General features: G+C 34.3%; 1 pseudogene; it reads left to right on the forward strand.

Annotated features, from left to right (window-relative positions):
• The first annotated feature begins 22,346 nt into the window (after positions 1 to 22,346).
• LOC122105485 lies at positions 22,347 to 47,909 on the forward strand (annotated as a pseudogene).
• The last annotated feature ends 24,180 nt before the right edge of the window (positions 47,910 to 72,089 follow it).

The raw sequence follows: 72,089 nt of genomic DNA on the forward strand, positions 1-72,089 counted from the left end.
CTTACTATATATATTTTTCTGTTTCAGTGTTTATAGATGGTTCTTTAAAAAAGTTTGAGTCTTTTTAAAAATTATCTTTAAATAGCAGGACAAAGGAGTTGCCATTTTAAAAAGCAGTTTATGAAGACAATTCATCTTGATCAATGTCTTCCCTTTAAGCATTCTGAACCATTCCTCTGCTACCCATTTTTCCTCATACTTCTTATTCAGTAAGATGCACATTGAATTCTGGACTGAAATCTCCCCCTTTTTCTCTTCATTCATTTACTCCTTTCTCCTTGGCCTCACTGCACCCTTTTCAAATACTTGCTTTTACTGTGTCTTTCTAAGGAATTACACTTTGAGTTTTCCCTTGACTCTACCACATTTCAGTTAATACATTTGTGTATACTTACCTATCATCCAACATATTTACTTATAAATTTATAAGTTAGATCTAGCTTCCACATATAAGGGGAAAAATAACATTCTTTGTCTTCTTGGGCTTGACTTTGCTCAACATAATTTTTCCAGGTCTTTCCACTTTTTTCTCAGATGAGAAAAATTCCATTGTGTACGTGTACTACATTTTCTTGGTCCATTCATCTATTAAGGGGTGTCTGGGTGGATTACGTACATTGGCTATGTTAAATAGTGCTGCAATGAATATATTTCTTATTCCTCCCTGTCTTCAACTTCAATAGCAATACATTGAAAAACTAACCCATCTGCACAAAATTAAAATTATATAAAAGCATACACATAACCAGAAATAGTTTTCAAGAGTCCTTAAATATTATTTGTAAGGTAGAGACTGGGTCTTAAAAATTATTTTCCCAGAAGACGAATTATGATTACCTTAAAGAAATGATTGCTTCATACATTTGACATGACAGAAGTGGTTTAGCAAGACCATCAGTCTAAAAATATTAGTGATTTGTGCCACAGGAATGCCAACTTCTATACCAAAAAATCACCATGTTTCCAATATGGCAAGAATGAATGTCTAGGAACTTTACTTTGAAAGAGTAAATGCAATAAGAAACCATAGAAATCATAGACCTCTAGGAGGTTGTTTTTTTTTTGTCTTATTTTTGGTTCCAGTCATGGGGCCTGAACTCTGGGCCTGGGCGCTGTCCCTCAGTTCTTCAGCTCAAGGCTAGTGCTCTACCACTTGAGCCACAGTGCCACTTCCGGCTTTTTTCTTTTTGCTTATGTGGTGCTGACCCCTCTGTACAGTATTTTCACAATAAAAAAAATAATATAAATCATATTATTACTTTTTGTGATAATTATATAGTAGAATATATTTTTCACAGTTTCCTTATTCATAAAAAGAAGAGTTATAAACTTAAAGTATCTGCTCATGAAATCATATATGCTATTATCAGAACAAAGTAAAGTATCATTCTGAATAATGTCAGATCTTTTTCCTTTTAAATGTATTTTAAGTCCACCAGTCTCATACAAACCTTAAATGATATGCAAAATATGACTGAAGAAATGCAGTCCAGAAATGTAAAGTAAAAGATTAGTAGGTTTCACAGGAATCTCTATTTAAAGGGAAAAAGACATTTCAAGGACCATGAGAATGGAGAGGTCCTATAGGCCATCATCTTCCTGTCCCGGCCAGGAATAATAACTATGGTTATGTTGAATGCTCAGTCACCAATAGCCTGATATTGATGACAGGGATAAGAGTTTATTCATCAAGACTTCCTATTACAGTGTGCATTCCCTTCCTCAATCTAATCATCAACTACCAAGTACATTAAGCTAAATGGGAAAAAGAAAAATCTCCAAGCCTTCTTTTAACAATTTAAGTGATTTTGCATTCCTGGCATGCTATTAAGTCAGTTAATGCTGCTTAGAAACACCATACCAAAATATTCTTGTTCAGTGCCTTCCTGTTTCTATGGTTTCACTAATATCCCATATCACTTATGATCACTGTCAGGGTAGAATGCCCATTTATTCCTACTTCAGCATTCTATTTCTATTCTATGTCAGAAAATAAAAGAATGGTAAATAGCTCATAGAAAAGGGAGAGAAGAAGAAGTACATTTTTGAGACAATGGTGCTTTTTAAGTAAACAATGAAAGGGTCTATATTGGGAGACAAATTGGGACAGGGATTTGAGGAAAAATAAGGCAGCCTCTGAGCTGATCACAACAAATCCATTATAAGGGAAGAGAAACATGAATTTGGGGCTTTTGAGGTCATTTCTCAGACAAAATTAAGAAAAAAAGAATTAAAGTTTAATTTTAGCATTGGATTGCTTAAAATGAAAACAATTAATCTTTCAAATAAAGTATTGTATTTTTTTCCTGAGATTAGTTGCAGGATTTCATTATTCCCAAAAGGCAGTAAAAACAATATATGTTATACATCTGAACTTTGAAAACATCAAAGTACCAAGTAGTATCAAATAATATATTACCACAATATATTTTATGCATAGTATTCTACTTAGTTTTACAATATATTCCTCTCTATTGTCCCCATGTTCTTGTCACTATAGTAGTTATTTGTTTATTTTTGAAATATCTGGGACACATTTAACAAGAGCTTCAAAATTCTGCATACTACCCTACATAGGACATAAACTGAAATGAAATACAATTCCTGGCAATGTGGAAATGAAGCCAAATTACATTTAAGTTGCTGTATAGAACATAAATGTCTTTATAACTGTATTCAGAGAGAAAGAAAGAGAGCAGTATCAGATAAGTAATATTAAACATAGATATTTTGAATGTCAAATGTCCCTTAAATATATATTTTTAGATACAGATAGGGTATCCGAGTAATGTGGATCAGTTATTATGTGGGTTATTCAAGTAAATAGCTATGTAATGCCCATCAAAATGGACACACAATCAATGCATTTGATTAATAGTGAGAAAGCATTGTTTTTATGTAGAATTTCTTTCCATATCAATATGCCTGTAATAAAAATGTAAAATATGTCTGAAGGTGATGTCTCAAGGCCTGTCATCCTAGATATTTGGGAAGCAAAGCTAAGAGACTCATAGATTTAGGCTCACCCAGTCACAGAGACGGTCAAGAGACTCCATCTCAAACACTGGCTGAATGTAATGGTGTGCTTTTATTTTCCTACTTACTGAGAGAGTGCAGTGGCTGGGCTAAACAGCTATTCCTGGTCATCCTCAGTGACAGAAGGTCTGTCCCAAGTGATGCAAGTAGGGAAATCCCAGGCCATCCTGGGATTAAAGCAAGACACTGCTGGGACAATAACCGATTTATAAAATGGCTTGAGAAGGCTCACGTGGCTAAAGCTTGCATGTCTAGCAAGCACCAGATTCTGAGTTTGATTTTCAACACTAACTGTAATGAACCACAATCAAATTTGCAGATCAACTTTGATTTTCAAAGACTGTTGATTTTTATTAGGGCATAAAATAATGGGAATACAAGAGCCAGAGGACATTATAGTAGTATTCAAAGTGGTTGAAGCAAGAGGAAATTTTAAAGACAAAATAAGGAGGGGTGGGGTTGGGTTGGGAGGGGCGGCTTAGGAGGGAAATGTTGAAAGGATGACATGGAATAGTACTTCCTCTGTATAGCTGCTTTAAAATAATAAAAGTGTAATACGAAAAGGCAAAATGGAAAGGATTACATATATCCATATTAATCCTTGGATAGGATCATTAGTAACCATAAAAAATGAGAGTCTAAAATTGAGTAAGTGGTGGCTATACAGCTATTCTTACAAATGTATTTTTATGTAAAATTGTAGTGATATTGGGTAAGATGTTGGTTCTTAGAGAATCTTGCAGTATGCAACACCAGGTGAGCGTGCACGCAAAACTTACCTGATAACCTCCTCCTTTCCATTAATGTTTAAAGACGTCATGATAGGTCACCAGAAACCCAAATGCTAAACATTATAGCCTCCTTAATATGTCTACAAATGTTTGGATACATATATTCCAAAAGTCTACATGAAAAGCTGTTCCCCAATGTGGCAGTACTGGGGAGTACTTGTGTATGATATTTTAATTGGCAAGTCCATAGGAGGTAAGAAATAATTCACTGAGAGCATGTTTCCTCTAGAGGAAGTTTGGACCTCAATCCAATCCTCTTTTACATGCTTTGACTCAAGAGGTGGAGGTAGGAGGATACAGTCTGAGTTTGGTCAAGGCAAAGCTCAAGGTCCTATCTGTCAAACAAACTAAACAAACAAAAACGATTGTCATGGCTCAAGCTGTAGAACACTTAACACTTACTAGGAAGTATGAAGCCCTGAGTGCTCAAAAAATAAAATAAAATAAAAACTTAGGTGAATACTTAATCTGCCACATGTTTCCATGATGACATGGAGGCTCAAGCAAATGAGATCACCAAAGGCTGTATTTTAATTTCCAATATCAAGATCCAGAAAAAACAAACATTTATCACTAAAGTGTGTGATTTACAGAGTACATTGATGACAAAGCAGACATGAAACATTTAAATAACCCATGGCTTCATAAAGATGAAACCACTCTATAGAGCATCTACTGATCTGTCTGTAAAGACGAATACTTTAAAAAAAAAGTCAGGGTTCTATTCCTGGTCAGAAATGGGTGAAAAATCCCTGCCATATCTGCTTATTACAAAGATGTCATAGGAGATACCACCATTGCCACATAGAACTTAAAAGTGTCTGTGACAACCTGACATGCAGAGGCTCACAGAAAAGAAATAGGCAGAATTCCCTTCCCTTCTGTTGTTCCAGAAGTAACAAGATGGTCGCATCCATCCACTGGAGGACATAGAACTTTCCTTTATAGCCTTCCCTGAATGGCTCAGCTCAAAGAAGCCCAGGCAGTCCTCCATTCCTATTCATCCATACACATGAAAAGCAGCCAACAAGCTTTCTTGTCTGAGGGACAGATGTGATCATCCTTATCTGGCTCCCAAAGGTAGTTGATCTCCCTAGTCTCAAAATAATTTCCCTACTGAGTTCCTGAGAAGCATGTTCTTGGGGGCTGGTACTGCCAACCTACACAGTGCACCAGGATATGGATGATCTCACTGCTCCAAATCTATTGGCCTCCCTAGACCCTTTGCTCTGGAGCAATTGATAGGTGAACCATCTGGGCCTAATATCCATATTGCACTCAGACACTGACAGATAACCCACATTACCTTGTGCTGAAGCCACCTGTGCTCCCAAGAGTGAAACAGACCTCATACAAAAGTCAAAGCCCATTTCTATAAAACAAACAAATTTAGGCTATAATATCTCAGAGCAAGAAGCAGCATTATGCTGTCTTAATGACTACAGGCTTCTTTCTCAGGCAGCATCAATTTTACTAATGAAAATGACATAGTAGACAATAGCAGTAATTGGTATAAGCATCAATAGAAGCATGGTTTTCTGGCTGTCAATTAACTTTCAGTAGGAATTGCCTAACCAGAGTCCTGGCATTTTACTTATTAGTATATTGCTCTCTTTCTCATCATTCTTTTCTAGTCCTGACCACATGCATTTCAACAGTCCAGGGATGTAACAAAAACATCTAACATGTTTGGATTATTTGGCTATTGATTCTTTCAAAGTATTGCATTCATTTTAAACTAATTGCTACTGCTTTTTAGTATGTGTGTGTGTGTGTGTGTGTGTGTGTGTGTGTGTGCCCTGGTACTGGGGCTTGTACTCAAGGCCTGGGCACTGTGTCTGAGCATATTGTTTAAGGCTAATGCTCTAGCACTTCAGCCACAGCCCCACTTCCAGCTCTTCTGGTGCTTAATTGCCAGTAAGAGTATTACGGACTTTCCTGTCAGGGATATCTCTGAACTGGGAGCCCAGATCTATGCCTCCTGACTAGCTAGGATTACAGGTGTAAACCACCAGTTCCCAGCTTACTTTTGAAAAATACATAACTATATTTATATGTAAATTTTGCAGAAACCGTCCAAAATAGAATTAGAATTAATGGAAATAAAATAAAATAAAATTCCTACCAAGTGAAAATAACGACTATTTTACTTTTTCTAATAACTAGTCTTTTTATAAGCACCTTTCTAATTTTACAGATCAAAAGATAAAATAATTAATATATGAAATATTATACAGATATTGAGGTTAATGTATAAATCTATATCTATCTAAAATGTTCTCTCCCTATATATATATATGTATATATCATAAGTATATGTAGATATATTCATATATAGATATATCTTTATGTATTACATTTTATCTAAACTTATACCAATATTTTCTTCTTAAATTGTCCTATCCTCTCTTTTGAAACTAAACATAAAATGGCCTCTGCCAAAATAAGACTTCAATAATAAAGAGGTGAATAAAATAAAATAGGATTTGTTTTGTAATAAGATGTTTCAAAATATTTTAGGGAACTTCATAAAATTAGGACATATTGATAAGTTTTATCAGAGGAAAGTAATGTCATGTTAGGTGTTATCAGAGGAAAGTAATGTCATTTTAATTAGCTTTTCTTTGATGCTATGTGAATTTTTTTGTATCTCTGTGAATTTTTACTTGCCCATTGTACTTAGGTGGAAAAAACCATTATGCCAGAAGGCACGCGATTGTCAGGAGATATGAGATTGCTATAGCCAGGCTTGCCAGGAGAGATACCAACAATGTAGAGGGGTTATTATCAGACTTGGTATTTTCCAGCAGGTCCTCCCTGAATTGAAAATAATCCCTGTACTTCGTTTCTTCACTCCCCTGCGCCTCTCCTTGCAGAATAAAAGGACAGCATCTCTCCCTCTTATAATGAACCCCTGGAGCTCACAGAGGAGCATGTCTTGTCCCCCACCTGGGAAGTTGTTTCTGTTTCCTGCAGCTCAATTTCATTATTTTGTTTTAAAGTCCAAGGTTTGGGTGCACTGAAATCATTCAGGTTATTGTGGCCTCATGCTATTGTTTTGGTTTCCTGCAGTGCATGCCTTCCCAAACTGAGGCGTGCCTTATAAATGCTGTCCTTTTGCTGTATGTTTTGCTACCTAGTTTGAGAAAAATCTTTATTTCTTTTTCCCAAATTTAATGCTGCAACCATTATAGAGGGGTGGGGAGTGGGAGGGTCGGGGTGAGGGGGAGATTGGAAGGGATGGGAAGGGGAAACGAAGGAGGAGGCAACAATGCTTGATAAGAAATGTACTCATTATCTTGCCCATGTAATTGTAACCCCTCTGTACGGTATTTACACAATAAAAAAAAAGGAATATAGCGAGGATTATTTTGTGGACACTCAAATGATCTCAACTAAAATTTGGGTAATTGTATAAAACGCTTCCTGAAAGCAAACATTCCTGACTTTGAAAGAAGTTCACCCTTGTTACCCATTAGCAATAAGGAACGGAAATGGTCCCTATGTGGTGATATTTACACTAGAACATTCTGCAGTAAGGGAAGAAGTCTTAGAACATAAGAGCCTTCTCCCTATAGCAAAAATGCTGCTTTAGTAAAAGATTTTCCAGACTCTTGTACCAAGTTCTCTATTTCTTATGCCTCTAACCTCTCTCCTCTCCCTTTCCCTGTCGCCTCCCCCTCCCTTTCTCCTTATTATATACTCTGAGTCTACACCTAAACACTGTCCTTGAAATTATTTTGTTTTAAATGCTGTCAGTTATGCAAATTTTTATCTGTTTATCATTTATAATTTCTTGCAGTAAAACGTAAAGTGGAATAAGAACTCAGAAAATATTGACCTAGCAGGTAAATCTTCCCTATCTAATAATGTAAAAAGATATTAGTAAAATATATATTAGTAAAAACTAATATATCTCAAATCCATTACCTACTCTAATTGTGAACATTAGATTATTATTGAAAATTATTCTATCATTCCTGAACTTTTCTCAGTAATAGTGACAGAAGATGTTAACTCATATGCTCTTCACCAAGTATAATGTGAATGGAATGTGTTATCATCCAATCTGAAATCAACTTAATTCCATAAAACAGGATGAGCAAAAGCAAAGAAGTGAAGCTACACATACACACACACTCTCTCTCTCACACACACACATTATAGGACTTAAAGATTTCATAATAGACTCACCAGAGAGGCACATTTGATCACAGACTATAGAGGTTGGTTGTCCTTACACCACTCGATTCTTTGTCTGGCTGTCAAACCAAAGCAAAGAAACTTGTTACCCTCTCGTGCTTCAATCCTGTTTCCCTTGTAACAAATACAGCTGAAGTTGGGAGGATAATGATTGAGGCTACCTGGGGTTGAATTGTTCAAGAGACCCCTTCTTAATCAACAACTGAGCATGATGGTATGTATCTGTAATCCTCCTATCGCAGGAAGATGAGAAGAGGTGGCTCATACTCTAGATATTATCCTGGGCAGGAAGCGAGATGCTATGGCAAAAATGATCAGCACAAAAATGGTTTGGAAGCCTGGCACTGGTGGCTCATGTCTGTAATCCTAGCTGCACAGGAGGCTATCAGAGCATCATGGCTCAAAGCCAGCCAGGCAGGAAAGTCTGTGAGACTTTTATCTCCAATTAACCATTAGAAAATCAAGGGAAAAAAAGAAAACCAGACATGGCACTGTAGCTTAAAGTGGTACAGAGCTAGCCTTGAGCAAAAGAGCTCAGGGACAGCATGCATATTATGAGTTCAAACCCCACAAGCAATAAGGTTGTAGGCCTGACTAAACAGTAGATCATCTAGCAAGTGTGAGACTATAAATTTGAAATTTGGTAACACACACACACACACAGAGAGAGAGAGAGAGAGAGAGAGAGAGAAAGAGAGAGAGAGAGAGAGAGAGAAAGAGAGAGAGAAATAAAATAGCATTTAAAAATGTACTACTGTGATTTCAAGAAGATTATTGGTGTAGTCCTTAAAATATTTCCTAAATAACTATAAGAGCAGGGCCCTCCAGTACTGGGAAATGCTTTGTTAACTTATAGAATAGACCTTTTACTATATATTCTAAGTCTCTTTCTAATTTCATTATACCATATAGATATTTCATCACAAGGAAAGTGTTATTGAGAATTTTTGTAGTTTCCTTTAAGATGATACATTATGATTGCATCCTTAGATAATTTTATTAAGGTTATTAAAAAGGAAGTGTTTGAGATAAATGATCTAACTCTGTCTCACCCAGATGATGCCTCTGTGTATTCTGCACTATTGCAGACTAATGCCAAAGGGATATAATTTATTCATAGCTAGTTATAAACATTCTAGCAATGTCCAGTTTTCAGGTACAACTGAGAGATGTGTTATGCATTATTACTACCACCAGGGTTGAAAATATTTTCTCATGGGTTATTTTTCTTGGGAAAAAGAGAATTACTTAAAGACTAGGTGGATTTAGAGTAGTTTCAGGACAGCCTTCTCCTAGCACTCAATTTTCCCATCTTGCTATTCATTCTGCAAACCTCATGCTTCATTCTCTAACAGTCACTTAGAGTGAAGAACTTTGCTAAATAGGACCTGGAGAAGCCAATTCAGTACTTACGGAAATGAACACATATAAAGCAACCACTCATAGAGAAGCATCTATCCTGAAAAGAGAAACCTCCTAACTGACCTCATGCCCTTGAAGGGACCGTGAACTGTACACCTACACATTCAGTAGCATTTTATTCTATTCATCTTGAGGCAACCACATTAAACAGAGTTGCAGCTCTGATGCAACCCTGGACGGCTAAGTGACCTGGCTTTCCTTTGGCCTTTTTATTTTCAATCTCCCAAGCAACAGCTGCCTTCCAGTGCCTGGTATTTCCTTTCCTTCTCTGTATATCCTCAGGAGAAGAGGACAGCATTGCTAGGGCTGTCATTCATGTAAAGATTTTTACTGAAAATACTAGTGACCACTGCTTATATAGACATAAAATGATAATGATGACAATGGCAATTGGAGTTCAATGCAAAAGGAGGACTATCTAGGAAGGGATCAGCAAGATAGAGAGAGAAAAGATATATGAGCAAGGGACAAGAAGAGAGTATCATCAGAAATACAGTTTCTCCGCTTTCTTCTAAAATGAGCTTCCAATAGATTAACTGCAGTTATTTGGTTATGCTTCCAAGTTCTGTTGAAAGTTTGTTCACTTTAGGCTCAGAGAAAGAAAATGTAGTTAAGGAACAAATGCTTTGACATCTATTGACTTCAGAGATTTTAATGCTTAAATCAATCTGTTATTTGTTCTGCTGCTAGGCAAAATCCCCTAAAGTCCCATTTCCTCTTTCAGTGTTCTCAGGGCCTTATATTTTATTTATGGATGTTGTATTAAAAGAAAGCCTCTACATGGGCTCCTAAGAAAATTACCTCCATTAAAAAATATACTTTCAAGCGCACATTTATTAAAGAACTTTTTTTCAAAAAGAATGGAATAGTAATAAAAATAGAAAATTGGCAAGAACTCTATTAATTTCTGCATAGTATTGTTATTTTGCTATAAAAAATTGACACTGAAAGTCAATGTCTCATATTAATGTAAGCTGGGTTAGTCTTTGGGTTTGTTTTAGTTCTTTTATTAAAGACTGAAAAGTTTCCCATGGCAGACAAAAATATTTTTGAATCTCTTGTGAATATATTTTATTAAGAAAATAAATCAGACATTATATGACACCACCTCTGCTGGAATTCATCCTTCTACTTTATTAGAGAAGTTATATTTCTAACAGTGTCTACCAGTGTTGATCTATGAACAGATAAGTAGCTGTGCATCTAATAGATACAGATACAGATATCTCATTATATATATATATATTCCATAATCTATGTGCTATTTAAATCCCTAAAATTAAAACTGTAAAATAACATCTCTAATCTGCTTAAATCACACCCCAGATAGAACCAGCTATAACCTATTGAGATGAAATTGATTCTCTCTTGACAGCTAAATCCCCAATAGTTTATGGAAGCCCTTGGTAATAAATGTAACAATTTTTTCTCTTTATCTCTTAAATTGAAATATATATCAATTTACCCATAATAAAATTGTGATTGTTTTTGCTGTTGTCATTTAGCTTATAGCATTACATTATAAAGGTACATTTTATTAGGTTATATCATTTTGAAGGAAATCACTAAAATCATAGATTTTCAAATAAACATTTTTCACTTGCCTCTTACTTTCTTTTTACTCTAGGATCATGTATTAGGACAATTATGAAAAACAGGTTGAAATTTGACAAAAAGTTTACTCAACAAAGAATGCATATTTTCCATCTTTAGAAGCCAAATTTAGCCTGTAAACTTATAAGAAAATATGTTGGTGGTACACAACTACATACAGACGTATTAGCTGAAATACATTAGATTCAAAGAAGAACTCAAATAATGTAATTCCTTAGAAAGGCAAAGTCAGGGCTGGGAAGGTGGCTCAGTGGTAAAGTGCTTGCCTTGCATGCATGAGGACCTGGGTTCGATTCCTCAGCACCACATAAGCAGAAACAGCTGGAAGTGGCGCTGTGGCTCAGTGGTAGAGTGCTAGCCTTGAGCTGAAGAGTTGAGGGACAGCCCCCAGGCCCAGGCCCTACAGCCAAAAAAAAAAAAAAAAGTAAGTCAAAGTTCAAGAAAATAAGCATTAGGAAGCAGTTACTTGAAAGGGCGGGGTGGAGTCAAAATGGAAGGGCTAGAGGAATGGAGAGGGGAGAATGCAATATTCTACAAAATTAAGTGAGGGAAGGTTGGGTAAGGGAGAAATGGGTAAGGATGATGAAAAGAGTGACATTGATCAAGATGTAGCTAGTATATTCATAAACTTTGTCAAATGGCAAATCTTTTGGACAAATACTTAAAGATAATAATAATAATAAAAAATAATAATAATTGATGGGAATCTGCTTTGTTCATGTTATAAGTACATGTTGCTCTCTTCTCAGCCCAATTCTTTTTATGTACCCAAAAGCCCTATATGAAGGACTTGGCCCATTCTTTCTATGTATCTAGACATCGAATATAAAGGAGTGACGCCTACCCTGTTTTCCCAGGTGCATCCAGGTACCAGGCAACCCGCCAAAGATAAGTGCAGACTGCCTGACTCCCGCAGGGCAATCTGTCTAAGCCTGGCTGTAAATGTCCAAGCATGGGCCCAACTGAAAAGCGCCTGACCTCCCTTAACCTGGTGGCTTTTACATGAACATCCACCTCCTTGCTCAGACCTCATAAAACCCAGCTCCTGTCCCAGTGGGGACACACAGTCTCCAAGCCCACGGGAAGGCTGTGTCCCTCCGGGCTCTATCTCAGTAAACAGTCCTCACCTGTGGAAGATTGAGTCAGCCTGTTTCCTTCCTTCCTCCTCTATTTTCCTAACAATAATAATAATATTTTCTCTTGTTAGTGGAGAGACTCCAGGTTTGTGATATCTCTGCTCTAAAGGGTCAACCAGCTTATGTGCATTTTAGAATAGCCATATTTGAATGAGATTTCAAAAATAATTCTGCATTTTCATTTGCCACTTCCTTGCTTATCAAAGGAAACTTATAATTTATAAGCAAAACGGGCAAGTAGATTTCTTTCAACACAACTAGTGCTATAAAAGTGAAAATTTAAACATTGCTAGATTAGAAAGACAAAGAATATTTAAATATGAATGAGAAAGCATTGGGGGAAAGTACATTTCCTCTAGTCCTTGAGAGAAAGGAAAAGCAGGGCAGGAATTTAGATGAGTATTGGTCAATGTTATTTGCCATTTGTACTTGCTACCATCACGCAGTGACTAAACAATACTATATCTCATGCAGAGACTACAGATGGAATGTCACTCCGCTAAGGTAATGACATTAGAATAGGTTGGCGTGCAGGTCCTTACTCATGTAACTGTCACCCCTCTGTATGGTATTTTTACAATAAAAAGTATTAAAACTAAAAAAAAAAAAAAAAGACATTCTTGTGTTGTAACACTGCCAAGAAGCTATGAGAAAACTTACATCTCAAATAGGTAACCAAAAGTTTTGCATTAGAATTTTTTTCCATTAAATACTCTAAAATTGTAATCAGATTCTACAATCAGGAAGGAAAATGTCTATATGATAAAACTGAGGAGAATTTTATACCCTCTGGTTCACAGTGCCATCCCAGAAAAAAGTTTAAAATTTCCCAACCTGTTTTGGCATTTATAAACCCAAAGTGTGTGGGCTGTTAAACACTGTTTGAGGACCAGGCCTAGTGTCGTATGCCTGTAATCACAGTCTTAAGTCTGTATTCAGGGGGGAAATGCAGGAGGACAATGGGGATGAAGACATCCAAATCAGAGCTTGTGTTTTTCCTCTATATTTTAGTTTACCACAGACAATATTACAATAAAAATACTAAGAGGAAAAGTTTCCATTTGGAAAAAAGGCAAGGAAATTACAATTATATGAATTAGTATAGCATCTATGTCCTATTTTACTGTCAGTTATGGTTATTACTTTCTTATTGTTCTCTGTGTATAGAGTAACTGTTGTCATGCCAGGGCCAGAATAATGGAAACATTTCCAAATGCAATCATATTTATCTTACTACGCTTTTGCAAACTTGGTGAGTGTAAATTTTCCCTAATTATTTTAAATGGATAAGCAAATGTAAAGTTATAACAAAATGCTTCCATTTCACATGTTAAATGAACTCATCAGTTAGAAGAGGTGTAGGCTGTTTTACAATAAATGTGCTGAAAAACAATTTATTTTTCAACGTTGGAAATAGGAAACATAGCCTGAAAGCTACAATTTCTACACACCATCTGCTCTTATTTAATATGAATCTATTGGATCTAAAAGATGCCGATAATTGTTTCAGTCTTCATTTCACTTGTCATTTTGCAAGCATAATTTGAAAAAAATGGAATAAATTTAAGTAGATATACTTTGACAATAAAGTTTTTAAAAAAAAAACAACTAAGAAAGGCTCATAGAAATGTTTAAAAGCAGAAACTCTACATTTCAGAATCTTAAAGCAGTTAAAAATTTTATTTTTTTAATCTTAGTTTATTTTGATTTTACTTTGAATTTAGGCTATACTTGAATAATTGTTATCAAACACTAAATTTTGTTTCTATTTAATGGGTAAAAGTAGGATATCATCTTTAAGTAAACTAATACATATGCTTTCAGAAGAAATAAAATGATTCGAGGAAAACTGAAACAAAGTTTAGAAGTTTAGAAGTCAAAATTTCAGGGGAAAATAGCAGTTTTCAGATAAATTTATTAATATAAACAGTATTGGGGTAGATTTAAAGATAAATTACATCCTAAAATTTACAGGGCATGCAACTTTCAAGTACATTTGACTTTTGAAGGAGATTGTTTTGAGATTCTTTATATAATTTAACGTTTTATTTTCCTGGAATTCATGTTGAAACCCTTTTTCTAATGAGCTATAATTAGGAGATGGGAATTTTTTGAGATTATTTGGGATTTGATGAGATTTTGAGGGTAGGTTCCTTATAATGAAGTCTTTATGACAGCCTTATAAAAAATAAATAGAAATACTAGGAAGCTTGCTATATTCCTATACCCCAAATGAAACATAGTGAAAAGGTAATGATTATCAAGTCAGGAAAAATTTCCAAAGCAAAATGATGCCTGATCTGATCTTTGACTTATGGAAAACAAATTGTTGCTATTTAAACACTTAGCCTATGTATTTTTTAATGGAAGCTGGAGCTAAGTAATAAATGAGTAGTTTCTTGCACTAAATAGTTTGAAGTAATGGTGAAGTTCTAGTGGTTCATAGTTCGAATCCTAGCTACTTAGGAGGCTGAGACTGAAAGAATCATGGTTCAAAGACAGCATTGATGGAAAAGTCCAAGGAACTCCATCAAAAAATAATCTGAGCTTGATGTTGCACTTTTTTGACTTACTGGTATTTACAGTGTGATTGATTAATTTTCAAAATGCGTTCATATAAATATCTGTTTCCACTGTACTTGATTCTGGTGTCCTGCATCTTGTATATAAATTTTTCTAATTTGGGGAGGGGAAGGGAAATAACAAAATTGAAATAGGGATACAGGTTGACCCATTGTAACAATGAGATGTACAAGACACTATGTTGAAAATGAATTTTACATCTTCAGGGGTGGGGGGAGAAGTTGGGGAGGTGGAGAAGAAAGGGATGGTAGGGGAAAAACAAAGGAGGGGGTAGCAATGCTTGATAGAAAATGTACTCATTACCTTGCTCATGTAACTGTAACCCTTTTGTATAATATCTTTACAATAACATTTATATTAAAATATTTTAGCATTTCTATATAATACACACTAAAGCCATGCAAGCTACAATATTATGCGTTGTCATCTGTAGTAGTTTCAACTTTTAGTGAGAAATATTAAGCTTACCAAATAAATTACAAAATTTCGAAGCAATTGTTAATTTGTAGAATTAGATTAGTACATTTGATAAATGTGGAGTACTGAGTTAAATTACCAAGATTTAAATTTTGTCTCTGCTATCTAATAGTGTGAAGACTGAGATTTTAATTAAGTAATTAAGCCTATGAATTAACCTTACAAGATCTTCCACTCCCTCCCTATTCTTTAAATTAAGCCTTTTCTCAAAGGCTTGCTTTGAAGATAAAATAGGCAGACCACTTGTAATTTTGGCCTTTACATAGAAATTATTAGTATGATTATATAGTCTTTAAATTAATTCTCTATATAATAACAGTTCATGATCTTAATGAAGTTCAATATCACCTGTTTCTGGGGGAAAATATAACACAAACCTTATTATCCTACCCTGCATACAGTTTTATTATATAATCTCTGAAAAATAATTTCAAGAAATCTCAAGATGTATGTGAAAATAGAAATTAGTCAAATGAGAATAAGTGAAGATTTATGCAGAGTTTGCTCCAGCAGCAACACTTTGTTTGGCAGAGACTCAAAGCAAAGCAAATGAGATCCTTATGAATCCACAGGGAATTTTCAAGTCTCTGCTGATTGGAAGTCCTGGACTAGAAAAAGCCCAAGATAGGCCACGTAGAATTGGAGCATTTTACATGATTTGGTGAAGAAGCATATTTGACCTTCTTTGATTAGTCCAAAATGGAACCAGGGAGAAATTGCCACGGCTTTCCAGTACTAAGTAAATCTTTACGCTTTGAGGTAAATTCATATAAATGATTCAGCTTTTTGGACTTTTTCAAGAGATAAGCATGCAACTATCTAACAAGCCTGAGTCATGGAAACAAGGTTTGCTTCTTGGGTTGGTTTCCTGACTGATTCTTTCAGGTTGTAGGCTCGAGTTCTCTTTTCAGATGTGGCCTGGATACAAATCCAGGCAGAGAAATTTCTGACTTTTGCAGATAAATCAGTAAAAAACTGTTGAGTTGAATTCATTCCCTTAACAAAGAAAAAGCCCACTGAATAGCAACCAGCTCAAATTAACATAAAAATGAAGCTGACATAATAACAAGCAAATATCCAATTTAGTAATAAAGCATAACAAGTTATCATTACGAACAATGCCATGATTTCACTTCAATGGTAGAGCTTTTCAGAAGAGATAGTAATAAAGCTATTATTATCGAAATTATTCTGAAGAGATTATAATAATAAAAGAGAAAATAACTTTTAAATAGGTTGAGTTTATACTCTGAGATACAACATTATATGCTAACAATATTTTGACCTTTTATTTGTGCAATAGTTTCTATATTTCTGGGGCAGCTGAGGTAAAATAGTAAATTTAACTAAAGGATTTTCTTTCCAGTACTTACACTAAACTATTTAGAAGCATACTAAATCATGGTTTGAATAATTTATGCATGGTGATTTTCCTGATGTGATGTGCATTTGTGATTATGGCTAGCTTTTTTCATTAGAATTCCAGGCTTAATACCAAGAAAATAAAACTAAGTTTAAGGAGTTAGATACCTACTCTATGTGCTAATGTTAGGCCAATACAAACAACCCAAATGGTTTGATTGAATGAAAAATTACTCAGCATTTTACAACTGTAGATTTACAACTCATTTTAAGTGTCTTGTTCTGTTTAAGGCAGTGTGTATATTAATGTGTTAAGTTCTCTTTTTTTGCTAATCTCTTACATCATTTAATCTGGAAAAAATAACAGATGTAAGTTATGAATTTTCAACAATTTGTTTGGTAAAAATACTCTGATTATGGTTTATTTTAAGCCTCCAACCTATGATCACTGAAAACTTTTATGGAGCTGGAAATGAGCTGGAAAATATATCATTCTTTGTATATATGTCTGAATATTATTTTTTCGGTGGCATTTTATATGTATCAATTGCATATATATTGAAAACTGGCTTTCCTAGTTCCTGACAATTTTCACAATTGGCACTCATATGGAATTTTAGGTCACTGGTGTGAGGAGAATAATGTCAGTTCTTGAGAGGGAGTAAGTGGTTGGAAGAGCAACACAAGAGCACTTGGACAGACAGGGTGGAGTAGGCCATTATGTTGAATGTTGCTCTTATCCTGGATGGCTAGGAAGGTACTTGCGCTCTAACCAGGAAAAGAATGTGATGTGACTACTACTTTGAAATAACTATTTTTGCTACTGTTTAGCGAACAGAATGGATTATGAAATTAAAGAATAAGAAAAGGTAACCAGAAGGATATTTCACTCATGCATGCACAAGAAACTATGTCTTAGAATGTGGCTAATAGAAGTATAGGCACAAGTGGCCCAAATCAGGGTATATTTTGTAAAGAAAATAAAAATTGCTCAAGGAATGTAAACAGTAAGAAAAGAGAATTCTGATCTTGAGCTAATGATTGTTTAAGTTTACATTAAGATACGGACACAGGGATATACCGGGATAATACCCTATTAATATTTGAACATACTAAAAATAGTTATTGTCCAAGTGGAAATCTTGAGTAGAAAATACATACATGAACTTGCCATTTCTGGATCTAAGCATAAGTGATAATGGGAGACTTTATTCTCAAATGAACTTAATGACAAAGGCTTAATAGTAATTTAATTGGTAGGCAAGTGAGGCCAGCAGTGCCTTGCAGTAAGTAGGAAATATTGAAATGATGACCCATATGCATGCATTAGAAGTACAATTGTTATTGTTAGGGGTGTGAAGGGACATAAGTTGATAATGTTGGGAAATATCCTCTAATGACTTCAAAAATTGGTTTTCCTCATTTATTGTCCAATTGCTAACGAAGGCCACAATCACACCAGCAAATTCTGCACGCTCTAAGATGTGCACAATGCAGCTCCCACTTATGCCCAGGGTAATAAAGAGAAGCATGCATATCTTAATTTCTCTATCAGTTATAAATTGAAATAGCACTATAAAATATTTTGCAATGATTGCTTTTAAGGATAAAAGCATTTATTTTTAATCTGCATCTATATTTGCTGTGAAATGCTCTGTCAATGTTTTTAACAGCACAATCCCATCCAAGAGAATCAGAGGCTCAATTGAAAGTTTGAAGTAAGGCTGTACACACTGGAAGATCCTGTCTCAATAAATAAATACATAAACAACATATTTTAAAATGACAACATTTCTGTAATATTTTGTTACAAGTCCTTTGTTTGTTTGTTTGTTAGTTTGTTTGTTTTGGACCACAAGCAGAGCCCAACTACAAGTTTTGGAAAACAAAGATTTGAAAGGAATCCCAGTCCTTACTGATCTTTAAGTTACTAAATTTAGAAATTGAAGTTTCTCACAGGAACCACATTTATCTTCCATGGAACTAGTTCAATATGCTTGTGGAGTGATATAAGCAGATGTCATAAAAATATTTTTTTACAGTTGAATTAATAATAATCTATGTCCTATAATCTAATATTAAAGAACATCATCCCTGAGCCTTTTTTCAGCCCTATAATCTCTGTTGATACTAGAATCTGAAAATTGAATGAATAGTTGGGTCACACTAATAGACATATTATTAATATGTATGTAATTAACTTTCAGGTATATAGATATTGTACTCCTTTGCATCTTTTCCAGTGAGATTTACAATTCCAATTAATTTAATATTATTAAAATAGCTAGCTCTCAAAAAATACAAACTCTTATTTGTTACCCAAGTCTATGTATTTTCTAATAATTAGTAGCTTCAACCTCTGAGAAAATAGGTTAGTGTTATCCTGAAGATAATTAGGATCAAAGGATGTTGTGGTTATTAATATGCAAAACTTTACATTAGATCATTTTAACCAAATCTATCATATTCTACATGAAGGAACTTTTACTGTCTCAATAAATAATCACCATCTTAGAACCCAGAATGATAATGAGATTGTTAGAAATGAGTGCAAATTCGATTGTTTGTAGAATGCCTGTTCTTAACATAACTAAACTCAATTCTAATGGTAGTAATTTAGTGTAGATTTCAACGATAACAACCCTTTCCCCAGTCTATTGTCTTAATGACCAGTGCGGCAGATGGCTGTCCTTCTCTTAAGCAATACTCACAGAGATAATTATTAGATTCAGCACACACCAAAGTAATGTGCTCTCTGCTGGGATTTGCTCCCAGTAACTAGGCTGCAGAGTCTGCCTACTGATCAGGAGAATGAACACACATATTCTATAGAAAACAGCCTACTGCCTTTAATGTACCTGTGTGCATTGATTTGCATTCTGTGGTGATACAACTTCAGATTGGTTGGCTTGGAACTTTACCTCTGATAACACGTTGTGGGTGTGCACTGGCTATTAAACCAGCTTATTGATGAAGATAGGTACTAATGATAATGACGGTAGATGCAAATACCTTCAACTTAAAATTTCTGTCACATATTTTGTCCAGATAGTATGCAGATTCATCTTATTACTATGGAGTGAATTGCTCTTCTTCATCCTGTGATTTGTTTGTTGGTCTGAAGTCAAGAAAGAGCTCACCTGCAAATAGCCAGAATAATTGGGAGCATCTAACCAATTTAAAGTTAAAAATGAAAGCATCATTATCTGTCTATAAGTTAAAATTATTATGATTTCAGATTATGTGTACTCACTCATAATTTATTGCTTTTTTTCCTTTGTAAATGTGAGAACCTTTTCCTGTGAGTTGAATAGCATAGATCATTCTTACAGAGAGTCCTTTTTCTCTGACAAATTACTTGTGTTCTTAGTTGACAAAAATGGTAATCTTTTACTAAAGCATATTTTAGGTAAAATAGCATAACAAAACGTATTTGAAGTTTTATGCTGGTTCTTTACATGTATAAAATAGTGCACATATAAAAATTACTAAGAAATGTAAGACTCTAAAACAGTGTTTTATTATATCGACATAAAGTTTTCACATTTATTTATACTTCCTTTAATGGTTTAATGTAAAAAATTGGGAACAGAATATCAATTGCATCATATTTCCATTTTGTATTAGAGTTACAATAGAAATCCCGCAATGATTAGCATTCATAAAGGGAACTATTTTATCTAGAATTATAAAATAAGCAATATTAATTTGATTTCACCAATGAGCCTATTTGCCTTGAGTCTTATTTCAGCAGTGTTTCTCTTGTTATGATGTTTCTCAGACTATGTGAAGTCAATTGAAATCAGTCTTAACTATGGATTCTCCATTGATGCCATGCTTTGTTTACAAAAGGAAAGATAGGCCACCCTGGGGACTTGTGGATGTAAAGACATTATTGATGGAGTGAACAGTGCTTGCAAAAGGCTTTCAGTAGAGACCATATTTAAGTTTTTCAAGAAACAATGAAGAAACTTCTTTCATTGGGTGAAACAGATATAGTAAAATTAAACAAATAAAAAAGTGAAGTCAACTAATGACAAGGAACAGTGATCAGGCAGTGTTGGGGTGAGACCAAAATTCTAAAGACAGCTGAAATTCCTCGGTTGCTAAATAAAACAAATAAGACCATCAGAAGATTTTGAGCTGAATATTGAAATACCCTGGGTGCTCTAAGGTGCATATACAGAGGAGTTTAAAGGAGGAAGTGACAATATTAAGTGTAAAACAAAATCAGAGAGGACTATGACTATCTGAGTATGCTCAGAGTCTGGAAATTCCATGTAGGCAGAGACAGAAACTCCCCTTCCAATCATTCCTGACTTGAACAAATCTCTAAGAAGGACACCCATGTTGGCACAAACATATGAAAAAAGTATATAAATATTAATTTAAATGAAACTGAAGAAGAGGAGAGGAATGCAAGGGGTTCACTCTGAGAACATGCGAGCAATAAAAACTGAAGTGCACAGAGGATCAAATGTAAATTTTTGTTCCAGTCTCTGCTCCACAAAGCCAACAATTGTAAATGTTCTTCTGTAATGTTCTTCTGTAGATTAGTAGTTGGTTTGATCCTTATTTATAGAAAATTGGCTAATAATATTTCCCTAATTTTCCCAATTAGATAAAGGGAAATAGCAGTTTATAATGTATTTTGTTTGGTTAGAAACTGAGTCACTCTGTATACTGTAGTAAAATAATCTGCATTGATTACATGCATAGTCTACTTCTGCTCTTCAGAATAAGCATCTTCTTTGGAATGCTCTAGGTATTGTGCATCAAACAAACTAGTTTTTCTTTGTATCAGAAATATTTTTGTCTAATGGATTATATTATTATATGGACTATTATTATATTATTATGTGTACTAATACTATAAATTTTTAGATTCACTCATTCTCTGAAAATATCCAGAATTCTAGCTGCAGATTTTATATTTAGGCGTTTTCTTTCATGTGTGTGTTAAAAAAATAGTCCCAGACAGGCTTTTTATTAGAAGCATATGTGTAATTCCACTGACTGAATTGCACTGACTAAAATGTTTTCATATTTGTTTATCCTGTATTCTGATTTAAACTACTTTCGTATTGGATGAGTATATTCACTTTTAGGTACTTTTAATGAATTTTTACACCATATTGTTTCTGCAGCTTTTCTTTTGCTTCAGTCCTGTTCTGAAGAACTTGTATGAGCTTCTGAAATGATATGCATAAACTTTAGGATTCGGTGTTCAATAAAACCTGTATGGATTGGTTTAACTAAACAGTTTATGTGTGACCCTAATAAAATGTATATATTGCTCTGGTTTAACAAGTAATTATATTAGATAAACTAAAAATTGGAATTTTGAAAATGGCTTTTATTTTATTGTGTTTTTTGAGGGATCCGGACATGGGTCCTGAACTCTGGGCCTGGGCACTGTCCCTTAGCTCTTTAGCTCAAGGCTAGCACTCTACCGCTTGAGCCACAGCACCACTTCCATCATTTTTTCTTTTTGCTTTATGTGGTGATGAGGAATCCAACCGAGGGCCTCATGCATGCAAGGCAAGCGCTCTACCACTGAGCCACCTTCCCAGCCCCTGAAAATGGCTTTTATATGAGCATAAGAGACTGGCTCTTCATTAAGTATTGAAATATAATCTAAGCTGCCACCAGTGGCTCACATCTGTAATCCCAGTTGGGATTGGGAGGATTATGGTTCAGTACTACTCTCGCAGAAATATTGATGAAACCCATTCTTCATGAAGATGTAGGGTTTGCACCTGCTATGGAGCTATTCATGAAGCGTGGCACAAGCCAGATGTGTCCAGTACGTGCCTGGACTGGAAAAGAAACTCTGTCTTCAAGAAGCAAAACCTTATGGCTAGCAGGTGTGAGGTCGTGAGTTCAAATACTAGTAGTATCAAATTTTAAAAATGCATAGACATAAACACACACACACACACACACACACACACACACAATCTCATCCACAGAACTTCTGCAGAGAAGCACCAGACACTTGACATCCCCAATATCAGAGTTCCTTTTTCATCTAAAGTATATATTAAAAACACCCTGGTTCATAAATTCTGTTTGATACTTTAGCTAATTCACTGATCCACAGATCTCCTTATCTTAGATGAACTACTCCACGAAGATTTTGTACATAAGAGTTTACCTTAACTTGAGAAAGCCAAAAATCCAGTCAGATAAATAAACCACCACTAAAAGAGCTAGCTGTAACACAAGAGAAAGAAACTACTATGTGATTTCTTTTGTTTCTTTTGTATGTTCTTCCCCCATGGTATGGCCCCTGGTGTCACTATGTTTGATTCCTGTACTCTGCACCTTATATGCATTTTTCTAGTTTGGCCAGCGAAAGGGAAATAACAAAATGCAGAAACAAGCACAAGACACAGTGATAAAAATGAACTTTACAACTTCGGGGCCAGAGGAAAGGAGGAAGGAAGGATTTGAGGAGGTGGAGAAGGAAGGGCTGGTTGGAGAAAATCAAAGGAGGGGGTAATAATGCTTGAGAGGAAATGTACTCATTACCTTATTCATGTAACAGTAATATGTTTACAGTAAAAAATGTTAGAGTTTATAGTTGTGAATATTAGTATTGACAAAATTATTTACCTTTGTGTTTATAACCTTTACTTAATAAAATCTGACTAGTAGCCCACAGTAGGAAATTCTCAGGTACTTTCCTGCCTGGGCAAGCTTTGAGCTGTGATCCTCAGAACCTAGCTTTCTGAGAAGCCAGGATTTCCTGTATGTGCCAGTAGATCTCGGCTGTGAAAAAATATAAATTGGGTGTTGGTAAGCCAAAGTACGTACATGCTGAACTCCCTTTTGGCTTCTTGGGATGTGTATGTGGATTAGGAATAAGGCTGTTTGGAGAATTAAGAGTACAAAGAAGTTGCAACTAGAGGAAATAGAACAATCTCAGCAATTGGGAGAAAAATCAAGCAGATCCAGAGTTATCAAGTGCTGGTAGAACCAATGGATTAAGTATTTATTATGAACCCAAGATTGTTGAAGCAACTAATTAAAGATATAGAATATAGCATAGATATTGCCTTCAGCTTTTCTGATCAGATGCCCTTTCTATGAAGCCGAAATTATGTATAACCTTTGGTTATTGCCAATGGCCAAGTCAAGGGTTTGATCATAGTACATACTTTTGCCAGCAAAGGTAAAGCTAAGCAATTCTAGTTTAATGAGAGGCAATGATTATAGGTGCCAATCATGACGCTATAAGCAGTTTGACATATTTAATTGGGAACAAGGAAAGTCATTTTCAATTATATCTACAAGCCCATTTCATGTCGATGCTTGAGATAGCTTGGTAGTTTGTATTTTTTCAGTTTGTATTCACTCAGCAAATCTCTCAAGTGGGCGGTTCCTTCACTTTTATGGATGAGGGACAGAAGGATCAAATAACTAAAATGATTTGCCAATAGATAGAAGTGACAGAAAATAAATCTACAAACCCTTGTCTGTAAATGCAGTACTGCTTGCCAAGTATCTTACTGATAAAAACTTTGCTCACATCATTCTTCTCTGCTGTCACTAGGTGAACTATATTATTTTATAAACATATGCTTAACTTAATTTATCTGAAATTTAATCAAAACACAAAAATGAGGATATTAATAACTTGAAAATCTAATATTATTGTGTCATGATTTTTCTTTATTGTTTTTGTTATTTGATCCATAAATATGATTAAACTTGTGTTGGACTATCAATATCATTTTGGCTAAATTTTATAGCATACAAACTCAAATAATGTTGCTGTTTTTCCCCTAAGACATATGGAATTGTCTAACTTCCTAGACCCAAATCCTACTAGACATAACACAATACATCATTTCAGAATTGAAAATGCTGAAATAACCACAGTGTTAAAACTTTCTCCTTGAAGTGAGCTAACTATATGTGAAACTTCTTTTATTTCCTGGGCATATAATGAATAGGAATTTAAAGGAATCAATGTTATATACATCATTGAAAGCCAGTTTAACTTCAGTTTTATATCTTAACACATTGTATAAAACCATATAGAAAGTTGAAAAAACAAAATAATCTGTTTCAATGATATTTTCAATAAGGAATTTCCTGTTTTTATTAGAGATTGAAAACACACTAAGTCTTCATGAGAAGCATTACATATTGGGCAGTTCAGTATATCTTTGGAATAATATTGTCACACAATATTACTAAAATATTACTAAATCCATCTTACTAAAATATGTTTTCTTCAGAATGCATCACCATCTTTCTAGCCCTTATTAATTTGCAGCTAGTGAATAGTCAGAGCTGTCCATGGGTTTTAGCCCCAGGTATCCATACATCCATGTCCATATATAGCATACACCTGTTCTCCCAACTAGACTGTGAAGTTCATGTATACAGAGTTATATCATTTATAGTTGAGTCACTGTTACATTTAATTGCTTTGTGAATTATATTTAAAACTACAATATCAGGACATCCGGTACTTCATAAAACAACTGCTCTTTTCTCTTCCAGTTATTACAAAATATGCAACATTTAATAGATTTCAGATCAGTATCATTGAGAATAACATGGCAATAAAATATATACACATAAGTGAAATATCACATCTTGAAGGTAATAATCTTTTGAATGTGAGGAATTTCATGAACAGTTTGAATATAAAGTTTCCTGTGTGTATGCTGTATTTTCAGATTTTCAAGAAGAAATTTGTACCTAACTTATTAATACTAATAACTCCTCACAAATAAGAAAATAATACAAATAACAAAATGTGAAAGAGAAAAATGTGTAATTTTGTAGAATGTAGAGTCTTGCTTTATTTTTATTTTTGAAGTATTAGTTTACACATTTCAGCTTGATACTATGTAAAAGGTGACATTACAAGACTAAAAGTGCAAAGGTAAAATAGAATTTCCAGAAGAAGAAATGTTGCTTGAAACAGCATTTGCAAGCTTAGTTTGGAGATTAATACTACTATTATTTTAAAAAATGACGCTCTCTCATTGTGTGGAGAAAGGCAGCTAGATGCTTTATTATGAAGTAAATCCAGGAAGAGAAAACATTTTAAATAATGGAATGTGAGAATTAATTATCTTCAAAAGATTCAGTTAACAATGTATTGTTTTAAATAGGTAAAATGATTTTTGTTGTATTTTCATGTTATTAAAAATATATGTCATCTAGTTTTATTTCTTAACCAATAAAATGTTTCAGAAAAATTACCTTTATTATCAGAAATAGAAGGAACAAAATAACAAACAACAAAAGCACAAAATTAATTTTCTGTCTTGGAAAACAACACTTCTATAAGTATAATGAAAAGAGAAGGAAAACAGCAACAGTGAGACAAGGACATTTCATGGGCCCTCAACAATTTGAAGCTACAAGGTAAAGAAATACTCCAAAATTGAGAGAGACTGGAGAATATGAAATGTAGCTGGGAGCTAGTGGTTCAAACCCATAATCCTATCTGCTAACTTAATAGGCTGAGACCTGAAGATCACTGTTCAAAGCTAAGCTAAGCAAGAAAGTATGTGAGACTCTTATCTGCACTAAACCACCAGAAAACTCAAAGTGGAGCTGTGGCTCAATGTGGTATAGCACTAGTCTTGAGAAGAAAAGTTCAGGGTCAGCACTCAGGCACTGAGTTCAAGCCCCTCCACTAACTCCCAAGTCCCTTCCCCCTTCCACAAAAGACTATCACTTGTGGTGAGAATCTGTTCACCTTGGGCAGAAGCTATTGAGACTTCCAATTAGTAGGAACTCATAAATGATCACTTGTCCCTTTTATAGAGACTGACTAAAGAGTAGTATGAGGAGAGCGATACTTTTTGTAGTGGTCGGGCAACACTCTTTCATGGATTTTACTTTCTAGAACATCTCTGTTAATTATTAAGAAAACATCTTTCATGTCTCTAGGAAAAGTGTAAGAAAATGATGATTTAATCATAGAACTAGTTCTCTTAGCACCCGAGTACCAGCTGGGGAAAATGTGATCACTACTCACCTAGCTAATGAGCATGAGGCTACCAGTATCAGCACCCACTAAACTACCAAACTCATAGAAACAGAGACTACATGACGATTTTTTTCAGAGTGTTGGGAAAGGCTGAATATGTTTGACAAAGTGCATATAATTCCAGTTTATCATGTTTTATTCAGTTTATCATGAATTAAGTACTTAGACATATAATGGGACATGAAGTCATTATAACTAGTAAGATCTTACTGCTTATGTAAAATGTACTGAGAGTAAATTTCAAGCTCTTTTCAATATAGATATGCAAAGATAAATGTGAGCTTAAGGATGTGTTCATTGGATTGGTATAATTATTTACCAGTGTAACACTGCATGATATAGACAATATATAGGCATTCATTTCATTTCTTTGGACACATAAGAAAATAAGCTTGACTTATGGTTTCAACTATGGACCAAGGTGGTCTATAATCCATCAGACATTTAATTGATAAAATTAAAAAAAAGATGATAGTTGTATAAATCAACACTATTCCAACTTGTCTAGTTCATTTAATCAAAGGTGGAACATGGGCAAACTTGAACTAGTTCAACCAAACTCCAAACACTCTCTAAAATATTCATTTTCTTTATGTTTTAATTTTTTTTTGGTTGTAGGGATTGAACTCAGGATCTCAGGGTCTGGGAGCTGTCCATGAATGCTTTTGCTCAAGGCTAATGCTCTACCACTTTGAGCCACAGCTCCACTTCTGGTTTTCTGTTGGTTAGCTGGAAATAAGAGTCTCAATGCCTTTCCTGTCAGATTTACTTTGACCTGCAATCATCATGAGTAACAAGGATTACGGGTGTGAGAATCCAGTATCTGGCATTGGATTTCTTTTATTCAAATCCTTGAGACTACCACTCTTATGCATCAGTCAACTGACAAAAAAATAGAGTATCAATCTAGGTCATCTGTTTCCTCCACTTTCCACCTCTAGTTCTTTAGTGATTGCCATTGGGAAACAGTGGCATAGTGCTCAGCAGTAAACATTGCCAACATTGCAAAATGTTCTAGAGACTTCAAAAAAATGTACTTAACAATAAATCATCTCTTTCCTAATCCAGCAGATGAGCTAATTTCCAGCTAAGAATACAGTATTATGAACACACAAGGTAATATGATACTAAAAGAATAAAATAAATTCCTAACAACATTTTTGTGTTTCTCTTTCTTATAATTTGAAACATTATGGTAGAATACATACTGACTTTTCTGATTTCAAGGGATTCTTTCATTGCTGATTTAGGCATATCAAATGCTTCTATATAATATGAATAATTACTACTTTGCATAGCACATAAAAACTCTGCATTGCAATACAGTACTCTATATAGTCTGACTCTTGCTTCTATCACTAACTAAACCTTCTATAAGACTTTATTTAGAAGTTATATCCCAGCCTCCTGAGTAGTAGAATTACAGGCGTGAGCCACCGGTGACCGTTTCACAATAAGTTTCTGATTTGGAACATTTTATTCACCTTGGAGAGTGAAATAAAGTGTTCCAAAAATATGAAGGCCATATAGGAGCATTATAAAATATCCTCTGCAGCAATTTAGCTCCTTATTTAAATCACATTTATTCTATTGGGATGAAAGAATTAATAATTGCCTAAGGAATCAATTCTTCAGCTATTGAGACTAGTACTCAGAAAAAAAAAAAACATATTTACTGAAGTGAAGATTTTTAAATCAAGAAAATCATGGAAAAGCCATCAGGAGAGACCAAAAAGTATTGTGACATTATCCCCTTAGAACTCAGGATACTGTGCTAAATGAAGAGGCACACATTCTTGTCTCCTTCACTAGCCAATTATTTTCTTGATGTTAAAGGTGGTTATTCATTTACATGGAAGGGAATTTTTAACATTTCAGTGATTTGTATAGAGCAGGTACTGAAAAATTATTTTTGAATCACAATCTTTTATATATTTATTGTAAAAATACTGTAAAGAGGGGTTACAGTTACATGAGTAAGATGATAAGTACATTTCCTATCAAGCATTGTTACCTCCTCCTTTGTTTTTCCCTTACCATCCCTTACCTCTCCACCTCCCCAAATAGCCCCCCAACGTTGTAAAGTTTGTTTTCAACATAGTGTCTTGTACATCTCATTGTTACAATGGGTCAACTTGTATCTTTATTTCAGAATTTTGTTATTTCCTTTCCTCTCTCCAAATTAGAAAAATGTATATACAAGATGCAGGGCACTTGAATCAACTACACTGAAAACAGGGGTTATAGCATGGGGAAAAACATACAAAAGAAACAAAAAAATCACATAGTACATGATAAATACATTAGAAACAATAGCAAGAAAGATAAAACCACTTGTGTCCCTATCTTGGGGATCAGTTCATTTATCATCATCTTATATGGTCATATGTACATAGCTTTTGACCTTTTCTGCTTGTCCTAGACATATAGTAGTTATTGAAAATAAGGGATACCATGGGACCTATGTTTCTTTGGGTCTGGCTTACTTCACTTAATATAATTTTTTCCAAGTTTTTCCATTTCCTAACAAATGGGGCAATGTCATTTTTTCTGATGGAGGCATAGAATTCCATTATATATATAAATATATACCACATTTTCTTGATCCATTTATCTACTGAAAGGCGTCTGGTTTGGTTCCATATCTTAGCTATGGTAAATAATGCAGCAATAAATATAATTGTGCTGGTAGCTTTAGTTTGGTTGTGTTTGTGATCATTTGGGTAAATGCTCAAAAGTGGGATTGCTGGGTCATAGGGAGCTCTATGTAGAATCTTTTGAGAAACCTCCATACTGCTTTCTGAAGTGGTTAAACAAGTTTATACTCCCACCAATAATGAAGTAAGGTTCCCTTCTGTCCACATCCCCTCCAGCATCTGTTGTTATTAGAGTTTTTGATTATAGCCATTCTAACTGGAGTGAGGGGGTATCTCAATGTTGTTTTGATTTGCATTTTTTTTATGGCTAGAGAGGTTGAGCATTTCTTCATGTGTCTATTGGCCATTCTTATTTCCTCTTCAGAGAAGTTTCTCTTTCAATCTTTAGCCCACTTATTTATTGGGCAGTTGTTTCTTTGAGGATTTGTTGTTGGGGGATTTAATTTTTTGAGTTCCAGGAATATTTTAGATATGAGACCTTTGTCTGTTGTATGGCTAGTGAAGATCTTCTCCAATCCATGGGCTTTCTATTGACCTTGCTAGCTATGTCCTTTGCCATGCAGAAGCTCTGCAATTTCATGCAATCCCATTTGTGCAACCTTTCTTTGATTTGTTGTGTTTCTGGGTTTTTTTTAAAGGAAATTTGAATCACAATCTTAATAATTTCTTTCAGAAACAGAGTTTGATAATCTTGGTGTTGTCTCATGCCTCTAATCCTAGCCACTCAAGGTAGAAGCAAGAGAATCATAAGTTTGAGGCCAGATTGAATAAGCTTAGAGTAAATCTATTATAGATAGGTGTCAGTGGTTCACATCTGTTATTCAGGAGGTTTAGCTTCTGAGAATCACAACTCAAAGATAGACCAGGCAGAAAGGCACTTGTGATTTGATCTCCAAAATCATCAGCAAAAAGGCAAGCTAGAGATGTGAGTTAAGTGATGGAGCTCGTTGTAAGCCAGAAAGTCTAGTGTATATTTGTGGCTCTGTGTTTAAAGATTGAATACCCTCAAAATTTTAAAAAAAGAGCTGAAGATATGCTCAAATAGTAGAGAGCTTCCTGACATAGCAGAAGAATTCAGTTCGAAATCTCTTACTGCAAAAAATACGTAGTATTAATAACACTAAACACTATTGAGAAAGAAGTAGTGATTCCTCAATATGCACTTTCTACAAAAATATTCATTCCATAAGAGATTAAGACATTCTATATCTAGGTATTTGAATATGAAATAATGTTATAGTTTCAGAAAACTATGGTTGCTGGTTAAATGCAGGTCGAACTGTATGCACTTAGGCTCTTGACAAATAATAACACTAAACACTATTGAGAAAGAAGTAGTGATTCCTCAATATGCACTTTCTACAAAAATATTCATTCCATAAGAGATTAAGACATTCTATATCTAGGTATTTGAATATGAAATAATGTTATACTTTCAGAAAACTATGGTTGCTGGTTAAATGCAGGTCGAACTGTATGCACTTATGCTCTTGACAAATAAAAAGAGAAAAAACATAAGCTTGTGACAAACTCTGCTATGTTATCATTGTTCCCTTAGGTATACCTTCAACTAGGAAAACTGAACAGATTTCATAAAGGAAGATTAGATCATTGAGCAATGTCCTGATAAGATAACTGAACTTTAAAAGAAAAATTTCTTTCATACGGAACAGTTTATTGTGCCTTCACAATATGCCTTTTGGGTAGAAAACCTATTAGAAATGTTTGGATCCAAGTGACAGTGTTCTAAGACATGCATATTGGATGTAAATACTAAAGGATAATTAGATTTATAACTCAATTATGTGACTCAAGTAGAAATTGATATAAAGGAAAGAAATGAGAGGTTTCATTTTGAAATACTAGACACCATAATCAGAAATTATCATCTCAATTCTATAAATCTCACATTTATCTGCTTTACAAATTAATTTACTGGTTGAAGAGAATACCTTTTCCCATGATGTGAACATCATCTGTAGTATTAAACAGTGGGTAATTTTTTAGAGCCAAGTGTTTCATATTTGATAATAAGATTCTAGCTTCTTCCCCAGAAAGTATACAGAAGTTCCAATCTTTTAACCAACTTATACTGAATGGAGCCCTCTCTCCAGCAGATGGAAACTAAAAAGCTAGCTTTTAAAATAATATGCTCTCGCATCTCCAAAGAACTACTACACCCTTTTATTTGCCACAGGTAGAAATCCTGGTCATTGGCATAATAACATGTAGACTTGCATTGTCATTGCTTCCAGAGTCTTCAGAAGCAAAGGAATGAGTGGCGTGGAAACCTCGGAAGCCATACTAACTATTTGTACTAGTAAGCTAATACAATACTTAATATACAATTGTTCTTTTGGGATCTATGAGTTAAAATCAAGGTCAGGCAATTTTCCCTGTGTATACTTACCTCACTCTTTGAAAGTGAATGTTCAGTAAAGGAAACTCACAGTCTTTTATTGAATGTAGTTAAAAAAAAAAGTACTGTATTCAAATGATGATATTTTTGATGTTTACTCTGATTTTGCTCTTAATTATTTATGTTTTTGGTGCATGAAGCTATGCAAATACAAAATGGGAATAAGCGAACAGTAATATTTTGTAATTTGCTGTGACCTTGGACATAAGCAAATAAGAAAAAATACACTAAAATTAAAATGAAGGTGAGATAGGTTTTTCTTAATCGTCAGGTTGTGAGGAAAATCAAATTGGATATGAACAGAATACATGCTTAAAAAGAAGAGAAATACACCTTTTTTGTTACTGCCTTTTAATTTTCTTTCTTTTTATTGTGAAAATACTGTATAGAGGGGTTACAATTACATGGGCAAGAGTACATTTCTTATTAAGCATTGTAGCCTCCTCCTTTGTTTCCCCTTCCCATCCCTTCCCATCCTCCTCCCACCCCTCCCCCCCCCAATCCTCACGCTCCCCCTCTTCCCCCCCCACCAAAGTTGTAAAGTTTTTTTTCGACATAACGACTTGTACATCTCATTGTTGCAAATACACCTTTTTAAAGTAAAATAAAAGCCCTTAGTTGAGAATCAAGCAATAAGCTAAATATCACTTTATTTCCATCTTATGCAGTAATTTTTAACGAATGTGACAGTTATAGCACTGCAATATTTAAAATGCATATTTGTTTATTATTTTTGCTTCAGTTTCCAAAGATGTGAGCCTGTGAGGAGCTGGTTAATTATCACCTAATTGCTATTTGCTGTTTTAAGTAAATTGTTTCAACCTATTGTTCATGGAAGCTGTTGCATGCCCAAGTGTTTCTAAGCTCAGTGTATTTTCCATTTCTGGATTGGAGATTTGTTTAATGCCTGGGTTATTCATCTGACTTTCTGAAACCAGCATGCCATTCTTCTGACCCATGACTTCAATCTGTTCTTTGGGGACTCCCACACTGAAAGGTATGGCTGTGTTGAACTTTGATCTTCCCTTTAGCATGTCTAGCAGATAAGATGCAGGGGATTTTCCTTTATTTCACTTTCTTATATATATAAGTGTTTCCATATTATGTATGTTTTTAATTCGGAATTCTAAACAACAGGAAAATAATATGCAAATGAAAGATGCAATTTTTAGACACTTTCTTGCAAAATAAGTTTTAGTATAATCACTGTAGATATAAAGAGGCAACATTTGTAAACGATTCTTATTGTAGATGCCTGCATTCCTACAATACAATACCTTAAGGTAGCAAATTAACCTTTGTCCTTATTAGGAAGTATTTTCATTCTGAGCACTCTCCACTCCCTGTCGCTGAAGTTCTTCACTGTCTGCCAGCCTCATTGAACAAATGCAGCTCAATTTGGTCATGATTAGGTTATTACCTTTTCAGTTAACCTTTTCTGTCAACCTGAACAGGCTACTACTAATATTATTCTTTTCCCTGCCATCATTTTTTTTCAATATTATTTTCATGATAGGCCTCTGCACTTGAGCAACACTGAGCAGATGGAATATGGGTTTATCAGGTGGATGGTCCTTAACTTCATTCAAGTCTCATCTGTTTCTAGAAACAGTACATCATGATCAGCCTAAGTGCATAATTGGAACAAAAAGAAAGAAATACTGAAATAGGGAAAATTTCAGACTCATTTACAAACAGAATCAATAGTCCGTAAAATTGCAATGATTAAATCACATGTTCTTAACTTCATTCATATAGGTAATGTTCCCCTGTGCACAAGTCCAAAAATAGCACTAGAGCTATGCAATACAAAAGCATAATAAGTAGATCAGCCATCTGAAAACCTAATTAAATTAACTGGACCATGAAGTATACAAATGTCTAATATCTGTAATAGACTAGGTAAACAAATAAAACCTTTGAGTGCAGTATCACAGAAAAAGGACACAATTGGTCACAATACTAATGGAGATATTGCATCTCTATAAGAAAACAGCAGTAGGAACTTGTAAATCCCCAAAAAATCAATAATTTAAAATGTATTCATAAAGCGTTAAAAAAATAATACCATGACCTTAATGCTGAAGTTGAACCTAGGGCCTTACATGCTAAAGATGGTTTAACCTTGGGTAAACCTCCAAGACGAGACCATCATTACATGAATTCAGAATCCATAACTATAGCAGAGATATTTAGCAATAAGATTTTAAGACATCATGGGCTTAAATCATAATAATTCATTTATTTTGATGTTCATATGTATACTTGTATGTACATAATCCTTAATTTGTTGATGTATTGATGAAGTACTATTTAGAGAATATAATATCTTCCATTGATAGTCTCAATTGCAGGTCTTAAATACTTTGATTCATTTTGAATTGATTTTTATGCCTACTGAAGGTGGATATTCATTCTTTTTTTGTTTTTGTGGTCAGTCATGGGGCTTGAACTCTGGGCCTGGGCCCTGTGCCTCAGCTTTTCAGCTCAAGGCTAGCACTCTGCCACTTGAGCCACAGCACCACTTCTGGTTTTCTAGTCGTTCATTGGAGTTAAGAGTCTCCTGGACTTTCCTGCCCGGGCTGGCTTTGAACTGTGATCCTCAGAACTCAGCCTCTTGAGTAGCTAGGGTTACAGGAGTGAGCCACCAGTGCCAGGCTTGGATATCCAGTTTAACAGCAATATTGGTTGAAGAAGGATGTCTTTCCTTTCATATCTGGTCTGGGCACTATAAATAAGAACAGAATGTTTAGCTGTAATGGTACATTTGCAATCCTTCATTCTATGTTTTCCATCTATATGTTTGTTTTTTAATGCTCACATCATTTTACTTTGGAGTCATTATCACTGTACCACTCAGAGTTGAGAAAGCAATTAACAGAAATAATTGAAGAGCAAACCAGGTAGTTAAATGTAGTAAAAAATAAAATGAAGGAAACATTAATTACTTCCACATAAGTTTAATAATTAGGTTGCATTTAGATTTCCCCATACAATAAACAAAATGTTTAACATTTTTAAAATTAAACAAGTTAATCATCAAAGTGTAAAAGGTGATAGAAATGGGAGAAAAAGCAAACTAGAAAAGGGAAGACAGGAACAAAGATTTAAGAATTATAATGAAGAACAGGCGCCGGTGGCTCACAATTGTAACCCTAGCTACTCAGGAGGCTGAGATCTGAGGATTACGGTTCAAAGCCAACATGGGCAGAAAACCTGAAGCGGAACTGTGGCTCAAGTGGTAGAGAGGTAGCCTTGAGCTGAAGAGCTCAGAAACAGCACTCAGGCCCAAGCATAAGCCCAGAGTATAAACCCCATGACCACCAAGAATTATAATGAAGATGAATAGTTAAACAAACAGAATGACAAAACAACCATAAAAAGACATAAGTCCCTTTTCCTTTGCTGTGAAGACAGACAGACAGACAGACAGACACACACACACACACACACACACACACTGCAGTTTACTTTGGGTAGACAGCTGGTGGGAAAGAACAGCTGTTCCCTTCTACCCCCTTCCTGCTCATGGATGTCTAAATAAGTTAGAAAGTCTGCTTATATCCTGAGCTCCACCTCTTCTCTTCTCTTCTGGTTGACTGAATTCATGTGCTTGCTCTGTACTCAACCTTCTCCAACCAGTGAAAGACCTATTTGGATGCCTCTTTAATCCAGAGGCTGTGGCTATGTGCTTGATTCACTATGCCAAGTTCCCAAGCATTGGCTGTTTTCCAGAGCCACTCAAATCCTCTGGAAGTGAACCAAGAAGAGGTGGAAGAGGGGATTTTAGTTGAATCTGGGAAGTCTAGTGGCCCAGTCCATTCTTCTAGTCCCTTCACTCATTTAACCATGGCTGTAGTTGACCTGTAGCTTTTCAATGTTTCACTGTGAGGCATGACTCACGGCTTTCACTTCCCACAGATACATCTCCGGTCCATGTCGGAGTACAAGCCCCGGCCAGTTTCTTAGTTTCACGCTGATTTTCAGAGTTGCCATTTGTTTAGCTGGTAGGTAGAAGGTTTGTCTTCAAACCTTTATCTTTTGAAGACAAAATTCCAATGTTCTTTGATCTTTCTGTTTGAGACTTTGGAGTGCAAATCATCTCCAAAGATCTTTCTCTTCCATGGAGCAAGGGTCCTTTCTTTGGGGTCTACGTGCTCCACACTAGGAATATCACCGTCAGAAACTTGTTTCTACAGAACGGCTCCTTGTGTGCCTGTACTGCTTCTGCACTGTTGCTTTTCCTCTTTTGGTTACAGCCCTACCAGGGTAAAGCAATTCAGGAATTCCCTCCGTTTCCTATCACCTTGCTTACTTATTTCTGTGAGAATCTGTTATTATTACTATTTTTATGAATAACATTTATATTTGGGGAAGTCACCTGAATAAAAACTAATATTCTACTCCTTCAATTTTGAATTTTGATATCACATTTTCTATTAGCTTTCCACCAGGGAAAAAGTTACCAGATACTATGCGTGGTGAAGACTAACATTCTGGTCATGTATGTATTTATTTATTTATTTTTAATATTTTATCATAGAAAGATCAAAAAGGTTCTCACAAACCACTTCTCAAAAACAGTTACAGGGAGTGACCCCATGAATAATGATAGGCATGACATTGGTCAAGATGCACTCTATTCATAAACTGCTTTGTTGAATGACAACTCTTTTGTACAGCTATCTCAAGATAAAAACAAAAGAAAACACTAATGAACTCCCCCACTGTTCAAATACCCTTATATATAAATTATATTTTAACTTATGATTTCTGAGGGGTACAGCATTCAGATGAAAGTAAATCAATGATAGGAATCCCACGCTTCATAACAGTTCCCTTTTGTTACCAACATTCTAATTTGGGGCTTGCTTCTGAGCATGAATCTTGATAGACTCTAAAATTAGAGGCAAACAGTTCTCAAAAGATGCATTATACTCAGATCTATGGTAGTAATATTATTTATAATGTATGAATTATGAACTATTTTTAGAGAACAGTGAATTAATAAAACACAGCTTCAATTGAAAAGTGGTGGTTCTGTTGAAGTCAATTGAATGGACCTCAGAGTTGATGGCAGTCTAAGTGGAAATGGGTGGCTGGTGTTAATTCTTGAATTATTTATCAGAGTAGTTAGGAGATCAGAACAATAGAAGACTTGCTGCATCTATACATTTTCAGGTAACAGTGAGCAAGAAGGGACAAAGGATAAGAATCACCATTCAAAGTGGCCTTAGAGAATGAGAAAGAAAAACAAACAAAAGATGTATAGTCCAGATTTGCTGACTGGAGCGGGTTTAAAGAGAAAAACTAATTATTCCAAACAAAAATACAAGAAATGCAAACATGGAAGAAAAATAACTTGTCATAACAGGCCATAAACTAGTCATGATCAGTGATGTAGCTGTGGAGAAAGGGAAGATGGTGCTGAATTCTTAAATAGGATTCCTACACCAAGAAACATGGGTCATGCTTACATTATATGCAGCAATGCCTTGAAATGTTTGCATAATTAGAACCAATTCTGTTATGGGATATGCAAGGAGAATTCAGAAAGCATCAATAGAATTAGTTTAGTTTTTAAAGCTATTTATGAAGGAGAGACAGAGACAGAGGATTATTCTGGGATGGTACAATAGAGGAAAGCACCACTGCATTATTTTTTTGCATTACAATTCTGTAAGGGATGGTGCCCAAGTGATCTCTGCCAAGCTCAGTCATGCAGAATGATGAGCATATAAATGTTGGGAAGCTGTGGTGAGAATTTTTAAGAGTTGATAACATACTTGTTGCAGACACTACAGAGATAACGATGGAAATTGATTTTTCTTTGAACCACAAATAAAATTCTATCTCACTGAAGTTAGACTAAATTGCTTTCCATTTACTTCTAATCTTCATAGAAATGTGGATGCTATTATTTTCATATTGATTTTGACAGGCTGTTAACAAATCAGCAATCCTCAGGGAAGATTACTATAAAAAAAATACCAACGATAAAAGTATGGACATCAGATGGCCCCTAACATGGAATCAGAAATGATAAGATGCAGTGAGTAACAACCAGCATTAGGGACAGCATATGTGCTAATAGCTAAAAATACTGGCTTTGTATTACTTGTTGGTGCCAGGCAGAGTTTAGTGAGTGCACTGGGATTGTTCATTTCCTCTGAGACTATATGTAGATAATATCTGGTTTACAATGTAGAAATGGAGATTTATTAGATAAAGCACTAGTTGCCAAGACATATATTGAAAACATGTTTTTCTAACCCAATGATGATTGATACTCCAAACTATTGGTCTTATTAAATGGCATTAATGACATTAATTAATTCTTTTCATTTTCCCCACAATATACACAAAACCATGCACAAGGCACTTGTTTTATAAATATTTGTTCAGAAATCATTGTAGATCACATATCTTTGGAAATATAAAGACAAAGATTAGACAATGTGAACACAAATAAGAAACACAAATTTAAAATTTTGTTGGTTAGACTTATTTTCTTTTGGGGCATATTATAATAAATATCTTAGTGTTGGATTAAACTTCCTGTAACCTAATAAAATTTGATTTTTATGTAATTTACAAAACTAGATTAATATTTGTTTGAGATGATGTATTAGTTATGAGGGAAGGACAAATATGTGTTAATTTCAGGAATTCAATAGACCTTTATTAAAATCACAACAAAATAATTCAAAGATAGCTGAATTTCCTAAAACAACATCTAATTCAGAGCATATTTTAACCACAATTTTAAGATAATTAATGTGTAAATATCTTAGATTAGTAAAAGGAGGACTTCTTCAAAAAGAAAATAAAACATTCTCAAAATAGTGCTCTTAGCCTAACCATTTATTAAATGTAGGTGCTTTTTTATTTCATTTTAATGTAAGAAGTAGCTATAAGAACTCTATTAATAGCCTCCAACACGTGTGTGTAAAACATAATAATATTAAAGCATTTACTCATATGATTATGGAAGCTTAGTCACTCCAAAAACTGATGTAAGGTTCTGGTAGGCTGGAGACTCAAGAAATAATTACAATTTGAGTCCAAACTCAGTCAGCTGTCACTCTAGGGATTTGTAAATTTATTCTGAAGGCAGTTTATTCAAAAACTCAGAAGTCAACTTTAGGCCAATTCATATTCTCAAATTCACATTATAAAGGCAAATCTACCTAACTTTAAATTTCAACCAAATGCAACTTCATGAAAACATTCAAAATAAAGTTTATCCCTTTGTTGGGTACTCAGGATTTTGGCACTGGAATATTATTGGTTCTAAGTGAGCTTTCCTGGTTCTAAATCTTTGTGACTTGGAATAAGCTTGGATGCCACCATTTCAGACTATTGAACGAGACTACTGGTAGTTGATTTCTCAGTTGTTGAACCAATTCTGTAACAAATTCCCTCTCATGGGTTAATCTATACATCCTATTGATTGGTCTTGAAGACACTGACACTAATATGTGGACATTCCACTTTCTCAATCAGCCTCAAATAGTTTAAATTCATATATATTATTATGAATTTAGTATACAGCAGTGATATAGAAATGTCTTATCTAATAGTCAATATTCTGCTAAGGTATGTTTTAATATGTCTTTAGTGAAGATTCTTGAGTAGTTTATGGTTTTTTTGTTTGGAAGAAAATCTGGAGTAACAAACAATATGGAAGAATAATGAGGCAACAAGAAGATATGATACAGAGACTTGAAAAGAGAAATGTGGTCTGGCCCCTTTAATATATTTGTGGATGGTGCTTATTTTATTTTATTTTATTGCCAGTCTTGGGGCTTGAACTATGGGCCTAGGCTCTGTCCCTGAGCTCTTCAGCTCATGGCTAGCACTTTACCACTTAAACCACAGAACCACTTCTGGCTTTTTTCTGCTTATGTGGTGCTGAGGAATGGAACCCAGGGCCTCATGCATGCAAAGCAAACACTCTACCACTGAGCCACCTTCCCAGCCCTTCATTTTATATTCTAAGTTATACTTTGATATTCTGTTGTTTTCTATTGAATTTATTCTTTGAAGAGAAATACTTTCTGTTACTGTTCTATAATACTTCATCAGTTCTTTTGAAAGACTTTTTACAAATAATCTTTGAAGAAAAAGTTTCCAATCTTCTTAAGGACTTCTACTAATAAATAGTAGTTGAAGATTTTTTTAAATTACCTACCACCTTCCCACTGAGTCTTCAAGAACAATTTTTTAAAGAAATGCTAGTAAAGTGAATTATTTACTCCCTTTAAGTACAATTTATCTAAACCCTGTTTCCTCTTTGATAGTTTGAAAGGGTGCTTTTCATCCACCTGGCAGGTGAGCAATATGAAAAGTTACCTATGCAACTCAGAGCATATAAAATTCACTAAGTTGATAACATTTTATGTCATTGACCAAGTTTGAATACCAAGAAAAATGAAGATAATTTCTAGAGGAGACTCCTTCCTGTTAGGACCATGAAACTATACAAAAGTCACTGAAGCTTGAATACGAGGAACCTAAAAGGTCTTACTGACACTTTTGTGTACACATTAAGGTAATCAGTTACAACATATCCAGACTTTGTGGAAAGTTAAATGTCTTTCATAAATCCAATAAGTAAATGCCGTCTGGGTAGCAGAAACTTCCAATCAGGAAAGGAATTATCCCATATGCTATGCTATGTATATGCATGCCTGGGCATTTGGTGAGTATTTTTATAGAGAAGCCATAGTCACCTAGGTTGGGATTTCATAATTTGGGAGCAATATCTATTCTTCAATTGTAGGAGCTATCAATATTTTGTACTAAAGACCATTTTTTAGTATCTTATGTTGTGCCTAATGAACTTTTTGCAGGCAATAAATGTGTTCTTGCTGGGTGCCAAAAGCTACACTTGTAACCTAGATCTGGACATCTAGGTTTTAAGTCAGCCCAGGCAAATCCAAGAGTCTCTTACCTTCAATTAACCATTAATAAGCAAGAAGTTTGGAAGTGTGGTTTAAGTGGTAGAATGCTATCCTTGCATAGAAAAAGTTAAGGGACAGGAAAAGTTCCTAAGTTCAAGTACCGGTCCAGGCATGCATATACATAGCTAGCATATGGGATAATTCCCTGCCTGATTAGAAGTTTCTGCTACCCAGATGGCTTTACTTCTTGGATTTATCAAAGGCATTTAATTTTCCAGATAATTAAGAGATATATATGAGGAAAACAGCTTAAAAAGAACTCCTGTTTGAATAGAAATAATTGAGGAAATACCATATTAACAATCAATAGCTTGGCTTTTATATTACATTATATATATTTTAACCACATATAATATCTATTAGCTGTCTAAATCTTTATGTCTATTGGTACTTAAAAGTTAGAACAATTGTTATTTTACTGCTCAATTAGAGTTCTAGCACTTACTGAACTTTGTTCAATGAAAGATTGACTAAAATATGACATTTCAGTAACACTTATCAATCCTCTTTGAAGAATGTGTCAGAATTTGTGAAGAGTGTACAGCAACTAAGGCTATGGGAATTCTCAACAATTTCTTAATTCTTTTTATAAGCTTTTTCCACAGCCACCTGTACTAATATGTTTTAATTTAAAATAGTTGGAATACATTCTAAAACTAAAAATAGTCCTAATGTATGTCTTACACATAGAATTTCATGTAGCAAACATTGATGGAAGAATGCAAATGCAGGCATTAAAATTATTTCTATGGACTTCTATTAAAATAAACTAGTCTATTTAGAATACAAATCTATGCATTGTTTAGTTCAGATGAAGAGCATGAGATGAAATGTCAGTATTTACTTTTATGCCTTTTTTAATATGTTCATGTATAAAGTCATCATTCCTACCGATTAAACAAGATGAAATATATATCAATTTATGTCGAGTCTATAAAAATGTGTATTAAAATGTATTAGAAGATTTTTTTTCTGAGAAAGCCAAAGTTTCTTCAGCTAACTCTAGGCAGATGTATGATAATCTACTCTTTACATCTTTCTCAATGGTCATCTCAGAGCAGAGGAGTTTCCTTAGATCTGCTATAGAAAAAAAGTCTACAGATGTTGGATGTCAGGAATCATACAACCTGAGTACATTTCTTCCATTGAATAGTTAAGATGTCTTCTCAGCATTTGTCTGGTGTGACTATGTTCTCTCAGATATCCCAATGAGGATTGTAAGAGACTTATGAGAACTACAGAACCCCAGCCAACCAAAAAACTAGTCATTCTTGAGACTCACACTGCTATTGAAGTATTTACTCATATGACTTAGGAGTCTATTGCCTACCTACGGGGCACAATAAAATGTTTAAACAGTGCTTTGTGTTTCCTAATAGACAAAATTTCGAATTTACGTTATTGAAAATCAACCAGCACATCAAGAAAGAGGAACATCACAGTGAAATTTAGCTCATTCAAACACTGAAATAAACCTGAGTTTTGCTGTTATCTCACAAACATTTAAAAATAAATGTTAAACTTATTAATGACAATTATTCTTCAAACTAGAAAACTAAAAATTGTGACAACACAAATTTGTAACAAATCATGTAAACAATCCTGTATTAAGCTGTAGTATACCAGAGATAATTGTCTAGAGAAGATACATGTGACAATTCTTTAATGCTTTTAATAATATATCTATTACTTTTTCTTACTATTATGCAACTTCTACTTGTATAAAAATGTGTTTTTTAAAAATTGAACACTGTATTTTATTCAGTGCTAGAAATTCTTGTCCTTGATATTACTTCCCTGTCTCTATATCTCCTAACTTTTCTCTAGTGGGAAGATAACTTTATTTTATTTTTACCTGAGTTTTAAACAAGGTATTTACATTTAGACTTATTTCCAAGCTTCTGAAAAGCTGAGTGCAGGGGACTCACTGCTTAATCCCACCTACTCAAGGGGCTGAGATCTGAGAATTGTTTGAAGCTAGGCCAGATAGACAAATCCCTAAGTTTCTTATCTCAAATTACTTAGCAAAACAGCAGAAGTAGAAGCATGACTAAAGTGATAGAGGACCATCCTTGAGAAAAAACAAACCAGCCAACCAATAAACAAAAGGATACCAAAACCCGGCTAGAGCGCAAGGCTCTGAGTTTAATCTCAGTACACACACACACACACACACACACACACACACACACACACACACACGCACGCACACACACGCACGCACACAATCAGTCCAAATGTGATTGCTATATTGACTAGATATAAATTAATTTGCCAGCTGTAGCATATGCTGAATATTTATTTTCAGTTTTTCCACTTGTCTTTTCCTGATGGTTTTAATTTCAAGCATCATCACTGATTCCTGGACCATGCCTAGTGTGATGAGAAATAGTAATCTGTAAATTGGCAATTCAAGAACCATGTGGAGCCAAACTGTCACTTTTAAAAACATAAAATTCACAACTCACTCAAAACTATCAAAATTCTGACGTTATTATTTCATATTAGGAATTACAAATATTTTGAAATGTTTATCGCAGTTGTCTCCTACCTATGTGAATTATAAAAGAAACAATTTTTAAGAAACAAATGAAAGCAGCCCTTTCAGCCACATTTTTTTTTATTCAGAGTTATGCCCTCAAGTCTTTGCAGAAAGAATTGAACCACACCAGAATGTGGTGAGAACATAGCATTATGTTGACAATAAACTCAGAGGAGACTGAAGGCTTTCTGCAGCCAGCTTCCATAAATTTGCTTTGTCAAATTCTTAGCTCCTTGAATGGCAATGATGATCCATCTTTTTAAATCCTAGCTCTGAAATATCAACCTAGTACCACCCAGGGTTAGGGTTTTCTCTTTGTAAAGGGAAGAACACAGTCTTGAATGAGAAAAACACTCATTACTTACACTCCCATGACAAATGTTCTTTCCATAGGATTTATTCTATTTGGGAAGTGGGTTTGCCAATGTAGACTTTAATTAACCTAAAGACTCTTCTGCTTAGAAAAAAAAGAATATTTGTCACTGAGTATTCACATGCCAAATACACTTTGGATAGAGGAACTGAGCAGTTAGGGGAGGTGTGAGAAAACATTAATTTCCTTTGGCAAAAGTAATTTCTGGATATGGATTTGAATCTTGAAATTAATGGCGAAGATGATAAATGGGAAATTATTATTGTTGTTATTATTATTATTATTATTTTGTCGGTACTGGAACTTGAACTCTGGGCATGGGGTCCCTGCGCTCTGCAGTTCAAGGTGAGCGCTCTACCGCTTGGGCCACAGTGTCACTTCCGGTTTTCTAATGATTTATTGGAGATAAGAGACTCATGGACTTTCCTGCCCAGGCGGGCTTTGAACCACAATCCTCAGATCTCAGCCTCCTGAGTAAGTAGGATTACAAGTGTGAGCCACCGGCGCCCGGTTTTAACTGGGAAATTATTTATGCTAGATGTTTTATTACATAAGAATGGCTAATAGAATGTTTTGTCTTTTGTCTTGTTTGTTTTGTTAATGTCAGCAGTAGATTGTAAAATTTGTTTTAGCCCAGAGATATGATAAAACTAAATCAGAGTCAGACTGTTAGAGCTTTAGACTATCCTTGTATGACACTAAACTCATATAATAAAAACTTAAAAAAAATCTCCATAGTCATTGTATACAATGCACTGACCAATCTGATAGAAATAAATATAAATCTGAAGGTGTTTTGAACTCTGACTTCAAAAAACTCACGTTAGTTGAAAGGCAAAAGCATCTTGAAAAAAATTTGCAAACACATATGCTTAAATTTAATGCTAATTTCATATTGATAAATACAATTGGAGCATAAGTATTATTGTGAAAATGCAATACAAAAAGAATTACTTTTTTAGTTTGTTATCAAAATAAGGGGCCATATATAGTGGAAAATAAATACATTTATATTCAGAGACAATTGCAATTCTGAGGCAGAAATAGAAAAAAATATGGATATAAAACATGTCAGATAAAAATATGGTTTCATGGCTATAATTGACACGATTGAAACATTGTATCCTCTACATTTTTTCACAATGAAATCCCCCATACTACAAATGCATGCTAATTCTAAAAATAAAATAAGATAATATTTTAGGTTGAATTCAGTTCAATTACTGTAATTTTATTCTAATTCTATGCTGCTGTCATTTTTGAAGACCTATGTGATACAGAATTGTCAGATTTAGATAATCATAAGGCCAAAATATCCAAATTTTATTACCCTCAGGAGGGAAATGTAAGTACAAAACTGGCATAGAAATTAAAAGGTCTTTCTTGCCTTTTCATAGTATTTTTAGATGGTGAAAATAAAACCTAGGAATGATTGATAATAAAATTTTATGGCTAGAATGAGGTTATTGGTATGAAAAGAAAGTCAGATGAAAGTTATTTAAAATGAGTTCAAATACAATTTTTGATCTTAATAAGGATATAAAATTACATATAAAATCAGTAAGTAAGGTCAAAGTATTCACAGTACCTTTCTGATTATAAATCAAAATGCAAACAATAACAATAGAAATGTCATTGGTTTTTGTTCATAATATGGGCTACATCTTAGTATTAATAATAGCTTATTTACTCACATAGGCAAGAATTTTGTGTAATATTGCTGATTTGAACATTGCCTATATGATTTCTACTCACTATCAAGAAAATATTTGTAAGAAAGAACCTGCTTTTTTTTCTTGCCTAGATATATTTCTGTGAATTATTTGAGACATCTATTTTTCTGGAATCTCACATTGACTCATCCATAGACATATTCATTCCATGTCTAGTCTTTATTCTATTTCTACAAATCAAAGTCATTACTTTCATGTACTACATTTTTATTTGCATTCTCCCATATCTAGTCTTCCTCTAGTAAGAGATTATTAGGTTATATGATTCTTCAATTCCTCTAGATATGTTAAGAAAATATAATTAAATGTGTCCATTGGTCTATTATACTCCCATATTTCCAATTTTATTCCTTGTTGCATTTTGCTTTCTTCAACTATCCTAGTTCAGGTATTTATTCCACAACTCAGATGTGTAAAATTCTTACCCATTTTAAAGCTCATGCAGCTCATTTTCTTGGCTTGCTTCTCCAACTCAATTATGGGTCCTTATCACATCCCCCAAAACACAGTCAAATTCCTTTGCTACTGAACTTCTGCACCTCAAAGTTCTTCACATCCTCATCCCATAGTTTCCTTTCCGAGATTATAGTTCTTTCCTAGCCTAGCATTTATCACTAACAGTGTTCATGTACTTTGATAATTATCCTTCAACATTCTAAGATACATGTAGATAGGATCCTATGAGTTTATCTTGCTTCCTAGTGCATCCAATAAATTGCATGATAGCCAGCAAGTAATGTGTGTTCAGGAACTGTCTATGAAAGAAAAAAGTAAATAAGTTATGTTTTACTAAAAAGTTGATAAGAAAATACATAACACTCCACACAAGTTACAAAAAAGGAGTAAAATAAATACTCAGAAGTTTGTACTCATCTTTCTTCTCTAGTTTCCTTCAGTCCTTGACCTGGAAGTAGTTTGGTCATTTAGATCCTGCTAGAATAGTATTTGTGGTTCTGAATAAAATTAAATGCTTAATGTTAGAAAGAAACAGAAATATAGAAAAGAATGCATGAAAATTCTGCTTATTTAATTCTATGCACTTGGAAATAATATTTCTGTTGAAATAGTCTGTTTTCTACAGAAAATACATTGTTTCTGAAATAAAAAAATTGGGTTCAAATTTAAGGTAGTTTTCTTAAAAAATCTAGAGGTTATTTATTTTCTTAATTACTTCAGTTTTTAGGAAGCCCCTTTTATTTTATTTTATTTTCTTTAAATAGTTATACAAAGGCTTTTCCTGTAGGAGCCGCCGGGTCGAGAGGAACGTGGCCTTCTCCTCTCCCTGCCATGAGTATGCTCGTCCCCCGATATCAGTGTACTCCGAAAAGGGGGATTTATCTGGCAAAATCGTCACTTTACCCTCTGTTTTCAAGGCTCTTATTCGACCAGATATTGTGAACTTTGTTCTACCAACTTGCGTAAAAGCAACAGGCAGCCTTATGCTGTCAGTGAATTAACAGGTCATCAGGCCAGTGCTGAGTCTTGGGGTACAGGCAGAGCTGTAGCTCGTATTCCCAGAGTTCCAGGTGGTGGGTGTGTTGAGGAGGTCGCAAGTTTGCACCAAACAAAACCTGGCGTCGTTGGCACCGTAGAGTGAACATAACCCAGAAGCAATATGCTATCTGTTCTGCCCTGGCTGCCTCAGCCTTACCAGCATTGGTCATATCTAAAGGTCATCGAATTGAGGAAGTACTTGAACTTCCTTTGGTGTTCAGAGATAAAATGGAGGGTTACACGAAGACCAAGGAGGCTGTTTTGCTTCTTAAGAAACGGAAAGCCTGGAATGACATCAAGAAGGTCTATGCCTCTCAGCGAATGGGAGCTGGCAAGGGCAAAAATGAGAAACCGCAGGCATATCCAGCCCAAGGGCCCCTGCATCATATATAATGAAGACAATGGAATCATCAAGGCCTTCAGAAACATCCCTGGAATTACTTTGCTTAATGTCAGCAAACTGAACATCTTAAAACTTGCTCCTGGTGGTCATGTGGGACTTTTCTGCATTTGGACTGAAAGTGCTTACTGGAAGTTGGATGAATTGTATGGCACTTGGCATAAAGCTGCCTCCCTCAAGAGTAACTATAACCTTCCTATGCACAAGACGTTGAATACAGACCTCAGCAGAATCTTGAAAGAGCCCTTAGAGCACCACGCAAGAAGATGAACCGCAGAGTCCTGAAGAAGAACCCATTGAAAAACCTGAGAATCATGTTGAAACTGAACCCATCCGCAAAGACCATGCGCTGAAACACCATTTTTCGCCAGGCAAGAAATCACAAAATCCGAGTGAAGAAAGCAGCAGCATTGGCAGCCAATTTAGATGAGAAGGCCGCTACAGAAAAGAGGGCTGGAGAGAAGATGCCCGTGGTGAGTAAGAAAGGAAAGAAGGCTGCTGATGTTAAAAAAAAAAAACAACAACACAGAAGCAGGCTTTGGGGGAAAAGGCAGCTGCTACCAAGAAACCAGCTGAAAAGAAACCAACGACTGAAAAGAAAGCTACCACAGAAGAAAAGAAGCCTGCTGCATAAACTATTACAATCTGTTTAATCATGATATGGGACGGCTTAGTTGAATAAAGACCAGATCAAAGATGTAGTGAGAAACATAAAAAAATAGTTATATAAAGGAAAGTACATTTAATAATAATACTAACATCTTGACCAACATCATCCCTTTCACTATATATATATATATATTTATATTCTTTTTTTTTATTGTGAAAATACCGTAAAGAGGGGTTACAATTACATGGGCAAGATAAGGAGTACATTTCTTATCAAGCATTGTTGCCTCCTACTTTGTTTCCCCTTACCATCCCTTCTCTCCCATCTCCACGAATACACTCCCTCCCCACCCCTGCTCCAAGCTGTAAAGTTCATTTTTCGACATGGCATCGTGTAACTCTCATTGTTGCAATGGGTCCATCTGAATCCCTATTTAAACAATTTGTTCTTTCACTTCCCCTCCACAAATTATACCAATATCAAATACAGTGAAAAAGGGTTATATGGTAGGGGAGGGACTTACAAAGCAACAAAGAAATATCTTATAAATATGTGAGAAACAAGAGCAAGCAAGAAAAAACATTTGAGTCCTTATCTTGAGGTCCATTTTGCCTAACCGTTTCTGCTTGTCTCAGACATATACTAGTTAGATCTCTTATATATATTCTTTTGTCAGTCGTGGGCCTGAACTCTGGACCTGGGTACTGTCCCTCAGCTCTTCAGCTCAAGGCTAGTGCTCTACCACTTGAGCTACAACACCACTTCTGATTTTTTTCTGCTTATGTGGTGCTGAGGAATCGAACCCAGGACCTCATGCTTGCAAGGCAAGCGCTCTACCACTGAGTCATCTTCCAAGCCCCTTCAATATTTTGTAATTGGAATAATTCTTTCTCAATATTTCTCAAGGGATTAGTGATATTCTTCATACTGCCCTACATTCTTTACATTTTATACATTGATTTATATATTTATCTGCATATAAGAGGTAGGTGTTTTGTGATAAATATGCCTGTTTAAATATTACTATTTTGAAAAATAATGTGTTACATAAAATAATTTGTGTTACACTAGTGGTTAAAAAAGCACTTATAGATATAAAATAAGTATATTCTCAAAAGTATAACCTAATGTAATCTTTTTAATTAAAAAATCTTTTACTGAAAATCTAGAGAAAACTTGATCAATTTATATACTTTGCTCTGGAGATATCTTCTTAGGGCTTTGGCTGTATTCCATTTGGTTTGCTCTGTTTAATAGTCTATTTGCTAGTTAATCACTTCTCCTAAAATTATGCATGCTCTTGCTCGTTCTAAACAATCTCAAATTTTGATGTCCCATTTTCATTTGTCTTTGAAATCAGTCATTTGTGCCACAGAACTCTTGAGAAGCACCACTATTTAGTGATACACAAAGTCTGAAAAGGAAACATCACTGAATGAAATCCTCTATAATTGTGGTCAAAGAGAGAATCTTTGCATTGCTATAATGAGGTAGAAAAGAAAAAAATCAATCTTAAAGTGTGCCTATGTAGTCTTTAGAAATTTAATGGAGAATGTATTATCATGCACAAGCACATTAAGATTCAGGATGCAGAAATGAGCAAGTCAAAATATAACACACAGAGTATATATAACACACAGAGTAAGAAAGGCACAATTGGGCCAAATAATAACGTGATAACTAATAAATTAATGGTTGCAATGTCCAAGATGCCAAGAACAATAAAATTTGCCCCAAATTAAAGCAGAACTACACTTAACTTCTTCTCTTCAAGTATCTGTATTCAGACATAATAAGCACTGATTTTATCTGGCTCTGTGGGATAATTAAATAAGTAGTGTTACTGTCACAATCTTAGCCCAAACAAATTGAAATTCTTTTGCTATAAAAAAGTTAGATCAATATAAAGGAGAGAAAGGGATATATGATCAAGCCATTTGATTCTAATTCCAAAAATCACTTCCATTTTGATTTACTGCTTCTTTGTATATGTAAAGAAACACTAAGAGAAGAAAAAATAATAGTCTGAATATTCTGGCAAGCTATATGTTGATCCAGGGTATGCATCTTCCTATAATGTGGTCTACTTGCTTATTCCAAGAATTTTGCTATATTTATTACCAATTTTTGGTTGCTCCTAGAGGGCCATGATTATGTCCTCAAATCTCAGCCTCTTGAGTAGCTAGGATTTTATCCATGTGCCACTGGCCCAGCAAGAACTAAGTAAGCCATGAAACATTTTAAAATGTTAAGGTTCCCACAGGTCAAAGCACTAATCACAAATACCTAAATGAAGTATGTAATACTTGATCTGAATTTTTAATTAATCGACTTGTTTGTTTATTTATATTGTAAAGGTGATATACAGAGGAGTTACAGTTACATAAGTGAGGCAATGAGTACATTTGCATTGGAAGACTATCACTTCTTCCCTTGTTTTATGCCAGTTTTCCCCTGTTTGATACACTTCCCCCAAGCTGAATGGTTCATTTTCAACAGTGTCTAATTAGTATCATGGCTGTGTTTGTTCACTCTGTCCCACAATTTCTATGCTCCCCTTTACCCTCCCCCAAATAGATAAACTTTCATACAAGACAGAAGGTACAGAAATCAGAAACAGAAACAAAGGCAGATAAAACAAATAAAAACAAAAAGATCAAAAATCAAAATAACATATGGCACTCTTGTTTCCATTTTTTGGAGTTCATTTTGATAAACATCATTTTATATGTTCTTATGCACCTAACTATTCAGCCTTTGTGATCCTCTCCTAAGAACAACCTCCTTTGGTCTCATTGTATGAATATTTAGAGTCCTGTTATCATGTCCAAATTTAATTCTTTTGTCTTTTACCAGCCAAGTTAGACTGAAATTTAAAAAAACAATAAAATAGATGAACAAACTTAGAAATGAAGCAAGAAGACTGAAACAACATTAGGAAAGGCAAAGAAATAAACAGTTTTTTTCCTGAATTTAGTGAAGAAATTGGTCACTATTGTAGTTCAAACAATGGTAAAAGTTAAATGAGCAAAATAGCAAAAAAATGCTATTGATCATATTAAAGGTGATATAGTATAGATTTGTAATATAATACTTGAGAATATATAGGCTAGATTGCAGGGAAATAGAGAAAGATACAAAGCACAGTAAACTCATGGAAAATTCAAGTTTACATTTGTTATTATGGTAGTCATGTCACAAATGGCAGTGGGAATTCATCTATCCTACCAGAAAAGAATTGATGACAACCTTAAAGGAAATCTAGGGAGCATGAATGCATAATGCAGAGCTGTATGATATTTGCCATACATACATACGTACATATATATATATATATATATTTCTGAGGAATTCCAGGTGTTTTGTCCTAAAACAGACTTTGGAAATTAGAGTTAACAATTGGATTTAGACTGATATCCAAACTGTAAACCTTTATGTATTAATGGTTGAAGTCTTCTATATATTTAAATTACAGAAACTATGAATCCACTAGTTTTCTTTGCTTCCCTATAGTCTATATATTGCTTAGTTGAAATAGTATATTCTCTCTCAACTCTTTTACCTGTATTTCCCACTCTGAAATGAGTGTTAAAGTGGTATTAAAATTTGACAGGGTTATGTTCCTTCCCACATAGACTGGGCATGCAGGTTAATGCTCTGTTTTAAATTTGACATTATTGGACTGTGAAGAGGCTATGTTTTTCCTTTACAACCTTATTCATCATTTAAATGTAGTACCTTGACAGGTTCTGGGAGCATAGAGAAAGCCCACAACTGTCTTTTTTAAATGCTATGGAGTTATTTCTTCTTTGGAAACTTAGCCACACAAATTTAAATCAAAATATTAAGCTAAAAATCTTCCTTTGGACCTCACTATAACCTATAGTAAAAATCATGCTGTTTATTCAATTCTAAACATGTCGAGTTCTTACTTGGGTGGTTACAAAAACATAGGTTTTAATAAATTAATATTAAAAAGTCTTGTGAAACTCAAGTAAGAACAGAAACATCTTCAGATGGCCACATCAACTCATATTTAAATTTAGCAAATGCATCCAAATTTAATCTGGAAGTCATATAATAGTTTTTTCAATGAATAAAAGGATATAAGTGAATCTTGTTAAACACTTTTTTATACTAACAATTTATATAACAGGCATATATATCATTAATAAATATATCAAAAGTATCAATCATTTATATATAATATATAAACACATATACTTTAATTTTCTTCTAGGACTTTTATTCCTACTTCAGGTATTCAAAAAAGAAAATTACATCATATTTAAATTACATTTGAAAGTTATATGTATTTGGATTTCCTTTTCTGTTATGAGAACTATACTGCTTTATTAGCTACCCTTTCTTTACAACTAGACACACATTGTATTTCCGCATAAGCACTGTAGAATCCGTGGTAAAGATATAAGGACATGTGGCTATATTTCAAAGAAGATCTCTATCTGTAGACATAAGCAGCACTTGTGAGATCCCTGAAAATATAGGCATATATTTCAAAGTTAATGTCTGCATTGTATTTTTAATCTTGAATCATCCTCAACACTGTGTGTATGGTTTAGTGATTTATGAAACTGATTGCAGTGATTTAAGAACAACACAGATTATTTTGGAACCTATAACACATATTCTCAAAGCAGACTGCATCCACGTCTATTTTAAATTTTATAAATACTACAGGGAAAAATCCAATGGAACACATGTGTGCATGCACACACATACACACCCACACACACGTTCATGCACCCACAAACATGCACACATATATGTTTTATATCATTTATATTAGATCCTTCAAGTAGAATATGTTTAATAGGTACAATCTTATACTTAACAAATTGATACTGAAAGTCTTCTACTGTATATATTTTTCAGTCAGTGTTGGATTTACAAATAAAAATATTTTAATATTTATATGTTTTAACTTATCTCCATTAAAAATTAGCTGATAACTCAATAAAGAACCGTGATTATTTAACTCTGTTATACTGATCCTTATTTTGAAACCTTTTTGAGATAATTAAATAAAGTTTCAGTGGGTTTGTTCTCAAGAACCAATAAGTAATATCTAATAATGTATAAAGAAACACACATAGGTTACAAATGACAATTCAGTACCTATTTGAAATGTTCATGGGAACAGATTTTACTTCATCTTCAGCTATAATAGATTTTCATTCTAATATTTATTGTACAGTTCCTGTAAATGTTTTTATACTTTTTTATTGTAAAAATACTGTACAGAGGGGTTACAGTTACATGAGCAAGGTAATGAGTACATAGTGCAATTTACTTCTCTCAAATAATTGCCCACATTGTCTCTGGTCTTAATGCAAGTAAAACCCTCCCGTGGTTTTATTTTAACTGATGTTTTAGGTTTAGAGTGTTTCTAGGTAGAAAGTTAAAATGTAATGGAATTACTTATTTCATAAGACAACAGGTTGGACTTTCACATTTTAAAATGTTATATACACTTCTCTGTTAATTCTGAAGGGTCCCAATTAGATGTTCACATTTTAAAATGGTATATACACTTCTCTGTTAATTCTGAAGGGTCCCAATTATGGCACTTTGACCAAAGAATGATTTGATTTAATGGTAACTTGAAAGGCAGTAACGTGAGAAGGATGTGTTATATCTTCACTTTGACTTCGTGAATATAGGAGATAAAAATTCCCCGAGAAAAGATGCTCTCTCTATGCCAGGAGAAAGGAAACATTCTTTAATGGAGTAGCAGAGCTGAGAGAATACTGAACAAACAGTTAAATTATTTCTTATCTTCTTTTAGCCTTTCTACATATAGGATTTACTTTTATCCAATTTCCTGTCTTTGTTCAACCTCACACAATTCATGAAAGTTTTGCTACTTCTTATGTACTTATAAGGTCTCTTGTGTCATGTAAAACTTCTATTAAATTTGTATGCTTTTCTCTTGTCAATGCTAATCTTAGGTCAATTCAATGCCTGGGCTCATCTGGGATCTAGGAAGTGAGAGGGAATTTGTATTTCATTACAATTTCTTTACCAAGTGCTATAAAATGACCACGTAGTTAACATATTGTATTGATAGATACTCCCTTAAGAATCACAATTCACATTATATTTCTCCATTTCCCTGAATGATCATCTCTTCCTATTGTAAAAGATTCACAAACACAGTATGAAGTAAAATTGACATCTGAAAATTCTAGCAAATGTATTAAAAGTATACTGTCATGGGAGGTGACTCTTTTTAAAGAGAAGATAATTATGAATCTCTTTTTAAAGAAAGGAACTGTGTGTGATTCATTACCATCTAGACACTATAACTTATGTGAAGCATGTAATTTGTAAAATTTAATCTCCACAGTAGCTTTTCTCAACATAAATATCTGATCTCAGCATGGAATTCCCCACTGTTCATCTAGGCAGATAGATAGATAGATAGATAGATAGATAGATAGATAGATAGATAGATAGATAGATAGATAGATAAAGAGAGAGATGTATCTTTCTATGTAACTATCTAATTTTTCTATCTGTGTGTCTGTCTGCCTGTCTATTTTTCTGTCTATCTGTCTTCTCACATTTTCTTCACCCATGAATCCATCGAAGGGCATAGTGCTGTTTTCAGAACTTGACTATGGTTAATAGTGAAGCAATAAACAAGGTTGTTCATGTGGCTTTACTTTGTCTTGACTTGAAATCTTTTGGATACATTCCCAAGAAAGAGTAGGCTTGTTGGATCATAGTTTACTTCTACCTTTAGTTTTTTTGAGGAATCTCCAAACTGCATTTCTTAATAGTTGCACTAGTTTACATTCCCATCAACAACTTTTCTTGTCCTCACATCCACACCAATAATTTTTCCTGTTTGTATTCTTTTTTTAAAAATCTGTTTTTTATTGTAAACATACTGTACAGAGGGGTTACAGTTACATGAGCAAGGTAATGAATACCTTTCCTATCAAGTTTTGTTACCTCCTCCTTTGTTTTTCCCCTACCATCCCTTTCCTCCCTCCCTCCCCAGTCCTTCCCCCAATCCCCCCCCTTGCCTAAATTGTAAAGTTCATTTTTCAACAATAGTGTCTGTCTTGTACATCTCATTGTTACAATGGGTCAACCTGTATCCCTATTTGAGCATTTCATTTTTTCCCTTCCCCTCCCCAAATTAGACAAGTGTATATACAAGATGCAGGGCACCAACATCAAATACAGTGAAAACAGGGGTTATACCATGGGGGAGGAGCATACAAAGAAACAAAAAAAGTGTTTTTTCTTTCTTGTTTGTATTCTTGAAGATGAAAGTCTAATTGGTGTAAGAACAAATCTCAATGTTTTGATTTATATTTGCTTATGGCTAGCTATGTTGAACATTTCTTCAGGACTCTATTGGCTATTTTTAGTTCTTCTGAGAAGTTTGTTTAGTTCATTTGGCCAATTGTTAATTGGGTTATTGATTCTTTGAGATTTTAGTTTCTTGATGTTTTTGAACACTCTATATACTAAATTATTGCCTGATGTTTAGCTGGCAAAGATCTCCTTTATGATGTCATTTGACATTAATAAGTATTTGCTATACAGAAACTTTTAAGCTTGATGCTCTCCTATTGGTTAATTCTCTCATCAAGTTGCTTGAGTGCCTAGAACTTTAGTAGTTATTTAACTGTTTGGAGGGGAAAAAAACTTTCATGCTCCTGGATTGGTATTATTAATGTTGTTAAAATAGCCACTCTACAAAATTTAAAGTATATCAAGTTATATTTCTACCAATCTTTATTTGTAAGAACAAGTGATTTTAATTAAGCATTAAGTTCCATATCACTTTTATTACAAATGATAGCCTTATACATATTGTAAAATGTGTTCCTTCTGTTTTTAAGTACTGTGAGAGATTCGAGGTGTTTATAAAACTATTTGATTGCATACTCTTGTTGATTTTGATGGATTAATTCCAATCTTTGCACTTTCTCTGTTCTTCAGAACAAGTTGCCGAATTTGCTTTATCAAGTGTGTCAGTCAGTTTTCTTCACTGTGACAAAGCCCCTGAGGAAATCAACTTGAAAGAGGATAGATTTATTTTAGCTCATGGCCTCTGAAGTTTCATTTTATGGTTGGCTGGATTCCATTGCTTTTAGAATTATGGCAATGCAGAAATATCATATCAGAACAAGACTAAGTCAAGATGCTTCTGGATAGTCAGGAAGAAGAAAGGGCAGAGGGAAAGGGACAGAGGGAAATGAAGACTGAGGGAAAAGAGAAGAGAAGCTTGGGATGATACAAAACAATTCCATACAGTCTTACAAATTAGTCTAGAAATACATCTAAGCTGTTATTAAATGTTACCTTTCTCTCCACTGAACTTAAACCTCTGATCTCAATATTGGACTTTCCAGTCATCAGCTAAGTAGATTTTATAATCCCTTGATGTAGAAATGCTGTTTTTTTTTTTTTTTCAAAAAGAGATGGAAAAGTTCATGAATATTAAGAACTGGGAGTTGTGTTAAGCACACAAAAAAATTAAAAATATTAACACAGAGACACAAGCACTCATGCATACCCCCTCCGGCATTCATTACAAAACATTAATGAATATAAAATGAACAGTTCAACCAGAGAAGACTGCACACCTGCATCTTATAAGCTGCAAAACTCTGAGCAAATCAGGTTTAGTTAGTATGACATTCCATCATTGGTTGTTACAGCAGCCCATGTCAAAGAAATGCATTCACCCATAGACTTACTGAAATCTTTGAGATCTATAATCACATAAAGAATTTCTGGACTATTGGCTGAATCTACTAGAATTCATCCTAAATTTTCAGCTGCAAATACAGGAGGAAATTTGGACAGGGAATAGCTTCACCCTTTTGGCTGTCAGTGGATCAAGAAAGTAATGATCCAATTCTCTTATGCTTAAGAGTTTTGCAATGCTAGGTATGGTGGTGCAGACATGTAATTCCAGTACTCTGGAGGATGAGGTAGGGCAATCATGTATTTTATTATTTATTCAAGGGAGAACGTTGTGACTGTCTGTTTTGGACTTCACTCAACCCTCCTAATTATTCAGTACCTGATCCTAATAATATGTGAGGTATATAAGATTTCCTCCCTTAGTAAATTATTTTCTAGTTCCTTTTTAAAGAAAATGTTATAACCACATTTGCACATATTATTTTTCAGGAATAACGAGTATATCTGTTTCTAAGAATGTATTTCTTACAAAGTAGGAAATGGTTTCTTTCTTTCTTCCTTCCTTCCTTCCTTTCTTTCTTCCTTTCTTTTGTTTTCTGTCTGTCTTGGAGCCTGAACTCTGGGTCTGGTGTTGTCTCTCAGCTCTTCAGCTCAAGGCTAGCTAGCGCTCTAGGACTGGAGCCACAACACCACTTTTGGCTTTTTTTTCCTGCTTATGTGGTGCTGAGGAATCGAACCCAGGGCCTCATGCATGCAAGGCATGCACTCTACCATTGAGCCACATTCCCAGTCCTTGGTTTCTTAAATTATCTTGAAATGAGTAAATATATCATGTATCATGTTGATAATAACTTCTCAGTAACTACAATTATATTAGATTTAAATACTCATCTTCTTCCCTATTGTTGATTTTGAAGAAGTCATGAAAATATCTCTTTCAAGGAGTATACTAGTAAGGACATTTCCTGTTGAAATTTCCTGTAGAAATTTATGCAGTGACCAAGATACCTAAATTTCAGATTCAAGATACAAGGAGAACTACCAGAAAAGAGGTTAATATCATTCAGACTAAGTTTAAAGACGCTAGTTCTCTTTTGTTCAAACCAGATGATACATGTCCTACAAAAGAAGAAAAAGAATAAAATCATCATTTTTACACTTTCTTCTTGTATCTGGGCCCTCATGGTGATTTACCCACCAGCATTAGGGTAGATTTTTCTCTTCTCAGTTAATGGATTGAAATTTTAATCTTGTCTCACACACACCCAGAAATGCTGTTTATCCAGGTCTTTGGGCAGTTTTCCTGCATTGTCAAACTGACTTATAATATTAAGCAACAGAAAAAGTTCATGAGGGCCTATTACCAATCAGTGAAACTGTATAGATGAGGGCTACTAATCCATGAGCTAATTTGGATTGCTCAGTGACAAGGGAATATTTTCAACGAAATTCAAATTCTATGCTACAGAACCTTACAACTTGGATTTGACACTCTTGTTGGTTTTCAGTGTTCTGAGACACATAGGGACTAGTGAAATTAAATAAATATCTTACCAGATTTCCTTTGGACTTGGTCAAGTTAAATAAACCATTCAGTGCTTACTGAATAAGAAAAATTCCCATGTTTTTGGTTAATATGGTTTATCATGTAATTAATAATAAAATAATTTAAAATTAATGTTATTTTAGATAAACTGTTGCCTTCCTCCTTCCTTCTCCATTCTGTTTATTTAAAAAAATAGTAAGAAGTGTTTTAATACATATATTCCAGAAGATTTTGCTGGGAAACAGAGTTAAGCCTTTGCAATTGCTATGTACACTTGCCTAACATATTTGCCTTAAATTTAATTAAATTTCTTAAATTAGTTTAGGGTAAATGTGTCCGAGTAGCCAAACACCAAATAGTATTTTTTAACAAATGACATTCCTGAAGTCACAGAAGATCTTGTGCAGAAATTATTGCCCTTTTCATTTTTTAAATTTAATTTTATTGTAAAGGTGATATGTAAAGGGATTGTAGTTACATATATAAGATAATAAGTACATTTCTTGTCATACAATTTTTCCTCCTTCGCCTCCACACCCTTGTACCATTTCCAGTATATTTTCTGGTTCAAAGTGGTAGAGCCCTAGTTCTGAGCACAAAGAGTTCAAAGCCAGTGCCCAGGCCCAGAGTTCTAGCCCCATGACTGACAAATAAACTAGAAAGTGAGATTTGGTGCCCATTTATTTTCTAGAAACACTCACTTATTATTGTTGAACAGAAGATGTTGAAAAATTGTTAATTTACTTTGCCTGAGTTCTATGAACTCTGGATATTTTTGCTGAGTGGAGGCCTGAAAAACTAAAGTGTTATTTCTCACAGCAATTAATTTCTTTTTGCATGAAGGAAGTTTAACAAATACTGTGGGTAACAAAACATCTACAATATTTCCTCAAGTTCAATTTTGCTCATACTGGTGTATAAAAAGAACATAAATGACATGTTGACAATGTGTACTATGATTCACATGCACTGTAAGGGAAATATAAATTCAATATCTTTATTAATAAATCTACTGCATATGAGAACTTAAAGAAGAGAAATGAAAAGATGCAATGCCAAAGATCAGCTGCTATCAACAGGATTATAAAATTATGCAGTTATACAAGAGTATTATAACGTAATATAATAAAAAAGGATATAATGTTCTACATTTTGCTTTTTAAAACATTAGTAATTTCTGGGATTGTGACAAAATTCAAAATGTATATATAAGACTATACATTAGAAATTTGTGTGTATGCGTATTATATAGGTAGATATATGTAGAGATATGTAGATAAATGGATATAGATAAATATACTTATATATAGCATATAAAGTATTATATTATTTATAGGAATATGCAAACATATTATATATATGTAGTATATATTTACATATATATACTACATTATAATATATATTATATATGTAATATATATGTATGTATATGTAATACATTGTAATATATTATATATGTAATGTATATGCATGTCTATGTAATATATGTATATGTAATATATATGTAAATATATACTACATATATATGTATATATATAATACACTGTATGTATGTATACTATATATATTAGTATATATCTAGTATATCTAGTATATAATATATATACTATATACAGAATACACATATATACATATATACACAATATATATAACATATATAGCATGCATATATATATATATACACCTAGTATCACATATCAAATATACATCATATATATGCTATATAGTATATATTTGCATATCCATATAATGTGTATATGCTACAATATTTATAAAGTATATGTTTACATGTAGTCCATATTTATATACAATCTTTAAATATGTGTATATAAGCATATACATTTGAGGTTTACAAATACATATGTTTACAAACATTCATAAGTTTATAAACCTATATAACTATAACATATATTCACATGTGGAAACTATACCAGTAGATTATATAGAAAATAATTTAGTTAATTTACCATCATGAAGCCCCTTTATATGTTAACTAGACAGTGACAAAGCAAATTACTAAGTAGCTAGTTATGAAGTGAGGTGCAGTAATAGCAAGAGTGGGGACAACCAATGAGATAAAGACTGAAGGTGACTATGGATGAAGTACATGACTGAGAATGTCTAAAACAAAGCAATAAGTCCTGCAAAATATGAAAAATAAACGTGAACTTAATGACTAACAGGAAGTAAAAATTCTTTGATTTCATTGTGATAAAGTATATATAAAGAAATGTAACAGTTAACGTTACTATGATTCTATTGGGAACCAATGGGGTTCCAGTAATACTGTTTGTAGAGGGAGTGAAACTGAAGTAGTCACCACGAAATGGTAATTTTTAAAATGAATTTAGAAACTATCATAGAAATACACATGGAATTGTTGTCTTCTAACATCTAAAAGTGTAGAAACTGGTGTTGTAGGGCACATTGTAAGAGGAATAAGAAATTAATACAAGCACACAGAAAGTCCTCTGAACCATCTAATCCCCACTAGTTTAGCTGTATGTCACAGACACTTACTGGCAGTATCTTTTCTTTCCAATAGAAGAGCTACAGGGATGTCCAATTTTTTAAACTGTTTAAGGACATTTGAAATTTCCAAGAAAAAGGACAGAGAAGGAGATGTATGGATATAGGGGACAAGATGGTGTGGAATGCCCATTCCTTCTTTACAGATCTAAAAGAAGGAGGCCTGGTGGGATCTAGAGAGTAAACAAAGTAGGTGGGATCACATGAACTCGATTTAAAAAATGGAATTTGAGAATGAAAGTTTTGCAAAGGGACAACACTAAAGAATTTCACCTTCAACTTATGATATTTGGGGACCCTGTGGAATTCATGCTATTAAAGGGGAAGTAGCTAAATACAATGTTGATGAAGATGACATCAAGACTGTGAAGGATATGACCTGAATTAGAAGAGAAATCTATTCAAGACAGCTATAAAATTAGGGATTTGTGGAAATACTTAGTATATAATCCACCTCGTAAATGAGTAACTTAAACTGTGTAGTTTGTTTTTTTTTATGAGTAAGTAATTTTTACTGGCATATGATTTTTTTCTTTTTTGTTAAATTTCCTGCAATTTACATGTAGAATTCAGGAAATGCCTGTAAGGAAAAATCAATGTCCCACACAGATGTTACAGGATACTCTATGTGAAAAGAATAGGCACAAAAAATACCTGGACACAAAAAGTACTACATATATAAGAAACAAAGGATGTCCTTTTCTTTATATTTCCTTGGTAACACAATTATGCTTGAGAAAAACTCACCTTGAAAAACACATCACCTTCGAACCATTTTCTCTGAGGCTTCATACCTTAGGATACTTTCAGGTGTCTTCCAGTGTTAGATAACTTACCATACAATCTTCTAGAAAGTCTTTTTCAGCAGAATGTTGATTCATGGATGATGTGTCTATAGCTCTGTTGCGGGCAATGAATACTTTATTATAATGAAACTCTGAGACCAGACTATTCATAGTAGTGACCTGGAAGGTTAAATGATAATCTTTACCAGTTTTAGAAGAAAGGAAAATGATGAAGTGGCCAGTTATGGACTGCGGGAGGTCAATACCAACACAAAGCCACTGATGCACAAACTAGATTCAGAAAATGAACTGGGCTCCGGATCAGCAATCTGATATGATTTTGTCATCTTCTTAATGTGCAATGTAGACTTTGTGTGAAAAAAGTGAAACTCATGGTGTTCCAATAAATCACTCCACACCATAAATCTAGTTAGTGGTAGAATTGGGGATATTGAGGTGAAACCAGTGTCGCTAATAGGGATACGTGAGTTGCAGGGAGAGTAGTCATAGGCTGTTGTAATAGAAGCTTTGGTGGGGGTGGCCATTAATGGATCACTGCCTTCTGAGAGCTCCACATGTTTCACCACATTTGTTTATGATTACAATCAGTGCACTAGGTATCATTCATATTCTATTTGATAGTTAAGTCTAGAAACAGGATGTAAAGTAACTGCTTCAACAGATTACATCAAAATTCTGTCACATTAAAACCTTTAAACTTGACCATAATCAGCCAGCATGTACCAATTGTTTTCTCCTAGTTCTATGGTAGCCAATGGCTGTGAGCATTGTCTATGGTTGCACAAACATGGCTTACTATCTATCTCACGCTGTATGACAGGGGAACATTATTTGTTTTCCTATTTTCTATTCTTTTTGTCTTTTTTTCTGACTGCTTCAAGTTGAGCCTGATTGCAGATTAATCTTCAAGAGGAGAAAACATCCAGATTAAAGAGCAGTAATAATAATAGAGTGTGAGACCTTTTGATGTATATCCTTCAGACTCAGAGCCTATCACTTCACCTGGTATTTTGTGAGTCACACTTCTAACCTTTGGTCCTGGGAGGGAAATGTAAAGATTCTACACTGAGAGACTCTAAAATGAACCACGCACAGATGTAGAATTATGATAACTTTGAACTAAATTATACTGTAACATATGAGTATACTACGCAAGTTTTCCATTACATAAAGAAACTGACCAATTTAAACTAATTTTGTATGGAAACATTATCACCTAAGCTAAGCACCATGGCTCAATCATGTAATCATAGCTATTTGAGAGACAGAGATGAGGAGGATCACAATTGGAAGTCAGATGGGTAAAAGTTACTAAGAACATGTCTAAAACTAGTAAAACCCACACACCATTCCCACTACATGGGAAACATGAATAAGGAACATTGAAGTCCAGTATATTCGGACATAGTGGGAGACTATTCCAAAAGGTACAAACCAAAAAATGGATGGGACACATGGCTCTTTTGGTAAAATACTTGCTAAGTTAAAACTTTAACAATAGGTCCCAGAGACTCATGCGTGTAATCCTCCCCCATTCAAGCAGCTGAGATCCAATGGATTGCAGTTCAAAGCCAGTCCGTATAGAAACTTACCAAGAGTTTTTCTCTAAAATAATCAGCAAAGAGTTATGCTGGAAGCATGGCTCAAGGGTGGAATGGACAGCTGCTCAAGCAAGTAAGCATTAAGTGCTGAGTTTACAAATAATTGTAAAAATAACAACAACACCCCCCCCCCCACACACAGACATACACAGAGAGTAATACTTCCAAGAATGGCAAATGTTATCATCTTACTTACTTATAGCAGGTAGTCATCCCAGTCAATAGGAACTACTACATTGGGAGTAGTTACAAAATTCTGGCACGAGTATGAATAAACCAAATATTAAATTCAAAAAGAGAATTCTGGAATAAATAGAAGTCCACACAGACCATAAAGTAGAAGACTTAATCAAATTACCTGAAATAATATGGCCACCTCCGAATATAACTGAGATATCTGCTCCTTGTCAGTTCTTGCTGGTGTAGAGTACAATCCGCTCACCCTCTGTGTCTAGCGTCTTTTTTTGTGTGTGTGTGAAAATACCATACAGAGGGGTTACGTAATTAGCACATTTCTTATCAAGCATTGTTGCCTCCTCCTTTGTTTCCCCTTCCCATCCCTTCCCATCTACCACCTACCCTCCCTCCGCCCCTCACCCTCTTCTGGCCAGAGTTGTAAAGTTCGTTTTTCGACGTGAGGACTTGTACATCTCATTATTGCAATGGGTCCACCTGAATCCCTACTTAAACGATTTGTTTTTGCCCTTCCCCTCCACAAATTATACCAACCTCAAATACAGTGAGAGCAGGGGTTATACTGTGGGAGAGGGACACAATGGAATTCTATACCTCCATCAGAAAGAATGACATTGCCCCATTTGTTAGGAAATGGAAAGACTTGGAAAAAATTATATTAAGTGAAGTAAGCCAGGCCCAAAGAAACATAGGTTCCCATGGTTTCCCTTATTTGTAATAACGAGTATATGTCTGAGAAAGCAGAAATGGTCAGATAAGTTGATGTTAGGGAAATGAAGTATTCAAATGAGAAGTATTCAAATGTTTTTGCTTTCACGCGATTGTTCCTAACATATTCATAAGGTGATTTCTTTGTTGCTTTGCGTTTAGCGTCTCTGTCCTGGCCTCTCTGTGTTGTAGGTATGGCGGCTATGGTCGCTGCTACAACCCTGGCAGCGTGGCAGCCTTGGCTAATGGCAAGTGCTCAGATCTGTCTCCTTGCCTGGATTTTCCCTCTCTGGCCAAACTCTCTGTACTGTGATGGCACAAACTCTCTGTACTGTGATGGCACACTTGGTGTAATTCTCTGGCTTCAGACTGTCCACTGGAACACTAAAACTGCTTTCTATGCGAGAGCTTGTTTAGCCTCCAGCAATCACTCATTACCTTGCCCATGTAACTGTAATCCTTCTGTATGCTTTTTTCACCAAAAAAAATAATACAAGAATATAACTGAGATCTAGCTTCAAGCAAGAATTTGTTTGGAGCAGCAACAGTGAGTAAGTAGACATTAGCAATAAGTACCTTTGGATCCCATCAGTTTTTTCTGGTAACTGAAGTCCAGAAAGTCCAGAAAGATCGCACTATAGTGGAAATACTATGATAGCCCATTTTTATTTAATCAAGAATAGGCCATTTTTGCTCTGGAGTTCCTCTCATAGGGTTGTCTGGTTCTTTGTCAGATCTGTATCACAGTATGAGCTGTCTGTGTAAGTTTGTGCTATTCCCATCCCTTCCATGGGTAACTGTTCTGCATGGTGTTTCATGACGTTATTGAGCCAGCTCTTCTATCTTGCTCTCTTGGTTACAGAAATGCCATTTTATGCTCATTTCACCACTTAAACGATACCTCAACTGTAATCACTTCTAGAGAAAGATAGCTATGGCCATCATCCATGTTTTCAAATGAAAGCACAAAATTTGAAGATAGAAGGTGTATTCATTTGCTAGTAGAAGAAGGAAACTTCATAGTAGACTCAAGGGAAACCAAGAGAGACAAGAAGGCACCAAGGATAGAGCCATGGTCCTGTGTATATGCCAGGCAAACATTCTGCCACTTTGCTATATCCCCCCGTGCCCTACAGGTCTATAAAGAAAAAATACATGTGTATGTGTGTGTAAGTGTATGTGTGTGTGTGTGTGTGAATGCGTTTATATATATATTGAGATGATAGACACATACATACATACATATACATACATACATATATAAATAGATAGATGGTAAACAAGATAGTAAATACCTATGGTATATGATGAAGTAGTTCTGAACGTAAGTTTGATCATTACAAAGGTGATGTATGCATAGTCATAAGGAAGGCTTATATGTGACAAAGGGAATTAGAACAAAGGAATCTAGGGAACTGGGAAGCAAGTTATCTGATAACTAGCCTAAGAGTGTGTAGGTGAAGATTGAGCACGAGAAAAAAATGAAAAGCTTATAAAAAGCTTTGTAGGATTTTAAAGGGTCTTTGGGATTTTCAAAGTGATGTCTTTAAAGGTTTTGAGTAGTGACCTGATTTCACATTGTATTTTAAAAGCAGCTCTGGTACTTCATTGAAAACGACTTGTAGAGAAGAAGAAATATATAGGAGATAGAGGGGCATGGGAGTAATCTAAATGAAAAGACTATAAAGTTTCTATTTCGTAAGAAGAATACTGGAAGAAGGTTTGGGAAAAAAATCAAAAGTTCACTTGAATTATTAATGATTTTTGTAGGAACCATAGGTTGATAACAGAATGGGTTGAATAAAAACAGGCTCTTTTTCAAAGAAAAAATTTAAACAAAAAGAAAATGTGAAATGGCTGAGGAAAATATAGAGCCTGTTTAGAGCCTGATAGTCAACAAGGAAAAGACTAGTATAGCAGGAATTAGAGGGAAAGACAAACAGCATGTGATGTGGAAAAATAACAGGAAGGAGAATATTTCCCAGATTTCTTTTCAGTCTCATTTGGCCATATTTGTTCATTGTTAGTGCTTTCTCTTCCTCGTTTACTGTGTCTCCTGTCTTACAGTTATATATACATGTATTGGCTCTAGGAAGAGATATAAATATAGTCATAATTATAGATACAAGCATAGGGGTATTATCTTAAACTATTTGCTTTTAATAATAAGCTGTATTTTGTACTTAGCTACTTTATTTATTTTCTCTGAGTTTGGTGCAACTAAGTTATGGTCATTTCATGTCCTAAAGTGTCAATAACTATCTTCAAAATTCTCTGTGGGAAAAAATGTTGAATTAAATCTGTGGGTAACATGGCAATTCTACCAAAGGGTAGGAGTGCCATATATTTGTACCAACTTGTTTACTTTGCTTAATTTCATTTCCCTACTTTCTCATTGGATGTATCTTCATGTTTCAGGATTTTGTTGTAAGATAGATAGATAGATGCATGCAAATAGATAGATAGATCCCATGCAAATGGGATGAATGATACAAATAAGCAAGCAGAATCGTTTCATTTTTATATTTATCTTTAAGTAGTTGTACAAAGGAGTTGCTGTTCAACAAAGTAGCATATAAACACAAGGAGTGTCATTATTCTTCATTAAACAAAAGCAATTGTTAAAAATAGAGCAACAAAAATATCAAAAGGATCAAATGAAAGTATTCAAAATCAGTCTCATTAAGAGATTCAAGTGCATGTACTTTATTATGAAATGGTGTATTTATTGATTAAGACTATCTCGCTAAGGTAGAGAATTATAGTAAATATATTTTAGTGCACTAAAAGCAAATGCTTCAGATCCTATAATTATACAGCATAGCTTTTTATTTTCAAAGATGGAAAAATCTAACAGTAATTTTATACATATAGAAATGTGGGAGTATCAGTACATTGTACTTTAACTGCAATGCTTGAGACCAGGTTCTACCTCTTACATGGATTTAACTGCAAGGTGCAAATGATCTTACTGCTCACATAGGATTTGCTATAAAAGACATCACAGAGAAAGCACCAGGGATATGATAATGGGAACAAATCCTTACAGACTTTCAGTTTTTCTAATGCTGTTGACAGTTGTTTCCCTGCAAGACAGAAAGATGAGTTCAATATTTTGAAACATCTTTCTCCTTCCTGTTAGGGAACATGATGTTTTGGTAGTTCAATTTGCACGTATGCTTTTAATTATGCATTATTATATTAGCCATATGATGATAATTATATGCCCTATGGTGCTATCTAATGTATCATTATGAAAAAAAGAAAATAGAAAATGTGGTTTATCAGCAGGCAACTTTGTCCTCTTTATCCTTGCATGTAATTATTAAGAGGCTGACAGAGACACAACACAGGAAGAACTCTGTAGACAATGAAGAGACTAACAACAGACTATGATTTCTAAATTAGATTCAAGGGGAATAGCTGATGAGATTATTCATTGTAAGAGTTCCAATACAAAGATGCTGTAAAGATATTAGTTAACTGCTTTAAACTCAAATAGAACCTTCCCTAAATTCATATGTTAAAATCCTGGCTCCTATATCTCATAATGTAACCATATTAGGGGATGGTGATTTATAAGGTATAATTAGAGACAAAGGATGCATGTTGTCCTTTGTATGTGGAAGCTACACTTAGCTTTCAAATTCTAAAGTAAATATGTTGGTGGTATGCTAGTGTATACAAAGGTGTTGACTGAAATACAGTAGATTCAAGGGAGAGCTCAAATAATGTAAATATTTTGAAAGTCTAAATTTAAGTTCAACAAAATAAGAGAATGAATATAAAATGATTTTGTGTGGGTTGGTTCTCACCTAGTATGATGATGTATTTACAAGAAAACTTTGAAACACACATGAAAGAGAAAAACAAAAAAAGCATGACTATTCCAAATCAGGAAGAGAAGCTGCTGAACAAACCAAACCTGCTGAACAAACAAGCCTGCTAACAATTCCAGCCTCCAAAAATGTAGAAAAAGAGGTTTCTGATGTTAATCCAACAAGCCTGAGGTATTTATTATGACAATATTAATAAATTAATGCCATACTCTAAATTAGAATTATATAAATACCTCCAGTCTGTGGAACTTATGCAAAATTTGAAAGAAGCAATAAATATCATATTTAGCAAATATGTTTTAGAAATGAAAATGAAGATATACAGGAAAAATAGAATATTATGGAAAATCATTGAACTTCCTGAATGAGCTGAATGACGATGACTTTTATTTATACAAATGATTTGTTAGTACATTTATTATCAGTAGAAAGCTATGATGCTCTATGTGAGGATCACTCAAAGGATTCTACATATCATTTGGTAGATTTATGAAACAATCTGTTTCAGAAACATGATAACTTAAAATATTAATGCCCTTTAGTACTATTCAATGAACTGGTTTCTCCATACTCAATATATTTATTTACTTATTTTGAGCTTAGGGACCCTCCACCTCTAGTCACACAAGGGCCATTCTCAGTGAGGGAGGAAAGGGTGGTCCAGAATCATCTGATAGTGTGTTTCAAATATTCAAATGCTTTTCAAAGGTTTCACATCTTCTGAGACTACTCTGTCTAACGTAACTTTTATCCTTCCCAGTCACAGTTCTATTCTCTCCCCATTTAATTTTTTTCACCACATTTATTACCAGATAATAACGCTAATTTGACTTTTTATGTTAATCAAAATTTATGTTTCATATTCTTTCAAGTATAATATAATCTCCAAAACGGATAGTATATCCTATGTCTTATCTTCCATTAGCCCTTAAAAATGTAATACAATTTCTGGAATATAAAATCTGCTTATAGACAGAGAGACAGACAGACAGACAGATAGACAGATAGTGATAAGGATGTAAACACCCATTCAGACATACATGTATAGATGAAGAAAGTTATCAATGTCAGATTAGAATCTTCATTTTTCCTTTCGAATTCAATAATTTTATGATAGTAATAGCAATTGTAGCAAATAGCGAATACATGCTAGCCACACATTATGTCTTTGTTCATGTACTCTTCAAAGAGTTTAATATGTAGGTACTGTTGTAATAAGTCCAATACTGTATATATATATATATATGTATATATATATATGTATATATACATATATATATATATATACTCTAATATGCTGAAAATTATTATATGCATCCAAATCACAAATACAACTGTGAAGTATCATGACTGATACTGAAGCTCATGCATATCAGTGCCCTTTGTTTATCTTCATTATCACAATGTGTCTTAATAAGTAACAAAACAGAAAAAGTATAATATTCTTCATTAGTTTCCTTGGATTTTCATAATAGAATATCTTATGATAGATGGTTTTAGTACAAAAATATAATAATCCTTTTACAGTTCTGATCTATAGAAAAAGTCTAAAATCCAGGGCTCATAATAGATATTTCCTTCTCTTCTAACTTGATCATTTCTTGTCCTTTCCAAATTTCTAGTGATGTTCAGAAATAAATGGCATTTCTTTCTGTAGACATATTACTCCAAATGTCCTACAAAGCTTCCTGTGTTAGGAGTTTGTCACACAGCTCTTGGCACAATTAGGAGGCACTGGAATCTTGAAGAGTTTGGGCATAGAAAAATAATTTAGGTCACTGAGGAAATGTGTTCAAAGGGGATATTGGGAACCAGCACTCTTCGTCTCTGTCTCTCCTCCCTGGTCACCACAAGACCCACCACCACAAGCTCCTGCCCTCATATATTAAGCTGCCATGGGACCAAAAACACTGATCAATACCACCTATTTAAATTTCTGAAATCATAACCCTAAACAAACCTTTCCTCTCCTCAAGTTATTACATCAAGTATTTTGTCACAGCAATGGAAATCTTACTAATACAATTATATGGAGAAAAGGAGCGTTTCAGCTATTTGTGAGTCCTGGAAAATGTTAAAAAGCTAAGCTGGCTTGGTCAAAAACATGAACTCAGAAAGATGATAAAACTACACACACACAGAATCTGAAGAAAAAGGAACCGGGAAGTTACTGGGATGGGCATAAAGCATACAGAGCTTTATGAGTGAAGAAATATTCACCTGACTTTATTTTTCCAAATTAAATGGACAGAATGACTCCTTCTGAGGATTGCCTTATGGAATGGGACAGTTACAGCTCATGAAGGGAGACTTATGAGGACCCATCAATTTAGGACATAGTCATCTCAGCTGATCAGGTTACAGTCACTGGTAAATTCCCAATCTTTTTCAGCAGCAAAGAGTAACCATGAGCCCCATTTATGGTGTCACATTAAAAGGAGAACAGCTATGACACGAAGTTCATTGAATCAGATCTTTCATCCTGGTAGGGATAATCATCCTAGTAATAGTATGATTGAGTTCTACTCTGGGTAGGTATTTTTTTTCGCGTTTTTTTTTTAACTGCAATCTCTTCACCAGCAACACCATCTGAATTTCTGCAAAAACTCATCTTTTGACAAGTTGTGTAGAATGGCCAGGGTTTTTGAGGGCCATTTTATAATGAAGGTTTTACCAAGTATCTCACTACCCAGACGCAGAAAGAGATCTAACATAATTGGTTTGTCTGCAACAAGGGTCTATGTCACTGCGATTTTTGAAAACATGGAAAATTAGCTAAATCATCTATCAATGTCAGAAAATATACAAGATACAGAGGTAGGATTGTTCTCTTTCAGGATCAGGATCTTATCCAATCATCAGTGTGATAAATGTGTCATCACCCTTCAGCCTGTTTCTAATTACCTTTTATTGGAGGGCAGGCACTAAACTGTTAAACTGAAATTGAAGCTATGACTTTGCTATGGTAGCCCATTTATTATACCAGACCAGAAGGTTAGAAAATAGTTGCCATATTTAAGGGTATAATTAACCAAGGTTTCCGTATGATGCTAGCCTTACAGATACCAATTAAGAACAGTGAAAATTTAATTAGAATAAACATAGTGAATAGATAACAGCAATCAATATCTTTCCCAGTTCCTTTAATGACGTAGGTAACCTTCAAAAGTTAAGCAAGCAACATGAAGCAGTTCCTGATAAGTAACTAGAGTGGTGAGCAAATGAATAAGATATGAATATAAACACCTCAGATTAATTGAAATACTTCCTTTTGCCCTCCCCACTTGTATTATAGCATGTACTTCCATTTAGGCAGCTGCTTAGGCTAACCCAAAACAGCATTGCATTTCTTGTTTCCTCTCTTAGGAATTCTGTAAAAGCTTGCTGTTTGTGCTATCAATGGGGACGTATACTCAGACTGAAGTTACAGAAGAGTTACTTTTGCTTGAGACATACTGGCTATGGGAAGATGGTTGTTTTCCTGTAAATATTCCCCTTGGTCTACCCCAGATAAATGTTTAGAACAGCCCACAGGATCACATACATACTACTCTTGGATTATAATTTTTCTCATTTACTTCTTAATATTTCAATTTCCTGCTCCCAAGGATAAGCTACTAATTAAACTTCAGGAACACAGAATTCATTTCAGCTTTTAATTTCCCTGAAACAGAAACAAGATATAGTTTAGTCTATAAATACATTTTGTATGAAAGAGAAAAAAACTATTAGGGAGGGTGCTAGTAGGGTAATTCCCATTACAAAGGAAGGGGGAAGAATGTAAGCAAAAATTCATTGATGAATTGATGAATATAAGGGAGGGGGTATGTTGAAGGGGAGTGAAGATATTGAGGTGATGAGATGGGTCAAGACATATCTTTGTTAAAAGGCCCCCCAAAAATGCAAAACCCAAAATTAAATAAAAGAAGGCATGGGTTGGGAGGGGTGGGTAAGAATAATGAAAGGGGTGACATTGATAAAGACGTGATATATTAGTAAACTGCTTTAGTGAATAGCAACTCCTTTGATCAACTACTTAAAGTTAATAAAATTAGTTTTTAAAAGTATACTGAGATCCTAAGATTGCCCAGAACAAACACAAATTATTTTCTCACTACCATGCCATAGACTGCCATAGACTGTATGAGTGGCAAAGTGGCCTTCAGCTGTATCTATATCTATGTCTATATCTACCACTATGTCTGTCTTATTATCGCTAACATCTCTCTGTTTATTTCTGATTATGTATCACTTATACCTGAATCTATCTACACCTATGTCATCCATATCTGTATTGTCTATGTCTGCATTTATCTATAATTTATATTT

Source organism: Dipodomys spectabilis, unplaced genomic scaffold, assembly GCF_019054845.1.
Source record: "Dipodomys spectabilis isolate Male_0828 unplaced genomic scaffold, ASM1905484v1 ptg000032l, whole genome shotgun sequence".
NCBI classification, from domain to species: domain Eukaryota; kingdom Metazoa; phylum Chordata; class Mammalia; order Rodentia; family Heteromyidae; genus Dipodomys; species Dipodomys spectabilis.